We start from the raw sequence: 66123 nt of genomic DNA on the forward strand, positions 1-66123 counted from the left end.
TAGTTTGCCGATGTCAACAGCTTCTGTTGGTCCCATCGTAAGGTTTGTGTTATATCCCTTCCATTTGAAGAGCTTGTCGCGAGGCTAAGAGAAATCCAAAGATTAAGTAGACCATACCATAAAAAAATTAGTAGGAGGTTGAATGTCTACCATTGAAATCCTTTTAGAGTGATAGGAGTTTTGGAACAATATGATATTTGTTTCTCTTATTAGTACAGGTAAGTGTGACCTTATGAATAGATTGGATGGAAAATAAACGTTATGTTGGGTCCTACAAATGTTTAACCGTGAGTATCATTGTCCCTACTCCTATTTGAGGGGTGGTCAACTAGATTTGGATATTAATCATTTTTTGGTTCATGCTCTAATGACCTCACAAAATGAATGAACCGTGTGAATATAATAAATACATCATTTTGGGCCATGTAACTTTGATATCCTTTGAACCGTTCGTGCGAGGAGCCGCAGCGCTTCTCTTCGCGCCCGACACGTACCCACACCTGCCCGATCGGTGGTGTACGGTAAACCAGCCAATCCGCTTCCTGTTGGTGCCTCTGTTCGCAGGATTCAGGTAGCCACCTAATTAGGTTTTTTTTTTTTTTAAAAGCTCAGGAGATGATGACAATAATGACGAGGTTTTCAACCTAAATATAGTGGGTTCCTCGTTTTGGACCGTTTACACTGAAAACATGTAAACCACGTGTAAAAATGCAAGTGGCTGCATATCATCCAATATACCCTGCCAGAGCATCGAATAAATCCTCCACTCGACACTGGACAGGCAGAGTACATTCGGGTTATCAGTTTAAACAAGTGGGGCCCATTTTTTAAGTGATCCAAACCGTTGGTATGGTGGATCTATTTTTGTATGGACCATGTTTTAGAATTTTCTCATACTGGAAGGTTCCATTCGTCCAATCTCTATCCTTTTAGATAATGTCAATCTGAATCGTTGTTACATTTCTTTTGCTGTCTAGTTGCTGTCAGCTAGTGGTAGGGCTACTATTTTCTAATAGTTTTGTTTTGGGGAATGGACGATCCACCATAAACAGAAAAATTGCAATGAGAAGATAGTATTAACCATTGATTTCCATTTTAGTTTGAACCAGGCACTGTTTTACTCTTAACCATTCATTTCATAACCACTACATAAATTATTCGAAGTGCTTGATGGATATGATTTTAAAAATATTCTCCATCTAAAATGGGACCCACATCTTGGATGATCCTGGATGGTATGACAAGTGAAGAGGATGGGCCACCATCTTTTCAGCATGGTGCTGAAGTAACAAAAAGATTTGCCCAACGAACAGGAGAATCGAGCCCTATGAGACGATCCACCATCCTATTTTTCTACATTTCAGGTGTTGTATCACACATATGGCGGTGTATGATCAACAGAACCAAGAATCCTTTGTGCCCATGTTTTGATTGGCCAATTATAGATTTTTAATGGACCATCTTAACAACCTAACAAATAAAAGCTATTCTTCTGTGATATGTTTCCGACTTTTGTATGTCTGCCTGCTGCCGATTAAGGGGTTAAGATTGTCCAAACATTGCCATTTCTAGAACATGGTCCTTTCTATGTTTGATGCATCAAATTAATGGCTTGGATTTCAGTTATCCAATGGATTGCATATAAAAACAACCCATTCTGTGTGGAAGTGGCAATTCATTATAAAGTTAAGTTCGTCCATTGCATCAATTTTGAGTCAGTTGCCAATCAATACAGGCACGCGGGGTGTATGTGTTGTTGTTCAATCATATATGAGACCACATATATTAATTAATGGCCCATATTCAATTAATCATGTATGATTAAGATAGTATTGGGCATGCCAAGGTCGACTCGAGTTCGATTAAATGCTTACAACCCTATATATGTGCTAAATTAGCTATAAGAATAGATTTATGAAAGTTGATTTAATTGTTCAACAACCAATGTTACAATGATCAAGAAATTTAGAAGAGGAGGATTGATCCTTCAATATAATCTTATTGCCTTAAAGACTTTTCTTTTAACGGGGATTGTAGTTTTTATATTTAATAATAATATAATGATACACGACAGTGATTAAAAAATAAAGGTGCATCATTGATCTTATTGATTTGGAAGTAAGATCATTACCATCAGTGAGTAAAATTGAAAAAATAAAGAAAATAAAAAATAAATTATCTATACCTACTTGTGTGGACATGACAACCATGGTATAGTGTATAAGCCATGATTGGTGTAATCTCCCAAATATAGACTCAGTTAATCAAAAATTTGACAACAAAAGTTATGGATATTTAATCTATTCCTAAATGTAACACAACAATAGCATTAGATAGTGGCAGACTAAGCTATGCTCACTAGATATTCAATCTACTCTTAGGGTTTGTTTGGCACATGCCATTAGATGGGGTTAGGTGGGATGGAATTGCATTTGGCCCCATACAAATTCCATTTAATGTTTGAGGAGGATGGAGAAGGTTGGGATTAGATGAGATGGAATTACATTTAATCTTGTACAGGATTTTCATGGTTTTTGTAAACCAGCCATGAGAGATGTTCCGTATCCATATGAAATTTAGCAAAAGGTAGTGTTATTGTCAGCAATATAGGTGGGTCCCGCTATGATGCATGGGTTATATCCACACCATCCATCGATTTTTCAAGATCATTTTAAGACATGATCACAAAAATCAAGTAGATCTAAAGTTCAAGTGGATCACACCACAAAAATTAATGGGGATTGAAGGCCAACCATTGAAAACTTCTTGACAGCTACAAAAGTTTTTGATCAAGCCGATATTTGTATTTTCCCTTTATCCAGGTCTAGGTGACCTTATGAACAAGTAGGAAGGAAAATAAATGTCACGGTGGGCCCTAGGAAGGTTTTGATGGTGGGCGTCAATGTCCACACTGCTTTCCACGGTGTGGTCGATGTAAGCTCTGGATCTACCCCATTTTTAGTCCCATGCCATAAAATGACCTTGCAAAATGAATGGATGTTACAGGTAAAAGATATACGTTACGGCAGGTCCATAATAATTGTTAACGTCATCATAACACTAGAAAAGTTGGTTGCCCATGATTTCTCTACTTTCTCCGATGGGGGATTTTTATTGCACCCATGTCTCAATCCAAACATGACATATAATGGAATATAATGTCATTTCAAACCAGTGATTTCAAGACAAACTCCAACAGTGGATAATCATTGCAATAAAGCAACTCTATACCACTTAATTCCAGTTAAATTCGTGTGTCAAACACCCCTTAAGCATATTGTAATGCAGGCACTTGACAGTTGATGACTAAGCTACATTAAATTCCAAACTCACATGAATGGACAAAAGTGAATGAAGGATAAAACTAAGATAGATGATGTTGCACTGTACAGAAAGGTTGCTTGTTTTAGTAAAGGTTTGAAGTCATTCGCTGAATGCTACTTTTACAAGTTCCCCAAATCTTCAAAGATTTTAACTGTCCATCTGGTGACTTTCACATGTACGAGAGATCATATATGGACTGTTTTTATTCTAGATTCTTAGATGGATGAAAAATTGTTAGTGTTATGACACCATGCTCTTGCATATACAAAGGTTGCTTTTTGTGTGTCTCTAATATTTAGTGCCCATAGAGAGACTTGTTGTACTTTGCATAGAATTTTAACATTTAACATTTTCATTTGTGTGTCCGTAATTCAACATTTAGAAGTTCATCTGTACTGCGGTTAATTAATATAACTGTCACATGACATATTTTGAACGATTCGATGTGGTGGTATAATTTATGGAGAAGATGTACGTGTGCACAATACAAGCAAGTTTTTTCTTCTTTTTTTTTATGATCAACCCCATCAAGCTCTGTTTCACGGGGTGTGCTCCTTGCGATATCCACTGCCTCCGTCTGTTTCTCTGACTCAGTTTACGATGTGAGCCCATGAATGAAGCAGATCCAAAACTCAGCTATGCCACATGAAACGTTTGAGGGAAAGAAAAAATATATATATAAATTAAAAAAAAATAAAAAAAATGCCCCCCTATTCAGACCTTTTTGGATCCCAACATAAAGGCTATATGCCATCTGAACCGTTCGTAAGGTGATTTGCACTAGGGAGAACCAAATATTCACCTGATCAACTTCTGTGGGCCCGGGAAGTTCTCAATTCTCAACGCCGAGAGTTCAAGCTCACTGTTCTTGTGGTGTCGCACACTTAAGTTTTAGATCTACCTCAGTTTTTGGGATAATTTCTGAACATGTGTAGGCAAAACTGATGGACGGAGTGGATGTCACATGAACGTCACAGTGGCCACACAGAGCTTTAAATTACTGGGCTCCCGGTAACAGGGTTGAAGGAAACTCGCGTCCGGGGACACGAGCCCGGTGGGTCCCATAATTTTACCATCATTCCCAACGTACCCCGACTCACGTTTCCCAGTGCACCTAGTTCATGAAGAAAGAAGAGGTCATTAGTGTTCTATTAAGGGTAATTTCGTCTTTCACTTATCCTTGCCCATGTGATGTTGCAGTACAGCTAAGGATAATACAACCCCCTGTCGTTATGCATGCGTGTATGTATGCTGCATCTTTCAGCATTCTCCAGGGATATTCCGTAAGAGACCTAGACTTGTAGTCCGCGGACTACTAAAGTGTAATTGCAATCCGCTTGTTTGGTAATGCGAATGGATGATCGTAACCGTTGAAGAGGTAGGTCCCACCTTGTGTAAGCCAGGTAAAACGTATGGATTTCCGTAAATGATCTAGACATTCCATCTATGAGAAGATAAAATAGTAAGCACTCAACAGTTTGTATTCAACGCTATTCTTTTAGTGGCTAGGTTCATTTTTACAGGAAAAAAGGACCGCTTGTGGAACAAGTAAGGTCCCTGATTAGATTATCAGAACCGTCAAACTGATGGACCCTGCCATACTCATGGGCCATTTCTATCGCTTACATCTAAACGATAAAAATAGTGAGACGCACCAGAGGCGGTTTATTTTGTCAAGATCAAATCCATTGAACGACTGTGATCTCTGATTACATTGAATTTGGATTATCTTTACATTCCAGCCGTAGATTATATTTACATCATTTTAAGATGTGATTTTTCCGTTACGGCTCATCTATAGTGGAAATCTAGCTTTGGACGGTTTGATTTGAGTCACATGTATCCTACGTATGCAAAATTATATTTGCATGTGCACGAATAATCAAACTCTGCCAGAGCGTTGGACCATTTCTCCTGAGTAATTATTGAATCCTGATTTATCAATACACGAATAATGTCCTGACCCAGCAGTTCTGCACACATGGCCCATTGTTCAATGACCAGAGCGTTGATCCCGGGTCTATAAATGGACGGTTAAAAATAGAGGAAGAACAGCAACCATACTCGTAAAAAGGACAGACATTAGATGTTTGTACCTGGTAGAGTTCATCTGATCCCCCTTCTGCAGTGGTTACTACTACTTACCACAAAATCCAACGGTGCGGATCATCGTATCATTGGCCCCACTTGCCGGGAACGGGAGCGTCAGGACAGAAATCACGTTCACCTCATTTATTTTCTGACAGTACACCATCGACTAGACTAGAAAAAATGGTGGTGACTTTTCAAACGGACAAATGGCACAGATTTACGGTAATCTAGACCGTCCAAATCGCTGAACCAACTATGGATGTAGCAAAACCGATAAATTCACTGAGAAGATGATATCAATCACCTGAATTTTTCCTTATAATTCGGACCAACATCCAATTTATAGCCTAATTGTTATTTGGATGGTTAAGATTGCTTGATCAGTGTGACTCAGGTATTCTCTCCATCCACAACGGGACCCACAATTTGGACGGCCATGACAGCAACTGTTAGGAGGATGAATCACGAACATTTTCTAAGCGGTGAAAAACCAACACAGGAGTCTTTCCCACTACGTGTGTGTGTGTGTGTGTGTATATATATATATATATATATATATATATATATATATATATATAAACGTCGTGTCAATTGTCGTTATGTGAAAACATCATTGCCTCCTACTACTGTGGACCGGAATCCTCTACGACACCTGTTTTACACAGCGCGCGTAAAAGCACCGAAAGCTCTTTGGCGCCCATCAACTGGTCTCTGTAAAATCCAATCCGTCCATCAGGTGTGATCTTCTACTCTAGATGGCAAAAGTAAAAAATTTCAGCTATATTGTAGACTCAGGTGGGCCAAACCAAAGGGAAATTTGGAATGAGACGCCAACCATAGATTTGTGGCCGTGGCCACCATAGTATTTTATATTTCATCAAACCCGTTCATCATGTTTGTATCACCACGGTAAATTTAATATATAAAAAAAAGTCCTGATACAAAGTTTAAATGGGCCACAACACATGAACTTAAAAGGTTTCAGGTGTCAGTTCAAATCGTTTCCATTTATGTGGCCCATATGAGTTTTTAATCATGTTCATATTTTTTATGAGCGGTGAAAATAATAGTTATAACCTGATGTACGGAGTGGATTATATACATATAACATGGTGGGCCCAAAGACTTGAAGTGTTTTACGCTCTGCGTACAGCAGATGTTGTAGCCGATTCCGTCATACTCTTACAAACCCACACTCACACTATAAATAGAAAATCCAACAAAGGAAGAGAAGAAAAAAAGGCAGTGTAGGATACTTTGATTTCTCTTCTTCCTTCTTTCATTGCTGCATTTTCTAGACTGTAGAGAGAGAGAGAGAGAGAGAGAGAGAGAGAGAGAATGTATGCAGAGGCGGGGCTTCTATTTCCCTACTTTCAGAGCTTCTCCCATGAAGTACAACACCTGGAAGAGTTCTGCCGCATCCAGAAAACCAATGCGAGGGTATTTTCGTCTTTCAACTCTCCTCTTGCTACTCGATCGCCATTTATTTAACTCGATTTCACGACGAGTTGAAGCCCGGTTAGGGTTTCTAGTTTCTAGGGTTTCGTTTCTCCGTATTCTCACTTTTTTTCTTTCAGAAAAGGCCTCTGATTTTATTTTTTTTTAATTCTCATTTGACTAACTATCGTTTGATTCCGTTTATCTTTTCCGTCTTTTCTCGTTACTGTTTCTCCTCTCGGATCGGGAAAAGATCGGGAGGGAGATCGTCTGCTGCCGACTCGATTTTGTTTCCCCGTTTGGGAAAATTAGAAAAAGAAAGAAAAAGGAGAAGGCGATCTTTTACCGTCTATATTTGAAGATCTTTGATTCCGGGTCTCGGAAATTTCGTCTTCTGAGGGAAGTTGTCTTTTCATTTCAAGAAGGAAAAGAAAAGAAAAGCAAAGAAAAAGAAAAAAAGGAAAAGTCGAAAAGAGACGCTGCGGAAAATCTGTCCTTGCCAAAGCGGGGAAAAGGGAAATCCATCCACTTGATTGTGCGGGATATTTTGGTCATTTACGAGATATTATTGGCAGTTTGGTAATGTGCTGAAAAGAAGGAGAATATTTCTTTTCCATTACAGGCAAACCCCTAGGCTAGCTAACGTGAGTCGCAGTTAGTTTAGTGCACTAAAGCTCACGGTTGAGAAAATGACGAAACTGCCCCTGACATTAATCTCCGACCAAAATAACCTTCTTTTCTTTTCTTTTTCCCCCCTTTTTTTTTTCAGTAATTATCGATGCCTCAAAAGGAAGATGAAAGACAAGAAAAGAAAAGAAAAAGAAAAAGTAAAAAAAAATATTTGCTAGTTTTAAAACTCGCTCAAATGCTGGATGGGTTTACAATGACAAGTGGAACATCCAAGCGTCAATCCAGACTTTCCGTTTGCTCTCTGTTGGCCAGCCATGATGCCAAAAAAAAATCATACCAATTGGATGATCATAACCATCTGATCGTTGGCATGAAAAAATGGACGGTCAAGATCGAGCAGAGAAATAACAGGTCCATGCCCCCAAAATCCCTCATACCAACAGCCTCTAATGGCCTGTTTGGGATGAGGGATTTGCTCCTATGGATTCGGCAAATCCATGGATTTAGAAATCCATGGTTTGGTAACACCATCAAGACCAGGGATTAAAGTTCCATCCAAAACTGGTGCACATCGCCTGATATGTATCGGTATCATCTGTGAAGGATACGGCCGTATCGGCCCAAAACAGCCCAATACTGGGCAATTCGGTACCATACCCAATACCCTGATTTTATACCTTGATCGAGACCATTCATTTGTCGGGCTTGCCGACTTATCGGAGAGCTTTGAGTAACAGCATGAGGTCTTATAAATTAATATGTAGATTTCTAAAGATTTTGATTTGAACTTCCCCTTATAAAACACATTTACAAGGTTAGGAACCATCTAAGGGCCTGTTTGGCTGCCACTTTAAAATTAGTACATCTCATTTGATTTAATCGTAATTATATTCTAAGATTTTTATTTTTTATTTTTATTTTTGGTCGGGATAAAGAATATAACCTTCAATTTTGTATAAACTATGGTTTATATTGCGTAATTGATATTAACTAAAATGAGATGAACTCATTTTTAAGTGGCAACCAAACAGGCCCTAAGTTTATTTCTATCTGGATATATCCCCTTATTTGGAGTCCTCTTTTTGGTCCCTTCCCAGAGGATCATTTCAAGGGCCTTCCTTTCATCCTAGCTTTTGGTTGCTCTCTGTTGCCAAAGTAAGCACGAATCAGTTAACTCGGTTACAGTTTGGTGTCTCGTGGTTGTCATCTTCAAATATCATATATATTACTTCACTTGGTTACAGGTTGGTATCTTATCTTGTCGTCCTCCTTTTTCTCCATTGTTAATATCTCAACCAACTCCATTTAATCGTCTGTGCTACCTGGTTTGAATAACTAATAACCCATAAAGTTACAGCTCTGTGATCAGTCTCAAGGATCAATTCAGGGTTTTTCACTGTGTTCTAATACTCGACACAAGAAGATGCCAAGGATCGGACTCTCTTCTAATCAGTTGGTGGTTTAAATGTGGGTGGTATTTTAATCAACTAAAATTTTAACCTTGACTTACCTGTCGGATACAAGTTGTTGTTATTGATATTAACCAAGTGAATTCGTAGAACTTCGATTTCTTTCTCTGGTTAATCCTGAACTTTTTGTATAAGCTCTCATCCTGTCTGCCTCTAATTATGAGTTAAACATCTGAAATGCACCATGGGTAGATTTTGCTAGGTCTGTTCTAATGGTGTGGGGGTGTGAGTGTGTTTGGAGGATCAGAGGATATTGACACAGTATTAAACAGAAGAATAACATTGAATTAGCATGCACAGATTTGTAACCTTCAGAACAGGTTCACCACAAATGCTAGTCTATTGAAAAGTGCAAAAAGATGAACTGGCAAGAAAAATAGGATCAGAGAAGGACAAGGGGAAAACTGCATTTCATTTCTTTTGTTCTTCTTTTTCCCCCCTGTACTGTGTAAAAAATTGCACCAGCTGTTACAGATGGTGGTCACTAGAGTAAGAGAAATTGTGACAAAGGTTAAGTAATGGTCAACATCTTAGGACTCATTTCATTCCTTGGAAGCTTATTCGAACTTTCTTTTTTTTCTATAGAGCAACCTAGTTCAGACCTCCACCGTTTCAGAGTATGACCTGGGAGGGGAAGGAGATCTGTTCAAAGCTCCGGAGCCCATCATAGAAGAACCCGAAGTGGGGCTTGAGTCGCTTGACCCCATGACTGTTGCCATTTCCATGATTTCCAGTGGCGAAGATGTTATCTCCCCAGAGACGATGAAGGTTACAGGCATTGAATCAATTCAAAGCAACCATCTGTTAAGTGAGGTCTTCTATGAGTGCAAGAATGACCTTCTACGGAAATCTACCTTCGAAGAATCTTTTCCTGAGGTTTCAGATGTGAAGGTTCCTGCTATACAGATGGAGGAGGATTTGACTGCGGGTTTGACCTCTAATGGGCCAATGCAGAAAAGTATTAGCTCTGGGTCTTTGAACTCAATGAGACCGAGCTTTCTGGATTTCCAGACAATTGATTTGGGAGCTGCTTTTGGGATGAGGAGGGCATTTAGTGAGGGTGATATTCAGGTGAGGATCATCTTTCCTTTTGTTTTGTAATTTATATCTTTTATTCTTATATTGTTACTATGGAGGTGCAGCTGGGCAGGCTCTTCCAGGCCTGGGCCCAGCCTGCTGAGTGCTGAGCATAAAGGCCTGCGGGAATGGTTTTTCAGGTCTGACTTCTGTGTTGTGTGGATCTGAGAGTCCGTGTGAAGGCCTGAAACAATGGCCTGCTACTAATAGGCTTGGTACTTTGCCAGCTGCCTAGGCAAGCCTGGACCCTGGTCCTTCGCTCATATGCTGCCCCTGCATTAGCTCAGCTGGCCCATTTGCACCTCTTACTGTACCCTGAGAGGAAATTAAAGTAAGCAGAGAGATTGTATGGTTGCTAATGCATCTTTTTTCTCGGAAGGAATTCTTCACCAACGATTGTGAAACACACATACACAAGAAATAATGGGAACTTTGGAATGGAAATTAAATGGGAGGACAGAAAATTCTCTTAGTTACAATGAAATATGAAGATGTTTCCACAAGGCATTGACCCTAATATATCCATATAATTCCTATTATGAAAGGATCACAGCACAGACCAAATTATCTTCTCCTCCTCTTCACTGAAACAACCTTAGTTGCATGATTCTTTTTTAAAGAGGTGCTGCTCCTGCTTTGAATCACAATTCAGACTCACACTCCTGTTGCTGCTTCCTAATTGTTTATCCTTGCTAACATTTTGAAATAGACGCATCTGCTCCCACACCTGAATCTGTTGCTGCTTCCCTTCATGCTTCGTACAACCATTGAAACAAAGCCTGATTGTACCTTCTAAGTTTAATATTTTCATCTATGCTGCCTAGTAGTGCCGCTGTAGGTTAAAATATGGAACACTGTCATTATGAGACATTTGAAGAGTGATCAAAATGCCTGCCTATTGATACACCTGGATTTGTATGAGAACAATATAGCCTTGCATGAATGACCTGTGTGGTGGCCAATATGATTTTTATTTCAGCAATTGGTTGCTGATATGTTCAAGTCCGTCTCAAATATATCATGGGTTTTATATGGATTGGTTTCAAACACTTGCTTCAGTGACTGCTGTGACACCTTTGCTCATTTTCATCATGGAAATGATGGGAGCTTCACTTTTTTGGAAAATCAAAGAATCTTCATTTGTGGAACATGGTGTTTGGGACTGTAATTTAATCAATGAACGCCCAGCTGCTAACCACTAAGCAAATTGTTGGGTCTCTGCAACAGTATGCATACTAAGATATGTTTAGATGTGTCTGGCCATTTTCACAGGATGTTGGAGATCATTGATTTTGAGTTTTTCTGACAGACCCTTGGTAACCATAACACAAGCCTCATCCATTCTCGCTTTGCTCGGGTGTTAGCCATCAGCAATTACCCAACTGAAGAACGCAAGCAGAAACTTTCTAGATACAGAAAGAAGAAGACCAAGAGAAATTTTGGCAGGAAAATCAAGGTAAACATTACCTTTTTCTAGAACCGTGGAATTTATCACTGCTATATTTAGATCTATTATGTGTTACAGGTTTTAGAGGTTCTGGTTCTTTTAGTTTTGGAGGCTTGCATTGTTTACTCATTATCTGGACTTTCTGTAGCGTTTTTTTTCCCCCTCTTGACGGATTCCATACGCAACATCTGTTAAATAAAGTCTAAAACAGAACACTGGTTTTCATCAATTAAGAGAGTACCAACAGATGATACATATAGCATTATGCAAATATACATATTTATATCTTCAAAGCTGTCTTATTTTCTCGATGATATCTCGTCTCCTCTACCTGTTTTAACCTGTCCTTGAAAAATATTAGAATTCCCCAACCTTTCTTATGGTGAAGAAACATTTGTTTAGACGTGTTCAAACCATAGTCGAAAACTTGAAAAACTCAATTAGACGCAATTGAGTCAACCCAACTAGATCAGGTATCATCAAGACTCAATGAAACTCGATTTGCTCATGACTTGATCAAGGAAAAAAAATCGACTAGACAAAAACTAATACTGGAAGAAAAGGAAAAATACTTGGAGGAAAAGCTGGATTTGATATGGTCTCGAGTGGACATTTTTGAGGTAACAAAAGATGAACAATGTATTGTAATTCATTACTGATAAATTCTCTATGAAAGTTCTTCAACTCTCAAAAAACTTTGCAGTAAGATGGAATATTACTTCAAAAATACAGCTTTGTTTTCTTTTTTACTTTTTTCTTTCTTTCCTGCTTTTTTTTTTTTTTTTTTGATAAAATTAAGTAGTCAATGCCTGGTCTTTTCCGTTTCCACCAAATCTGCTTGTCAAAGTCACTCTGGATTTTGATAAAACAACTAGTCATATTTTACTCATGATGGGGCTTCTTCCCCATTTTCTGAAAATCTGTGGTCCACTCTAGTGCAATGCTTCACCATCGACTTTTCACTCTCCTGACGGTTTCTAACTAATTCCAAGTACAATGATGTCGGTTTTTCCAGTATGCTTGCAGGAAAGCATTAGCTGACAATCAACCTAGGGTTCGAGGGAGGTTTGCAAAAACTGAAGATGCTGACATCCTGTCCAAGTAGAACAAATGTAAATATTTCACTTGAAAAGAAAAGGTAGGTTATGAAGGCCGTAGTAATATGTTTGTGGGAGAAGTCACAATTGTAAAATCACTCTCTAAGACTTGGTAGGAGGATATCAGGTATTTGCTATAAGCCAAGAAACTGCTCTGTTGTAATAAATCTTCCTCTCCATCTTTAGATGGAATGTAAAGTTATGGTGTAAAAAAAGTAACGGTACCCATAAATGGGAGCTTGAAAATCATGTTGGCGTTAGTAGTGCTGATTTTCTTGTTTTGGTATTTTCTGCCCACGATTTTGTAATAATGTCGAAGTTCCGGGACTATATGTGCGAGAGATTGTGATGGTTTTTACATAACAGCATTTCTTGGAACAAACATCTATGTAAGTGATTAATCTAAAACTGGGAAGGGAAGGAGTTAACTCGTTTTCCCCAACGTGGGCTGCAATCAAACCTCTTATACTGGAAATCTCTATAGAAGAACACACTCCAAAACAAAAGATGGCAGTACTTACCAAAAGAGCCAGTCAACTAACGGTGGGTCACTACGAGAATATGGTGATTTTTGGGTGGTGGTTCATTGTTGGCCCGCCTAATTACTGGTTAGGCTTGATTTTTGGCGATCCCATCATTGTGGTGGGGGCCCCCTTAATGCACGGGTTGGATGGTGTCCACAGCACGGTATATGCCGAGAGCCAAAGCAATAGCAATGGTGTATATTTCTATACCTTTACATGGTGGAGGCGAATAACGTAGGTTTGTCTTGCCTCCATCTTAGAATCCTTGGATCCTTATACTACATCTAACCCGTCACAAACACGTGCCAATCCAAAGTTCCGATGGCCCACAATCAAGATCTCCCTTAGCTCTGGATGCTTGCAACACGCGTAGCACCTGTATACACAGCACAATTACAGGGAATCCGGGCATTAGGTGGAGGCACTTGGAACGTACGGGTTTTGCCTTCGAACGCCGAAGGAAGTGCAACAAAGCTACTTGGGGCCCAACATGATGTCTGCGAGAAATCTACCTGTTCCTCCATTTTTGCCGGATCATGACTCCAAAAACGAAGCACATCCAAAACTCAAATGGGTTGTACCACAGGAAACAGTGAGGATTGAACTTCACAGTTGAAACATTAATGGATTAGTCTAATATTTCCGCATTTTCAGATCATCCGAGTAGGAATAACCTTTTGAAAGTTGATATATATGGCATATAAACATCACAGTGGACCACAGGGAGGTTTCAACGGTAGGCATTTCTCTACCCACCATTGTAGGGCCCACTTGAGTTTTGGATCTCCCTCAATTTTTGAGCCCATGTCCTAACACCGAAACGTATGATTTCTCACGGATATCCCGGTGAGCCCCACCTAAGTTTCCAGTAGCAGGTTTTCAGCCAAGAAATCACATGCAAAACGCGCATGAAGATTTTATTTTTTTTATTTTTTGTTATTCTTTTGGAAAGGAGAAAGGTGCCCATGCAAAAGTCCCAATTGCTGAGAGCTTCCCTATGGGCCAATGAATTGGACATACAGACCTGCCTGCACATCAGATCGCGGTGTCTGGTGATATTTTGTTTTTTGCAAATGAGATATTTTAATAAATTTGGAAAAAAAAAAAAAGGAATCTTTATATAACATGAACAATGCTCTCTGGCTCTAAGCATGTAAGCATGACTAAATGTCATCAAAGTACCATACCCACTATTTTTCTTCCCAGTATGTGTCCGTGTCAAGTAAGAGGAGTAACAGAATTCGATTGAAAAACAATGAAGGAAAACAAAACTGGCCTAACAAGACGAGGATAGTCCTTTTTTGCTATAATGGGGCTATCAGCAGCCGATGTTGATCCCACCATTGGGGGTTTGGATGGCATCAGATCCAAAAGGATTCAGGAGACGGTTAGGATTTTTGCTTGAAAAGTCATACTAATTTTTTCTCATATTTTGCATGGTAAGCAAAAAGAGTGGCACCAGCATCACTTGAACCTCCTCTTCCTCCCCTGCTTCGTAACAGCAGCTGGCCTCTTTGGTGTCTGCGAGTACCCTGCCTGGTGTATTGAGATTTAGATATCACTCTCATCCTCTGCTCCTTCATGTTTGCAAATAGAGAATCCAGTGTCTTATAATGCATTGCTTCATCTGCTGTCTTATAATGCATCGCTTCATCTGCCACCTTCTTCAACACCTGCACATGCCACCCCCATTTCTTCTTTATTCTTTTCTTTTAGTTCAATAACAATGATCTATGATGACAGCTGCCATGATTACTACACTACATTGATGTGTTCATCTAAAAAAAGAAAAAAGAAAAAAGAAAAATGGAGATGCTTACTACGATCCATTGATCCGAGAGTTCCAATAAGCCCACACCACCCAAACATCTTTTTCCATAAATGTGGCATGTCCAGGGATCAGGGCTTTTCATTTAATTAAAAGAAAAAGGGAAAAAATAAAATAAAATGGGCAGCATTCTATCACACAAGATTGGAGGGTCAGTGTCCCGTCCAATCACTGCAATATTTTGGGCAATGGCACCCCTAGAAGCCCGGCTCGCGAGGCTACCCTCTCGCAGTAGGGAATCTCCCCCTCGCCTCGCTCTTGTGACATGCTATGTTTCCCCTCTCCATTCCCAAGTAAAGGGTGAGTCCCATGCGTCAGTTTGTGGATCGCGGTCTCACGCACTAATCCCTACAGGTGCCCGTAGTAGGCCGGCCGCCCTACCTAAACCAATCATCATATCGGTCCCTAGGCCCCATTGCTGGAAAGGCTCGGTTTCAAAACCATACGTGGAGCTTCCACCTCATACGGCTCCTCTAGGGATGGAGGTAGGCGCATGCCCAAGAGGGTAACAATGAATCCATAAAAAGGCATTCTTTGTGTAACAAACAATAAGCTTGCTGGGCATCACCAACCCATCAAAAATCAAAGCAGAAGTGAATAGATAAAAAATTATTTAAAATAAAAATAAAAATTGCATACCCTTCCAACAAAGCCCCCTTCAGCAGCCTTCATCTGAGCTGGTGGACCTGCCAGCCTGCACCAACAAACAACAGGCATTATGATAAATCAAAGATCCAGGAAATATCATATAGAGGATCAAGACAAATGAAGACTTGCCAAACATCAGCAAAAACAAGATGTCAAAGACAAATGCATAGCTGAATGAAGCCAAAACAAACTTACCATTGCACAAACATTTCAAGGCACTATAACATGAGTATGGACAAACCGACACATAGACAACTTCCAAAAAAAAAAAAAATTATAGCTTTACTGCAGTCTGGTGCCAACCATTCAGTTCTGTCCGCACTCCCAATTGGCCAGATGGGACTACAGGCAACTCATTTGACGAAAACACCAATGCATCCGGACTTAGATCCAAACATCTCTTCAAAGAATGTGGCTCCTAAGAATCACGTTGAACGAATCTCCCCTCCATGAAGCAGCAGAACCAAAGAACCATCACATGGGCATTTCTGATGCAATTATCACCCCTTTTGAGAAAGGGGAGAGCCTTTCTCCCATCCCTAACACCACGACCACCCCAACCCACTTAAGGGTATCAAAACATCATCATAAGGTCTTCTTCAGTTTCTTCTTCTTCTTTTAAAGAAGGTGACTGAATCACTAAGCACACCAAAGGGCAAGAACAGTATTAGGGTGGTGACCCTGTCAATAATTACAAAAAAAAATTAAAATAAAAAATAAAAAACAAAAACAAATTTTAGAACCCAAATAAAAAGCTCAGGCTGAGACACTCAAGACCAGCAATCCAAATCCTTGTGAACTCTGGAAGAGCTGGAGCCCACACAAAAACCAACAAAGTGATGCTCCACTTGAGAGATGATGCTAGAGAAGCTTGATCATTGAAAATTCTAGAAGTCCTCTCCTTCCACACACACCCAACGAATAGCAAAAGGATTGTTTCTCCTTGTGTAGAGAAAGGGCCACCAGACCATCCAAGCACAATGGCATCAACACAGATCTACCTGAAACCCGTCAAATTCTAACAACTCAAAGAACAATCCCATTTCTGGCATAGCCCGGTAATGGATGAATAAATGGTCAGTAGATTCCTCCTCATTTCTACACATGAGCCACATAATTCACATTGGCATAGTTCTCTTCTTCAAATTTTGGTGAAGGATTTCGTTGATAGAGGCAACCCAAACGAATGCCTATACCATAGGAAGAATACAAACTTTCCACATGTAGGCATTCAGTGAGCACATGTTACCACTCACAAATATTTCAGATGAAAGCCTTGGAGAACCCTCCATTAACTGACCACTTCCAACTCTATTTTATCTTCACACATAACATCAATGCTCCCCTACCTGAGGGTACACATGAGCATGGCAGACTCCAGCGATTCATCATCAGTTAGATCTTCCTCAAAGGATCACATCGCATACAATTGAACCCCCCACAAGTTCATAAGTCTGCCACCTTAGCCACTTTATTCATTTCAGCAAAATCCTCCTCATTGCCAAACCAGCATCTACAAGCCATACACATCTTCTTCGAAATTGGACCCTATCTCCATGCCCAACAACAAATCGAATATCCCCTCAAACAAACCTCCTATTCTACCCACGATCAACTGCCCCACCTGGACTCTCTCTGAATCATATGCCAATTAGCTTTCCAGAATCCATGCTTCTGATCCCGCATTACTAGTCGAAGACCCAGGGAACCAAACCCCTCTCCCTGATTGTCCTTATTATCAACAGAACATTTCTAATGGGGTTTAGAAACATCTTCAACAGGTGTAGCTGTAGATTATACAAGATCACTCCTGAATGCTAACACACTAAACCAATTAGAAACAACAGATCACATGTTCCAACCAATAGCCCATATGCATCCAACTTCTCCAAAGAAGAAGTATCTCATCCAAGTCGAATATTTCTAAGCCTCACTCAAATTTTCTGGAAGAGGTTTCAAGATTACTGCAGATTTCATCACCTGAAACATGAAAAACATCATGATGGCTACAAAATTACAATGTCTCATCATGTCCAAGAACCCCTCGTGCCTCCAACTTCTCCCCAAACAGCCACCTAAATCACATGTTGCATGTATGCCCAAACAGCCAACTACAATACATGTTTCTTGTCTGCTGCAACAGAAGCTCGCCACATTCACTGTGCCAAACAACTCACCAAATCAATCTACAAATCTCTGGTCATAGCTAAAGAATATAGAATCCAAGTTTCTAGGACATGAACACCCGAGCAAAGATTGCCAATGGAAGAGTCAAGGGTCTGCTGATGAGAAGCAGAGTATGGGAAACTACTGTAAGCTTGGACTTGTAGCAATGAATCTGTGGAATTGGAATTCAAGCAGGACTGATATCATGCATGAATAAGAGCATCCAGTGCCAATCTCTTGAACGGCTTCACCCACCCACAAGATGATGATCTTAGGCCAATAACAAAAATACTGGCAGAAGGGTCATGATAGAAGAAAAGCTGACGAGATTTAGCCAGCCTAAGAAGACCTTAATGCAAATGACAGAGGTGATATCTGGCACCCCCATAATCAATCCCACATTCTTTATAGCTTTCATGCCATAATCAACAGCACATACTTGATAGCTTGCATGACTCCGTACACATACTAACTGGAATTGCATGGGAGATCTGATGTCATCACTGACATGACAGAAAGGGTCCATGATTTACCTGTAAATCACACATGGAGAAGATATTAAAAGACAATGGGAAAGAACATTAACACATGCTATGATCAACGTCAGGATTCGCTGGTACCTTGGCTTGTTCCAGTGCATGCCACTATTACGAGTACAGGTCCTGTTCCAGATAGGAGCAATAGCAGCCCTCCTTGCAACTCCTTTTGCTACTGCAAATTGATTCCCTTTGAAATTCGACCTTCTCTGAGCAAGCACATCCTGCAGAAAAAATGTGCATGGTCAATTACCAACAACAGGAGTGAAAAAAAAAAAAAAGGAAAACAAAAAAGGGAAAGAAAAGAACATTACATGGGAAGTAGCCTTATTACAGGTGAGATGCTACTCTGACGAGATCAGAATACAAAACCAAACCATTACCTGTCTAAGAGACGACCTAGAATCCATGAATCGCAGTATTTTTGATGATTTCACTTGAGACGCAACACCATTCAGGAATCCTCGACTTATTTTCTACACAGAAAATAATTTCTTGATAAAAGATAAAGAATAGAACTCACACTTTTAGAACTATACAAACACCCAGGAAACTATTTCACTGTCAAGAGTAAAATGGCTTGCTTACCGAAGCTCTCGGCCTCATAATAGCTTTGGATGAAGATTTTCTAGACATTTTGATTATATCATCTGCAATAAAGATGAGACCTTTGACTAAACCAACACTTTTTCTTTTTTTTCTTTTTTCAATGGTAATAGAACCAACATTCTTAACAGGAAGTGTCTACAAAAAGGAAAGTATCCATTACGTCTAGGAAATATAATGAACATACCAAGCGTCATGTTCATTTTCTTCTCTGTGCGAGCAATTGCTTCAGCAGTCATTGGCGGCATAGTTTCCATCTGTAAAAAGGGCAGAAGAGGGGAGGGGGGGGATTAGGAACCCAGAAAACGCTATTTAAAATATATATATATATTAAAAAAAAAAAAAAAAAGATGTGTTTGAGTACAGATTGCAGTAAAACAAAGATTTCATACATCCATGAACCTGAGAAGGGTAACAAAATAAAAATATGGACTATCTTTGGATTGAGGAGTTTAATATATTCTGTAGAAAGAGAAAGCACCTAATTTCCCAACCTTAATATGGTAAATCAGATATTGTCGATGAACACAAAATAGAAAATTGGTGAAATTGAAAATGGGTCCTGCATATCCAATACCTTCTTTATGGATGAAGAGGTATAGACCCAAACAAGAAAGAAAACCGTGTACAAGACCTCACTTCCAAACTACCTAGCTTGGAACCAAGCCAAGCTGGCACCTCAACCTTCCAATTCGACAAAGTAATAAGATACTCAGCCATAACAGATGCATATTTTTAGCTCCTTTTGTTGGTGAGGGTCGCGGTGTGGATTGGTTGTTGTAACAATTTTGAGGGTGAGGATTCAAGAAAAGGAGCCTATAGTACGGAATTGCAATGCTGTATAGTGGGCAAAACTCCCAGTAAATCCCTAATATCTACACGAAATACATTCAGCAAGGACTATAACCAGCCGGGTATGCTGCATTCACAACGCTAGCCAATATCGGGAGTTCCCTTCCAAATCTGTATAGCTTGAAAAGAAACCATAAATTCTCGTTCATCCTATACACAAGACAGAAGGAGCTAGGACACAAGTCAAAACCAGAACAGTCTACTACCAATCTGGGAATATTAGCTCCTAAACAACATTTTCAATGCTTCAAGACGATTTTATTTTGCAGTTCTGATGACTTCTGAGAATTCAAAATCAGATCCCAAAACAAAAACCTAAAGCCTATAAAATCACCAAAAATAGACATAACCATCTCAGACCTCTTCAATGATCGAACAATACTTGTGCAGATTACCAGGTCAGAATGCAAAACCTAGATTCTTTGAAATGCGTTCAAGAACGGATGGTGAACAAAAACAAGAGGAATTATGGGTCAGATAGTTTCGAGCGTGCAGGATTCACACGTCTGGTGATCTAGATCCTCAATCAGATGGGACCCATTGTGAATGGGGAGATGCACCAAGAATCTCCCATATTAGAATATCATAACCCCTAAATCAATGGCCTACAAATAAACAGTTAAGAAGTGTCAACATCCAATGCAGAACAGGCAGCGATAGATAAGATTAGCATCTTACAGTGTAGGAAATTTTAGGGCCATCCACCATCGATGGCATCGCCTGTCATATCAACAGTCTCGATCACCAAATTACCGTTCGAAATCTACAGAACCCTGCCCCTCAGCAAACCATATGAATTCTGAGGCTCGGAAAACTCATAATCCCTCAAAGAGAGAACGTGCCCAAAAGAAACTATTCGTATAAAACAATGGCCAAAACCCCACCACAAACAAACACCATCAAATTCTAAGTTTTCCAAAACTCAATCAACGTCTGAAAGATATCGATAAAAGGCACAAAAGAAACAGAAACCGAGGAAAGATTGACAAATGGATACAATACAACAGATCAAACAGCACATCATAATCAAAGAAAAAAAAAAGCAAAGAGAATCGCGAAAAATCGAAATAACTAAAGCAGAACAAGAACAGATCATCGAGATAAAGAAACCAACCGATTCTCTGAACTCAAATCGCAGAAATCAAGCCTTCCAAACGTAGATTCGAACCGAATGCTTCTTTGAAAACTCCAAAATCAGAAATCGGGAGAGAAAAGAAAGAAATTAAGGGCAGAAACGCTGTCTGTCTCTCTCTCTCTCTCTCTCTCTGGAAAAGCGTGCTAACAGAGGCGACAGCTATTTATAGATGGATGTGATGAGCGGGACACGTTCCCTGTATCCCAAAGCTCTGTGGTGCCCACCACGATGTTTTTGTTATATCCACTCCGTCCATCCGTTTCATCACATCATTTTAGTTATGAAACAACAAACGACCTAGATCCCAACTTCAAAAAAGCCACACCTATGTGGATTAGACTCTGACCTTTGAAACTTTATTGGGTTCACGGAAGTTATAGATCACTGATTATATTTATGTTTTCCCTTCATCCGGGTGGGAACCACCCTATGAATGGATTGGATGGCATCTAGGCATTACGTTGGGCCTCAGGAAGGTTTCAACGGTGACCGTCTCTATTCATGCTGTTTCCTATAGTATGGCCCACTTGAGCTTTGAATCTCCTTCCTTTTTGGGCTACAATACTAGAATGAGCTGAAGAAACGGATGGACGGACGGAGTGGATATGATATAAACGTTGTGATGGGTTTCACACAACTTTGGGTTACAGCGAGCCATGTAACTCCGTCCGGATGAGCGGAAGGTCGGTGGTGGATTGTTACGCTGCTAAGCAAGGGCCGTGGCTTGGTAATTCGGACCAAGGGAGCGGATTGACTGTGACCCCGGGCACAGAGATATCATCTTGCCTCGAGAATGTGTCGGGTCCGTAGAGACGGACCAGACAAATCCACTCCGTTTTTGGGCACTGGGTCCGAATTTGAAATCCTCCTTTTGTGCTTGGCATTCACCACCTATGGATACTCGAACCCTTGACCGGGTGTTGAAACTACTGGGAGCATAGCAAGAGTAACGATCGGAGCTATGTATAGTATATTTACAAGGGATTTAAATTAAGTTACTAAATCAACTATAATATCTTTAATTAGTGAATGTATGTAATGTTTAACACAATAGCTGTAATAAACCCGCTGAAATATATATTTTGCCCAAAAATGATAAAATTCCAAGTCAATAATGAGTCATAAGCACAAGATCATGTATGAGTGGCTAACCAATAATTTTTAACCGTTGATTTAAATGGACAGTGCTTGGAAAGAGTTGATCATCATATTAAAGTAATTATAGTGATGTAATTAATAATCTATTTGTTTTTGGATATCATTAGTGGGCAATGTGCCCAATAGTTTAATAGTCTAGTAACACAAATATTACACATGTAACTATTGGAAGGATTTTAGATGTAATCCAAGCTTACTTTATGGTACAGGGATTCGAAATCCTCCTTGTAATGACCCAGGATTTTGGTACATGTGCATACACATACATGTATGTACAATTGCCTTCATTGGAGTATACACACATAGATCCATGCATACATCCACGCATCCATGAACACATGCATCCATCGGCTCATGCAAATTGTGACCGTTGGTATGTGTGATCGTTTTGTTTATTGCAAGCTATTAATTAATGTCATTAATGATTACATGATTTTGGTAGAATATAAGTTTATTTATAATACACTCTCTCAACTCATATACTTAAGACCACGTGTTTAATTATTAATTAATCCAAATCTAACCAACGTCAACTATTGACTATGCACTGAGATTAAACTGATATTAACCACTAGATTGTTGTTAAAAAATAAAATAAAAATCGAGAACAACCCATTTTTTGTGGGAACCAACCCCACCATCCGCTTGTGTGTGACCCACCTGAGTTTTGGATCAGCTTCATTTTTTACCTTATATCCTCTCATGACTAGGCTGAGATGATGGACGGAGTAGATTTATATCATCGTTACTGAAACCCACCATATCTTAAAAATAAAAATAAAAATTTTATCTTCCGCCACCGCCTAACCCACCTTCTCCATTCTTCCTTCCTTTTCGTACGGTAATGGGCACCGAACCACATTCCCCACTCTTCCACCTCATTGCTCACATCCATTAAAAGGGAAGGAAAAATATAAACAAATATTCAATCATATCGAAAGGAGAGAGAGGGAGAGAGGAAAACTCTGTAGATTAAGAGAGAGACTGGAGTAGGGCCAGATCATCAGATTTTTGAGGTAGGTGATCATATCCTGAAGTTTATCATTTTCAGTTAATTATAACGATTATTTATTCCAAAATTTTAATAGGAATATTATTTTCAGTTAATTATTATGTGAGTAATCCTACTCATTTATGAATTTTCTATTTTTATATATTTCTGAGAATTAAAATTTGAAATAAATTTCTCATAAATAGAATTATCAAATTCATTTATACATGATGTTTATATTTTTGGATTTAATATTAATTTAATTTTATTAATTCATAAAGTTCAATTTTATTCTAACATCAAATGTGAAATTTAGTTTTAAATTAAATTCGCTAAATTTAGACTTTAATTTTAAGTTAAAATATCTAATTTAAGTTTGTTTGATTAGAATAAATATTAATTACTTTATTTATGTCCTTTTGAAAAGAGAATAAAAAAATTATACAGAATAAAATATATAATTTATCTAAGTTTATATTTTAATTTATTAATTCTTATTTTTTAAAAGATTAAAAATTAAATATAAATTATTCCTAAATTTTTAAAAATTAATTAATAAGAAAGTAAATTATTAAAAATAGATTAAATTCAAATTAATTTATGAATTTATTTAAATTAGTAAATTTGAATTACTTTTAAAATATTTGTAATTAATGAGTATGTTAGTTATTAAATTTAATCGTGTAATTAATCCAAATATATATATATATATATATATATATATATATATATATATATATATATATATATATATATATAAAAATCAAGTAAAACAAAAAAAGCTAAAAATTTAAATTCCAATAATTTATAATACTTAGAATTAATTATAAAAAAATATTTTAATTTAAAATTAAATAAAAAAACTAATAGTATCCAAAGTTCAAATTAATAACTTCTTTTAACTTATTCAATTTAGATATAAAAATAAATAATAATAAAATTCTGAATTTAGATTTAAAATACTTAAATTAAAAATTTTAAGATAGATTAACTTAAATTATTAAATAATAATTTAATTACATTATTAATGTTATATTATAGAAATCAATATAATATCTTTGTTTCTGTAAAGATTAAAAATTCAAATTTTAATTCTAAAATTTTAAGGAGTTAATTAATTTAAATTTAAATGAACTTAAGTTTAAGAAATTTTTTCAAAATTTTGGAATTGAAACTAAATTGATTAGATTTCTATATTTTGGAATTCTAGTGATTAATGTATATTTAAAACTTTATTAAATTAAAATTTTAATAAAGTATAATATTAGATTTTTAACTTGTTAAAAAAAAAATCTTTTCCTTATAATTCAAAATTTTTGTTTAATTAAAATTTAAATAATTTATCGATTAAACTTAAATATATATTCTCAATGAATTATCAAAGAGAAATTAAAATTTGTTATAAAATAAGCAAGTTATTTCAATATATATATAGGGAAAAGGTACTCAGCGCTCGACCTCACAAGACCGTCCCATGAGGTCAAGCTGTGTGAGCCCCACCGTGATGCGTTTCAAACATCTACCCCATCAGTCAGATGCACTATTCCATCGTGGGCCTAGGTCTCAAAAATCAAGTCAATCCATGACTTGTGTGGGCTACACCACATACAGAAGTGGGGAGGGGCTGTGCACCATTAAAACATTCATAATCATTTTTTGGGCCCATCGAGATGTGGTTTGCAAATCCAGCCCATCCATTATGTCTGTCCCACTTGGATGAGGGTTCAGACCCAGTTTCAGCAGCATTCAAAACTCAGGTGGGCCCCACAAAGTGCTTTTATATGTTTTTGGCATGTCTTCGCATGATTTTAGATGGTATGGCCCACCTGAGTTCCGTATACGGCTGATTTTTAGGATATCCCATAATTTAGAGGGGACCCATCAAATGCACGGTGTTAATGGTCGACACACATCATGGTGGGGCCCACACAGCTCGACCTCACGGGAGTTTATCGTGAGGTCAAGCGCATAGTACCTTTTCCCATATATATATATATACAGAAACGCTCACCTGTGAACCAGTTCGTACGTAGTACATACGAACTTTTTTGAGAACTCATCATATCTGATGAATCTCGCAAATCTGAACGGTCCACATGAAGCAGAACCTCATGTAACCCCCTAGTACAAATTTGTACTTTGATCCGAAACTTTGGTGGGCCATGAAAAATGCAAACAGTTTCTTCCCTTGATTTGAATTTCTCTTTACTATGGCCCACCAGAATCTTAGATCAAGGTGAAAATTCACCTCCTAAGGTTTCATGGGATTCCGCATCTTATAGACCGTTCGGATTCGACACCCATGACACGTGTGTGAAGGCGCGCACGTGCGTAGGTGTGCAGGTGAGCATAACTCTATATATATATATATATATATATATATATATATATATATATATATATATATATATATATATAATTAAATTAGATTTTTTTATAGCATAACTCTATATATATATATATATATATATATATATATATTTGTTAAGTTTATGTGATAAATAAAATAAAAATTTTAATTTTCGAATTTAGTGGATAAAAATAATAAATATTTTTATGCTAATATTTAACATTATTTAAGTAAAAAAAATTGATCTAATTAAAGTTAGAATTTAAATAAAATTTCTTGTACATTATTTCAAAGTAATTCCTAAATTAAGTAATAGTAAAAATAATATTTTATTTAAGTATTTGAATTATTAAAGTTCCAACAAAATGATAACTAGAATTATTAATTAGAAATAAAAATTTATATTGTTGATATTTTCGATTGTGAAAGAGTGATTCATCTTACATACCATATCAGCCCAACAACATGAACAGTAGATAACCTTGATTGGAAACAACTATGGTAAAACAGACTAACCTGAAATCTAAACCATTCATCAAATAGACCATTTAGGTGTTATTTTCTTTTGGTAGATGGTATCCTGAAACTTAACTTCTCACGCATCCAGCGAGTGTAGACAGCAAGTTAATGCTATGTATTACGTCAGCGGGAAAAACTCGTTGAGAGCGTAAGCGTGGGTCAGGTCTAGCATGCGATGCTAAGTAGGTCGTGGGCATATGGTCTAGTTCAGAAATCAACGGTCCAAATATCAGGTGGGTAATTCTCCTCCATTTCTGAATTTCTGAATTTATGTATTTTTGAATTTTTTTAACATAATGACTTTAAATTAATATTGTTAAATTCTTTTATACCTAATATTTACTTTTCTAAATTTTAGCATCTACTGAATCTGATTAACTTGTAAAATTGAATCTGATTAACTTGTAAAGTTAGATTTTAATCTAACTTTTATTTCTGAAACCAGGTGTTAAGATTTAAACCTTAAATCTGCGTTAAAATAATTGATTTATATTAATATTAATTAATTTGATTCTAAATTTTGGTTTTTTTTAAGGCAAAGAAAATAGCTTGATGTTTCAGTAAATTTCAAAAATTGAATTTTTACGGCATCGAATTTCCACACATTTTGTATAGAACTTGCATTGTTATATGGGGATTTAAACAATTAAATTATTTCGCTACTGATTTTGGAATAATTCATCACATGCATTCATCTCTATTGATTACGGAATTATGAAAAAAAAAAAAAAATGATAAAATGATTGTGGTATTAGCAAGTAGGGCAATCGTATCCCTTGGGTGAGAGACCCTAAAGCTAGCAAGTAGGACAATCGTGTCCCTTGGGTGAAAGACCCTAAAACCCGTTGGATGCTTCGGAGTTTCCTTTGTGTACGGCATATGAGTACAATTATGTGCGCGGACATATGTCAGAGGTACAACTGGAACAATAATCTGACCAGCTAACGTATAAATGGGTCCTTCACCACGAGGTACCAGTGTGTGGGTGTTAATGTAACGTGACCATACACCTAGGTACGGTGTTGTAAGATGTAATGATTATTTAATTCTATTATTGAATTCATTATAGTGTAGCATTCGGTACATCTTTATAGTTCCAGCATCGCATTCATGTCATATTTAATATTTAATATTTTGATTCATGTTTTGAATTTTAAGAAAGTACTTTTATTATTTATCTGTTTGATATAAATCTAGAAATTTTAGATTTGGTTGGGTAAGATCCCACGAGCGATTATGCTCATACCCAAAATAACAATGTTTCAAGGCATCAGAGTTTAATCAAGAGCAAAGTGGAGTGAAAATCTAATCATTAATTTACTTATCTTTTATTTGTACTGATGGGAAAAAAATGTATAATAAGAATTTAGAAGTGAGTTTAGGCTGTAATAGTTAAAGATTGTATTTGATGAACGTTGTTATTGTAATGAGATTAATTAAGTGTGGTTGTGAATGTTTAATATTAAATCATGACCTGGGATTTAGAGTCGGGTCTGGCCAACTCGGGTACCAAATTTCAGGGCGTGACACCCCTGGTGCCAAACAACCCCTGATTGTGGGCCCAGTGTGATATATGTTCCGTACATTCATGCTGTCCATCTATTTTGACAACTCATTTTAGGGCATGATCCCAGAAATGAAGCAGAACCAAATCTTAAGTAGACCATACCACATGAATACCACATGAAATAGCCATTATTGAATCCCCACCATTAAAAACTTCATGGGTCCACTAGAATATTTATTTACCACTCATCTTGTTGATAAGGTTACAAAGATACGATGAATAGACACAAATATTAGCTTGATTTATACGTTTGTGGTTCACAAACAATTTTTTTATGATAAATTACCACTGTTTCCTGCATTATGGTCCACATGAGATTTTGATCTACTTCGTTTTTAGATTCATGCTCTAAAATGAGTTTCAAATTGGATGGACCATGTCAATCCACCCAAAATTCACCTGAAAGCCTTTGGCATGAAGTAATTGTACTGGAACCCAGATGGGGGACATCATGATGTTTGTGAGAAATTTATCTCATTTATTAATTTTTTTTAGCTCATTTTAAGATAATATACTAAAAATGAGCTGAAATACTTACCATTGAAATTGGACTCTACCTTGATGCATTTATATCACTATTCCCAGTTAGATGAACTGAAAACAAAAGGCTAGCCTAATAGGAGACTTTTGTAGCCATGTGAATATTTCAGTGTGATGTGACTTATTTTTATTGCATGTCCTAAATGAGCTAGCAAAACATATGACTAGACTGGATTTTATGCAGAAAGTTCTTGTGTTAGGAATTTAGGTGGGGCCTACCGTGATGTTTGTGAAAAATCCGTTTTGTCCGTTAATTTTCCAAGCACATTTTAAAATAAGCATTCCAAAATGGACTGAATCAAAGACTACCAGAGAAAAAACTAAGGAAAGAAATGCCTACTATTAAAACCTTCCTAGGCTATACCTTAATGTTCACAAGATATCCAGTTTGTTAGGAATTAATCTTTGGATACACCGAAAATATAAAAATAAATTGAAAAATCATTTCACTAGGCTGAATCACGTATAAAATACACTGTCCTTAAAGCGTGATTCGCCCCCTTATCAACTGTTGATGGGTTATAAGCGAATTGCTTCCAGAAAAAGATAAGCCTTATCTAGATCCAGCGTGCAGCAATCACGATAGGTTTACTATGGAACAATTTTAACGCAGCAGATCTCTTCTGGCAGACTCAGACGGTATAGATTTTGGATTGCATTTAATTTCATGGGAGAAATGGTGCGTTGAGATGATGAAATCGGAAGGAAATAGTCGAGTTTATATAGGCATCAGGTAGTGGACCGTTGCTAGACGGCTATCAATGGTTCAAAACATTTGAATTATGTTTTTGACCGTTGATCATTAACTCCAGCCGTTTTTAGTCGTCAGATCAAAGGATCTGACCGTTGGATTATCATGGTCCGTCCATTTTCGGACTGTTTGACTTTCAAGGCAGAAAACCGTTTTCAGAAATTGCTGAAAACACAAGAATACTCTTCACAAGATCTCATATAAACCATAAAACTTTTCTTCACATTTTCGATGTGGGACAAAACACACGCACATTACACTTTTTAATTCAAAATTTTTAAAAAGCGTTTTGTTGGAAAATTCCTGAAATTTTGAAAAATTCAAATTTTCTTTTTATTTTTATTTTTTTAAAACCATTGATTTTCAACACAGATCATTTATGGCGTTGGTCCCACTTGGATTAACTAAAAATACAAAGAGAAATTGTAGTCATACAAAAATTTTAACGGTAGTTGCTCAATTCCCACAATTTCTTGCTTATGCCCCCTACTTAAGTCTTGGATTTGGCTCATTTTCGGTAGCCTGCCCTAAAATGAGTTTGCAAAAACGTACACGGCGGGCACAGCGGCCTCCACCTAGGTTCCATGCTTGGGAACTTCCTGCCGAAGGCTTTGGCAACCTTTGTCTGTTGCGTTCTACCATGGATGTATAATATCCCAAACTGGAAAATCTTAGTTATCAGGTTTGGTACCTGTCTTACCCAAATGGGGATAGCTGATGTGTTTGTCTCGTTGACCGTCTATCCTGTGGAACACATCGAAAGATTAAGATCCTCCAGCGGATGAGATTTATCGAGGCGCGGCCCATCAGCGTCAGGGCGCAACAGAAGCTATAGTCTGTATTAGAACACCGGGCCCACGTATGGGAATTGAAAACCCGAGCATTCTGTTGAAAGATTGCGTGTTGCGCAATCAAACCAGAGTCCGATGTATCGGATGACGATACGTTGGAACGGATCGCAGAAAATGGACGGGAAGCCTCTGCAAATGCGAAATGTCGTATGTGTGAAATCTAGTCCGTCCATCAAATGCTAGCCATCATTTTCACCGTACACACAAAATATAAGACCGATAAAGAACTCAGATGGAATAAACAAACAGAACAACGTAAAATTACACCTAAAACACTCACTGCAGCCTGCCTGCCTGATTCTGAACGGGGCTTACATTAGTATATTCCCTTCATCCTCGTGATTCAAACCTGGTGAATGGGTCTGATAAAGTATATACAACCATGGTGGCCCAACGGACAAACCTATGGTTGACGTTTCATCCTCATTGTTCCCTGTACTGTGGGCCATCTAAGTTGATTGTTGGCTTCAGGGCCTAGAATCGAGGGGCGCACTTGATGGATGGAGTGGATTTCACATTCAGAACATGGTGGGCCCCATGTTTTGCGGAGGATTCCGGTCCGCAACAAACCACTTCATCGTAGATGCAACTCTAACAAGCACCTCCCCGCTGGTTGCCCCTTCTGCCCCCACCATGTAATGATCCAGACCGTTCATCAGTAAGATCCCACCCTTGAAGGGCTACATGCAAAAGCTTTTACACATCAGAGATCTCACCGTCAATACAAAGTTTTCGACTCTCACCTTTGCATAGATGGTGAAGATCTTCAAGCCGTAAGATTTCCTACAACATGCGGTTCATACGCAACGGGACGTCTCACACAGCAGATAAAATTTTGGGCCTTATTTTATACCAAGTCATAGATGGTGGGCCCCAATTTCCGACCATACCCTGGCCTATGGAAGACAGGCCAACCTATGTTCGAGCTTTGATCTGATCCTACATAAAGGGCCTGTTTGGATGTGGCAAAAGTTCCGTCCAATACGGGATAACACAGCTCTATTCTTAACATCAGTTTCTTACGCAGTTTCCATTCCAATAGAGACAAGGATAATGGATCCCTAAAGTGGGGATGGCTTATCCTTAAACAAAAGGTAGATATCTTTTATAGCAACTCATTATCAAATATGTTTGGTTTTTGACGATTAGTCCCTCATTTTTACGCTTCTTGCAAAATGCTGCAGTAAGCCTTGAATATTTTGAGAAATAGTTTGTAGTTTCTAGAAAATTTTAGGAAAACTTATAAACTTATTTTAATTGCCCACTTTTCATTCCCCAACTCAAAAGCTAGGGCAAGTTTTTTAAGAAAAAGCTGGAGAATAAAATTAATTCTTCAGATGGTAATTACCAACAAAGTGTGAACTAAAAATGCTTCTTCTTTTCTTTTTTTTTCATTCTTTTCCCTTTTTCCTTTTTTCCTTTTTTTTTTTTTTTGCAAAAATTGCTAATATGAGAATCATGAAAACCATCAACCAAACACCCCTTGCTGCGTGTTATTTTGTGCACATATATGACATACCAAATGTGCTCTTTCAACCATTGACCCTTGGACTGCCGAGTGCGTGACATCCAATCTCTAAACCCTAAACACGCTACGTGTGTCAATGTTTCTATTTGTATATACACCAAATGTATTATAATGCATCTTCAAGCAACCCACGTGCACCACGTGCTAATATCAATATTCAAGTAGTCTAATGGGCCACCGTTAATCTATAACCAACTCACATGCACCAGATGCACTATTGTGCCAACGAATTAGTCGGCTTTCCAGATGGGCTATCTAGGATAAACCATCCCAAACAACTTACACGGTGCAAAAATTTTCCTATTTCCAAATGCCCCAACAGATGTTACATCCAAGCATGGGGGCGGCCCTTTTGTATTTTCCTACGTCCAAATGCCCCAAAAAATTAAGGCCTGAAACCGACTGAAGTTAAAAAGGCTGGCCTTGGTGGGCTAAGCCAAAGAGCCTGATGAGATAGCCCAGCCTATTGAAGGTTCACCCACGGATGTCTGGATCCTGCCCACATCAGGCGTCTGATGGGATAGCCCAGCCCTAGTGTAGGTACACCCATACCGCCCACATTAGGCGTTTGGTGGTAAATGCAGCTGAAAAAAGTCCAAGGATTGGCGGTCAGGATCTTCCAATCTCAAGATTTGTTGGGTCATGGTCCATCCACTGTGGGACACAACAGAACAATGGTCTGGATAATTGAATCATGGGACCCACTTCTCACGATTGAAAACCCACGCGTACCATGCAATTTCATCGGAATCCAGTTGTACTTGTAAACAATGGAAATGGTAATTAAGGTGCCCAATTCCTTTTAGGGATTTCTACCGCAAAATCTCTCAAGATTGCTGATTTCACCCAACAATGCCCAACATTTTAAAGTCCCCAGACATGTTTCTTGGGGAGTGAACTGACCCAATAGCCCGCTGGTCCTTTTTTACCTCACTAAAAAGTGGAGTCCAGCATTGTGGGGCCCAGGTGGTGTACGAATGACATCCAACATGTCCAACAGGTGCACCCCATCAAGATGATTTAAAAATTAGGGTGATCCAATAACCAGGTGCCCCACAGAATTTGGAGCTTTTGTGTGGTATACATTGTTTTTGTTTTTTGTTTTGTTATGGTGTCCAACATGATGATTGGATCAGCGTCATTTTTTGTTAACTTGATCGTTATGGTGGGTTGAACCTTTTGGATGGGTTGGATGTCACATGCACCATCTGCAGGCCCGACAAGAGGTCTCTTTCAGAGAAATTGGGTCAAATCCCAGTTAAAACTCAAGGAAAAAGGGGGGAAACAAGAAAAGAAAAAGGAAATAAGGAAACATAATTGTAAGATTACCTCGATACTAGGAGCTAAATAACATGTCCTGAGAAATCAATGGTGTCAACGAGCATGGACGATCCAATGCATTATTTTGCCAAAATTCCAATTGGACCATTGCATAGCAGGCAAATGAGAGTGTCATCACCTCTATAGGATTTTATTAGCGTGGTCATGGGTGGACTTTTACCACCTTGCTTGGAAATTGCAGATTGCAGAAGAACGAACACCGCAGCTTCTGCCTATTAATTTACTACCTTTAAAGAGAACAAAGCGGCCGAGATTGATCAGTTGTCACCATAGACCCACTTCTCTGCATTACTTGTGTAACTAACCAACTCCTCCGGTTGGAACCACAGGTTAATTTCATCCTTGGCCGTTTCAGGTCCGTCACTTCCATGGATGATATTTCTGCGAGCAATCAAGAACTCTATGAAAATTTTAAAAATCAATGGTAACAGACATCAGCAGGCAAGCATTTGACAAATGGGTAGCCTAGCGTGAGAGCCGGTAAAGAAGCCTACCAAAGAATTTGAAAAGCAAGGTAATAGAAATCAGTCCCTCCCTTCCTCCCCAACCCAACGGTCCAAACTGAATGGGCTCAGTCATCTGATTGTGCAATCAGGACCATCCAATTGGTGGGATTTTCTTGTCTGGCACGCCAATTGGCTCAAGATTAACAGATCGGATCTAGTGCATGTTTCACCCTGATGAAATGCTTGCACAAGACATGAATTGCCAACAACAGAAATGAAGTAATACCTTCCAACAAAGATAATGAAAATATCCTGCAAGTTTGGAGCAATACCTTCCAACAACAACAGCAAGATCACCTCTGATGGTTCCCGGCTCCGATTTCTGTGGGTCTGTGGCTCCAATTAGTTTACGGCCATATTTTATCACCCCTTCACCTTCCCATACCTTCATTTAAAAAAAAAAAAAAAACAAAAACAAACATAATGAAAAACAAAACAAGTCTCTTACAAAATTTGTAGTAATATACTGTCTTCTTGTAAATAGAATCAATGATCTTCGTTGTTGTTACCATGGCGAGGACAGGACCAGAGCTGAGAAAGTTACAAAGGCCATTAAAGAAGGGTCTTTCCTTGAGGTCATGGTAATGCTTCTGAGCAAAGTCCTTGGACGGAACCACCAACTTAATTGCTACAAGTTTAAATCCTTTGCGCTCAAAACGTGATATAATTTCTGCAATCTGTAAAAAGGAAGAAATAATAATAAGTGACATCCCATGTGAGCATGTTCAAGAACAAGAAAATATAGCAAGATATGGAAGTACCCCTGACAAGAAGCTAGTATTTCTAATTCGAGAGACGCAGAATTAGACAACCAATAAATTTAAGCTATGTGAGTATGCTAAGAAATAATAAAATAAAATTTCAAGAGAAGTCTAGAAAAATATGAATTGTTGCCAAGTCAGAGAAACGAGAGGAAGAAGAATTCGAGGTGGGCTTCATGCAAAAGCAGATGTATAGTTTATCCACTCTAAAATTTATTCAAGTAAAATCAGAGATGCAGTCATTTTTGCCATCATAAATGAATTAAAAAAAGAAAAGAAAGGAATATATGTCTGTGTGTATTATGCATATTGAATTGATTGAGTCAACCCACAGTAGGCTGGCAGACATGAAAGGAGGATGTCTCACCAGTCCTCTTTGCACTCCATCGGGCTTAATTGCAATAAAAGTGCGTTCTAACTGAAAAAGGGTGAAAATATATATGAGATCAATCAGGAAAAAAGAAAGAAAGAAAGAAAGAAACAAGAAGTACAATATGAATATAAGAAGTGAGGAAAATATATGTGATTTCAGGTGAAGGCAATACCTCTGCAGCGTGTGCCTCCTGCTCTTGAAGCATGTACACTAGGAACAGGAAAAACAATGAAATGGATATCAGGACTTCACATTGCTACAATCAAATATCATGAATTAAAAGATTCCAGTGCATGATTTCTAATAATCAATAAGAGGCCATGGCTCGTTTACAGGGACCAGTGGAACTACCCATGTGACAATACCAAGTTTGCAGGTAAAACTGTCAGAGAAAAAAAAAAATATATATAAAAATAAAAAATAAAGAGCAGATGGTGGCTGAAGCCAGACAAATTGGACAATGATACAGGCATGGCAGGGGAAAGGTGTTCTGGAAATAGTACAGAATCCCGGAGCTTTGTAAACAGAGAGTTTCCATGGATGATGCTGGTATTAGTAATTTTAAATGAGAAGAGACATGAATTGCAGATGCAACACTTAGGGCCTGTTTGATTTTCCAGTGCACTGGTAAATACCAGTTAAAAGAGTAATAATTATTTCCCTGTGTATTTACAAGGCACCTGATTTGGCTACTTACTTTTTTGACACGGAAACCGAAAACATTACAAAATATATATGGGTCCCACTGTGATGCATTTCGCTTATCCACACCGTTCATCCATTATGCCTTTTGAATTTATAGTATGAGCAAAAAAATGAGGTATATCCAAAACTCAAGTGGACCACACCATACGAAAACAGGAATCGAATACTTACCGTTAAAAACTTTGTGAGGCCACTGTTTCTTTTGGTGTGGGCCACCTGAGTGTTGGATCATCCTCCTTTTTTGGCTCATGCCTCAAAATATTGTGGTAAAACATATGGACGGAATTGACATATCATATACATTACCTTGAGGTTCAAAAATTTTAAATAGCTATTTGAACCGGTTCCCAATGCAGAAGTTTCCCTGGATTTTCAAACGGATGAAATGGTAATAATTACCCATTTCCTGGGTATTTACCCAAGCTCTTAGAAATCAAACACGCCCTTAAGACAGTAGTACCATGGATTCAAGTACCAGTTGGGAATGAACCAGGCCACTGAAACAAGTACCCATATAGGTCCATTTTGGGTGGTTCTGGTCCCCATTTCTGTCTAGGAGTTGTATCATTTCAGACGGAAACTTATACTGCTCAGAAGGTAGCAAGTCGCATCAGATGATGATTTTCTAAACTATGGGCAGTACTAAGGATTTGCATTGCCAAGCCTATAGAGAACCAAGCAATATTGGCATAGAAGTGTTGCATCTTAAGAGTTCAATAATGATCCAAGTATCACAATTCTAGAGGAGCACAAGCTAACCAAGCCCCAGTTATCTTCTAAATAAGTAGGTAATTGGGATGTAATAATCATTTCTCTATTTGGTCGTGCATATAGTCAGCATGCACAGTTGTAGTGATTAAGTTGTCAAAAGTCAAAAGCAGAGTCCAGCTTGTTGAACAGCACAATGAGAATTGAGAACTTATCACCATCACTATATTTTTATGACATAATAAACAAGGAGACAAATATCTCTGATGTTTTGACATATAGCCATTAGGGCTACCAAAGGGCCATGCTTGGGCTGGGCCTATGTCTATCCAAGCCCAGCCCACAAAGTACAACCTAAGCTCGAGTTTGACCTTGGCCCATGATGGGCCAAAACAAACAGGACCGAGTGGGGCAGTTGATTAAGTGTACCCCATCATGCATGATATATGACACAAATGCCTTTGAAATCCTAAATGGACGGCGCCGGGCCAGGCTGACAGCTCTTAAAGAAGCCCTAGTTCAACCCTCAGGCCTACAATTCCTGCCCAAGCCCAGCCCAAAGCAGACCTGGCCTGAAAGACCAACTGGGCAGCCCGGCCCATCAACAGGCCTAATAGCAATGTTCTTCCAGCATTTTATGACTAACCAATGTTTTCCTGATACCATTTCAATATTGGCAAGATATCACCAAACCCTGATAATGTCAGGATGTTGTTGCAATATTTTGAGATAATAACCTATTTTTCTTTTTTACTTCTGTTTAAAATAACAAAATTTCTGAATTTCTCAAAGCCTCATCTTTTCCAAACCTCTCCTTTCCATCTCTCACACACATCTCCATCTCCTTATATTTTTAACATATACTTAGGCCATGTTTGGTAGATGCCTAAAAATGAGTTCATTAACAGTAATTTGTATTAGAGATTATGAGTTCATGTTAACACTAATAATGTAGTAGAGATCAGTATCTCTTATACATAATTACTGTTAACTAAAAAAACGATGAACTCATTTTAGGTGTCTACCAAACAGGGCTTATTCTTTTCTTATTGTAAAAAAATATTTTATTTATTATTTTTCACAAGATTCTCCTCAAGATATCCCAAGCGAAGCCGCAAAATTTCATTATATCTCAAGAAATTGGAAAGAAATGAGATATGTCGCTTTCGTAATAGATTTTTGCATGCATATTAAATTATCCACTGAAGGATCTGCACCTGTTTCTCATAAATGACACTGTGAAGCACAAGTTATAGTGCATGCTTTTTATGACTGGTAAGTTCTAGTACATGCTTTCAGGAGACACTACAAGAATAAAAATCTCCATTTTGTCCAAGGGGTATAAAATCTTCCATGATATAAAAGAAAACTCTTCTTATGAAGTGTATGATACGGTGAAAAGAAGAGAAATATTGCACAAATGATGAAAAATAACTCAGGAAAGAAAAGGAGAAAGGGGAAATAAAAAGATTCTGCATGGGTGAACCCTTAAAATTCAATTGGATGGTGCTCCATGACACAAACTTAGATCTCATAGAATAATCCAAGCTTACCAATCAAACTACCAAAAAGAAAGAAAAGAAATGAAAAAAGAAAAGGTACAAGAATAAAGAATATCAAAGTGAAAGGATCAGAAAGAAGGATTGATCAATGCAGGAAATTGTTTGGCAGCAAACAGATGTACACAATGGGGCCCAAATTGTAATGTCGGGAGAAGTCTAGACTATCATTCATATTTAGAATGCAGCCCACGCCTTTTCATTCAACCCGCTTCATGCCAAAGCATACTAAAGTTATTGTAGAAGAGGTTGCGACAGCCACAATGTTATAACTTGAACAAGGACAGGGGCCCTCTTCCATTCCCCATGTTCATCTATTCACCCACCAAAATTGTTTTCCCACTCATACCTTTTACTTTCAAGCCATCATCTCCTTTCTTCCATTGGAAGCAAATAAATAGCAGAGCATGAGAGAGAGAGAGAGAGAGAGAGAGAGAGAGAGAGTTAATATTTTCAAAGAGGGAGATGGGGAAAAAAAATATGTAGGAGTGAAAAGGTAAACATATCCAACAGATGAATGTGCATCTGTAACATATGATATAGCCACATACTGATTTCAATTGTTATGGAGACATGAAACGATTGAATAGATTCAAGACCTATATCTTAATCCCAGATATAGAAAGAAATACAAGCACAGATTGCTATTTACTAAGCAAGACATGGTGACACATACATTATCATAAAAACTAGGAAAAACCATACAACGACCCACGGCTTACAATGTTATGTGATACAGAGTGCAACTCTTCCTGTAAATGAGACTATTCGGGGGCCTGATTAATAAAATCAACATAGACTTGGTTCCACCCTGGCCGAGTCAGTGCCTGACTTGTCCATGTTGAATGATCCATGGCTTACGATGTCATGTGATAGGCAGTTGGACTCTTATGGAAAATGAGACTATTTGGAGGCCTGATTAAGAAAATCAACACGGATTCGATTTCGGCCTTGGCCAAGTCAGTGCGTAACTTGCCCATGTTGAATGATCCCACAGTGTAACTCATCCATATCACTCACACATGGATCATGTAAATTAAAGCTTCAGATCAGCTCAATGCAACTCACTAATCCTAGTCATGTTGGTTTCAGCATCATGACTGTTAGACTCGGCGAGAATCAGAGTCAGTCAACAAATCATATTGTTAAACCAGGCATTGTCCTTGAAACTTGCATTCCTAGAAAGTGGGAACTTCCAAACACAAACCTGCTGCAGGAAGAACAAGGGCTCCTGAAAACCACGTGTTGAAAGCACTCTTGGAATGCGCCCTCTCATAAAATGAAGCCAAGGCCGGCGTCTTCCCTCTAAATGAAGTTGCTGCAGCAGCTGCTACTGCTCTCCCTTCTACACAAGAGAGGACTCAGATAAAAATATGAAACAGCATTTCAAGGCCTGTTTGGACGCGCCATCAAATTCAATAGCAATTACAGGTCTAATAAAATGGAAACAACTATACTAAGGGAAACAGCTCCAAATTGCAAATGTGAATACCGGTAAATGACACCACAAATTGGCAATTTCCTCTTTGTTAAGCTGGACATTCGTGATTCAATTCGATTGTACATCCAAACGCAGCATTACTTGGCACTTGATTTAGTGACTGTTGTTGATAAGAAACCCTTCCCATTTTCTTCAGAAAAGGATACAAATGTATTTGGGAGTTCCAAGATTCCGTCCTTTTAGTCTGTGTTTGGACGCAAAACTGATTTGAATTGCGAAACTTTCAGTTCATGAAAGAGGAAAACTTGGAAATGCAGTTTCATTCTTTTCAACCCCACTATAACATCATTACAATCTGGAGATGAATGCTGAGGAAATTGCAATTTGTTCTGTTTCCACTATTACTATACTAACAAATGCAATTCATTTCAATAATGCATCCAAACGCGCCCTAAATTCATCAATAAAAGCAGCGAGAAAAGCGAAAATGGAGGGGATTCGGTCAGATCAGAGAGCGTAGAAAAGCATCGAGACTCACCAGCAAGAAGAGGTGAGCTTCTAGAAGCAGAAAGCAGAGCTTTCACGGTCTTGGAAGCAGATCTGTAGATCTCAGACCTCATCTTCGACGGCTGCTGCTGCTGATGCCACTGTAGAAACAGGAAGAAATGCTAGGGTTTCAGTTGCTGCGAGCATCTTATAGAGATGAAGAGAGGTGGAGGAGGAATTTTAGGATCCTGAAGCATCAGGACGTGAATAGTGTCCTGGGGTGCCCATTTGGTTCAAGTGGGGCCCACTGGTTGGTGATCCAGACGGTTAGAGGCATGTGCCCCACCATGGATCGCAAAATCTGTGCTATTAGCATCTAGCCTTCTTTTTCGGACCATTGAGAGTTTTTCTCAACCGTACGTTTGTACGACCATTGATTGAAGTGTTCTGGACATTTAAACTCTGGAATTTTTCGTCATATCCCCTATCGACGACGTGGGTCATCTAATTAACGGTTTGGATTACCTATAAAGATCTTCACTTGTATGAACCGGCGCATCAGAGGCCTAGTGATAATCAGGACCTCATGATTTTTGGAATTAGATTCTGGGTTTTGTTGCTTTTTATGTGGCTTTAAGAAGCGTTCTTAGGTTAAGGCCGGTTACTGTACAATGGTGTATAAGAAGCTTATTCTACAACACTTTATCCTTTGGGGCTCATCGTGAAGTAGAGCTCAGGTATAATCCGTCCGAAAGGTGATTCTATTTATATAAACAAATAATAAAAAGAAAAATTAGCTCTATCCAAATCACCTGTGGGTCAGATCACAAGGAAGAGTTGAGATGGAATGCTTACCGTTAAAACCGTTCAGACTGTTTGTAGGGCTCAAATTGTTTCTCTTATGCAATCTAATCCATTCATAATATTCTAATAAAAATTATTAGTATCAGTACAAAATTATTTATGGCATTTCAAAGATCATGTGGACCACATTACACAATTTGATAGGATTTAGAACTGGTATTACTTGATTTTCCCCAACTGAGCTTTTGATCCATAGGAATAATTATTGAATCCAGGAAGAAAACAAGGGATGTCACATGATGGATGGATTAGATGTGGTATTTAAATCACAGTGGGTCCCACGGGCCAAGTGTTATAGTTAAGCATATATTCTACACCGGTGCAAGATAACCGTCCTCTATTGAGCTTTGGTGGTCAGATTCCGCGGAAGCGGATTGCGTACTGAGTAACTCAGTAGGCTAAGCATACTGAGTAAATTCTGTGGAGTCCACCGTGATTTATGTATTTTATCCGCTCCGTCCATCCATTTTAACAGATAAATTTAGGGCTTGAGCTTAAAAATTAAGTATATCCAAAGCTTAAATGGACCACACCATAGGAAACAGCGTGAATTGAATACATACCGTTGAAAATTTCTTGGGGGCCACTGAAGTTTTGGATCAAGCTTGTATTTGTGTTTTCCCTTCATCCATATCTGTGTGATCTTATAAACATGTTGGATGAGAAATAAACATCACTGTGGGCCTTAGAAAGGTTTCAACGGTGGAAGTCATTATTCCAACTCTTTCCAATGGTACGGTCCACTTGATTTTTGAGTATGCTTAAATTTTGGTCTCAACCCCTAAAATAAGATGGAAAAACGGATGGATGGCGTGGATAGACCAGATACGTTCACGGTGGGCCCAACAGAGTTTACTCAGTACGATAAGAGCGTACTGAGTAACTCAGTACGCAATCCGATTTCAGATTCCGCATCTCCATGCACGTGGGAGCTATGAAACTCTTCTGCACAAGAGGTTAAAACGGGTTAGGTACTTCGAGGCACTACATAAATCTGTAATCCTTGAAGCCAACCAATGTGCAGACAACTTCCCTGGCCACCGTTCATCTGGTGATCTCCTGCGTGGATGGCCCATTACTCAAAATGAAAATAGTGGATAACGTGGTGCACCCTCCGCGGCCTGCAAAGTGGATTTTTAAAATGAAATCGGCCAATAGCTCAACATTCACAGGCAAAAGTCGATCGACTGGGCCATCGTAATCATCTGATGTATGTCCTATTTTTCAGAGTGGCCATCTACAAATGGAGACATCAGATGCCCCATCTCGGGGTTGGGTCCTACGGTGTATGAATAGTAAAGGCACGAAGGACTACAGTTTTAGGGTGAAGCAGCGAACTACTAAACTGGTAAAGGCCAAAATATATGACCGTTCCAACGTCGTTTGGAAGCGGATTGGCTGGTGTACCACACACCACCGACGAGGATAGTGTGGATACGTGTCGCGCGTAGACGAGAGCTGACGCTCTTCGACCTCCACGTTGTACAAACGGTTAAAAGGATATCAAAGTTACATCGCACCACAATGATGTATTTATTATATAAACCGGTTATTTGAATAGATTATTTTATAGCTTAACCGCCCTTGCAAAATGAGTCATATCAAAAGCTTAAGTGGACCACACTACAAAGAGAATAAGGACAATGATTCTCCCCTAAAGCATTTGGAGGGGCCACCATAAGGTGTATTTTAGATCTAATCTATTCAAAATGTCGCACAGACCTTGATGAAGGGGGAAAAAGATATCACATTGATCCAAAACTCCATGACCCCGAGAGGGTTTTGACGGTAGATGTTCAATCCCTCACTACTTTTTTTATAGTGTAGTCTACTGTACCTTTGGATATGTCTTATTTTTTAGATCAAGCCTTACAAAGAAATTGCTAAATAGATGAATAGCTTAGATATAACACATAACTCATGAAGGGACTTACATAACTTGGTGACATCAACCCATCGGATATAGAAGAAGGAAAACAGTTGCGGCAATCACACCCACCTTTGAAACCTTCTGAAGGCCACCATGATGTTTATTTGAAATACAATCTATCTATAAATTAATAAATTCATGATAAAGAGAAAACACAAATATCAACTTGATTAAAATGGAATGCACGATTACATTGATTACATTGTATCGTATTATGTGGAATTACCATTATTAATGTACAATGATTGCATGTTCATCAATACCACAATATTTTGCCATCCAATCCCACCATTTGGATCAAATTATTTCTTTGAGAAAAACATGATATGAAGTGAAACTTATGTCTAATGGACTGTGGAATTGTAATCAACATATCAGATTTCACAAGTAATATTGATGGATCGGCATTGATAAAAACACGCATCAACATGAGGCCTATAACTATAATAAATTTTAAAATCCACCAAAAATCTTGCAGAATTTGCCATTGGAATGGGATTTTATGATGCTAAGATTAACCAAATCCTTTACATCATTTTCCAAACGGTTTAAGTCAAGCCAATTTCTACAGCTGAAAACCCAACATATTATATTGGAATACAAGACATTGAGGTGCTTTTGATCAGACCTCACCCAAAAATAAAAATAAAAACGCAAGTTACGGCTACACTTATAGTTATGCATCTAGAATGTTATCCCCAATTAAGCCAACTAAATTTCAAAACTCACCACTGCCAAGTTATATATAAAATAAAATAGATTAGTGATGTAGAGCGGGTCGCAGACAATTACATGGCCAAGATGGATCAGAAAAGGCACGGTCGACGACAGAAGTGATCTAGACCATCGAACCTTAAATCGGGCGTATCTTGCAATCCGGAATGATTTATCTGACGTAAAATATATGATTTTGGGGTAGAACGAGCTACTTTAGCCAACCAACCCTGTTACGCTGGGTTACGCAACCCGAATTTGCAAAATACCCCTGGATCGACGTTCGTTACCCTGTTTTAATTTCTTTTTTTTACTATAAATGTAAGTTTTTAGTTTGATTATAACTCTTCATCCGTTGGACTTTAGGAGTTGCGTCCAACGTGAAAAGAGCTTAGAAAAATTAGGAGAACGGTTTGGTGAAGCCAAATAAGACACTTACTATTTTTGGCCGAAAACCTTGCGCACTAGTAGACATCACGACCGTCTATAAATAGTAAGTTTACTATTTATAGTAAGTCGCGGATTCTAAGAGTTTGAGTTGTAGTTTGATTCTAATTTCTTTCCCATTGCTTGGTAGCCCTATTTAAAGGGTTGCAAACTCGTTTTTATTCAGGAATTAATCAATTTCGAATTTATTAGAATTTATTTCTATTTTCTGCTTTCTTTCCTCGTGGATTCGAGAAGTCTCTGTGAGGAGTCCAGAGAAGCTCCGTGGATTCGGAGTAGTTATCCTCATCACGTTCATCCCTGCGTCAAGATCCCACTCCTAACCATCGTCCTAATCTTACAAAGCCCATTAATCAAACTCTCGTGGAAGTGATCCAGGGATTCGTTATCTTTCGGAAAGAATGGAAGCTTTCCACCGGGAGAGTCAGTTGACCATGTAAGGGATGCAGGCAACTCTCGACCGTCTTGCGGATGCGCTACTTCCGCCCCGAGCCCTAGGCGGTGCTCCACCACCCATGGTGGCTCCACCACCCATTGTTGCTGTACGACACAACCCCGATTTTCGTAGAGCACTACCAGTGGCAAACCGTAGGGCTACATCAGATGATTCAAGTTCTAGCGACGAGGACCTTAATAAGGGTTTTGCTCGACGACCAATCCATGGAGGTAATCATCTAGATCGTCTTGAAAGAGACTATCGAGGTAAGGTCCGAACTTCCTAGTTTTAACGGTTTATTACGTATAGAAGATTTTTTCGATAGCCCAAGTAGAGAGATATTTTGATTACATGGACGTGCGATTATAAAAAGGTAAAATTGGTAGCGTTTAAATTAAAATCGGGTGTTCCGCATGGTGGGAACAATTACAACTCTCACGAGCCCGCCGAACAAGGCGCCCATCTCATCATGGCCACGGATGAGACGTCTTCTTCGATCTCATTTCTCCTCGGTGATTATGAGCAGATATTATTCCAACAATATCAAAATTCGCAAAGAAAATCGAATCACACAGTTACATCAAGAATTTCAACGGTTGGCTACACGAAACGATCTGTCCGAATTGAGTCACAGAAGGTGGCATGATTTATAGGTGGGTTGCGACCGATAATTCAGAATCGAGTTCATGTACCCAGTCGGGACCGTGGATGAAGCATTCAATTGGCGGGTAGGGATAAACACAACTTGCAAGAGCTCCCGCTCGTCCATATCCTTCAAATCGACCCCCATGACGGGTCCCACGCAGAATCCAGGTGCCACGAGGAAAAGATCCAGACCTCAACTTCCTACAACCGCAAACCGTGATATGGGGAGCGGCTCATCCGGGCCTTAACATGCACCTACAACAGCCAGTCCGAGTAGGATTCCAAATCCTTATACTCGGCCAAGGTCGAACAATTATTACTGTGGCCAACCGTGCCACTTATCAAACACTTGTCCTCAACGCCCCGCAGCACACTCGACTATAAACGAAGGGGGCAATGAAGATGAGGCCGCAGAAGAAGACCATCGCTTTGATGAACATGAACAAACCATCAAGAAATTACAAGTGGCGATGAAGTGACGGGCGAGGATCGTGGCGAATTTCTAGTTGTGAGGCGACTACCGTATACCCCACGGAAGGAATTACATCCACAGCGACACAATATATTTCGTACTCGGTGCACCGTCAACGGAAAGGTCTGTGATGTGATCATAGACAGTGGTAGTAGCGAAAATATCGTCTCAAGAGTAATGGTGGACAAGTTGCGGTTACCAACGATGAAGCATCCTTCCCCATACTCTATTGGCTGGATAAAAAAGGTAAATGAGACCAAGGTAACTGAACAATGCACTATCTCGTTTTCAATTGGCAAAAATTATAAGGATCAAATACTTTGTGACGTGGTCGATATGGAAGCTTGTCATATGTTACTCGGTCGACCTTGGCAGTCGGACCGTGATGCGACCCATCGGGGACGAGATAATGTCTACGTATTCGTCAAGGATAGTCGAAAAATAATCCTTGCCCTTATGGCACCAGAGAACCACCCTGAAGCCTCTAAAGTGGAGGGGAGTTCCCTCTTGACCATTCGGGATTTCATGGAGGAATCCAAGGAAACTGACGAGGTATACGCCGTAGTAGTAAAGGGCGAGGAAGAGGAACCCTCAAACATCCCTCCAAGTTTAAGACTGCTGCTAAACGAATTCAAAGAAGTCTGGCCTGAGGATTTACCTGATGGATTGCCCCCTATGAGGGACATCCAACATCACATAGACCTCGTCCCTGGGGCTAGCCTGCCCAATCGCCCTCATTATCGGATGAGTCCGAAGGAGTGTGAGATACTTCAGGGGCAAGTGAAGGAATTGATCCGTAAGGGTCTCTTGAGAGAGAGCATGAGCCCATGTGCCGTACCAGCATTATTAACGCCAAAGAGAGATGGAAGCTGGCGCATGTGTGTCGACAGCCGAGCAATCAACAAAATTACCATCAAATATCGGTTTCCAATACCACGGTTGGACGACATGCTCGATATGTTAGAAGGGGCCAAGGTGTTCTCTAAACTAGATCTAAGGAGCGGGTATTATCAGATTCGTATTCGACCTAGTGATGAGTGGAAAACAACATTCAAGACCAAGGAAGGGTTGTATGAGTGGCTGGTCATGCCCTTCAGCCTATCGAATGCACCAAGTACTTTTATACGTCTAATGAATAAAGTTCTAAAACCGTTCACTGGCTGATTTGTGGTAATAATTTTGATGACATATTGATATATAGCCAGGATGAGACAGAGCATAGGAAACATCTCAGGCAGGTGCTGCAGGTCCTACAAATTAACAAGTTGTACCACAACTTGAAGAAGTATAGTTTTTTAACTGACAGCCTGTTATTTATAAGATTTGTTGTAACGTTCACAGACATTCGTGTAGACGATGAAAAGGTGCGAGCTATTAGGGAATGGCCGATCCCGACAAACATTCATGAGATGAGGAGTTTTCACGGGTTGGCGACCTTCTATAGTCAATTTGTGCGAGATTTTAGCACCATAGTTGCGCCTATAACAGATTGCATGAAAAAATGACTGTTCCAGTGGACCGATAAATCTGACAAGAGCTTTCATGAGATCAAACATCGTTTGTCTGCAACACCGGTCTTGGTGCTTCCTAATTTCGACAAATTGTTTGAGGTTGAGTGTGATGCTTCATACGTTGGAATTGGGGGAGTATTATCACAAGAAGGCAGGCTGGTAGCCTTCTACAGCGAGAAGCTCAGCGAAGCCCGAAAGAAGTGGTCGACTTATAAGCTTGAGTTGTACACAGTTGTTCAAGCGCTACGACATTGGCGACATTATCTGATTCAAAGAGAGTTTGTTTTGTACACTAACCATTAAGCATTAAAGTTTATTAATCAGACTAACATGAATCGTGTGCATGCTAGATGGGTTGCATTTTTACAGGAATTCTCATTTGTTTTGAAGTACAAATCAGGGCAGCAGAATAAGATGGCTGATGCACTTAGCCGTCGTGCATCACTACTAGTTACAATGAGCAACGAGGTAGTCGGCTTCGACTATCTCAAGGAGCTGTATGCCGAGGATGAGGACTTCAAAGATTCTTGGATGAAGTGGGTGACCTTCATATACAGGACGATTTTCTCTTCAAAGGGAATCGATTGTGCATCCCCCAAAGTTCTCTGAGTGAGCAGATTATTCAGGAGCTACATGGAGGTGGCCTTGGTGGACACTTTGGGCGAGACAGGACTCAAGCTCTTGTGGAAGAGCGGTACTGACCGCAGTTAGTACGTGATGTGGGAAAAGCCATACAACGTTGTCATGTTTGTCGGACCTCCAAGGGGCAATCTGAGAATACGGGCCTCTACACCCGTTACTTGTGCTGACGGTCCTTGGGAGGATTTATCAATGGACTTCGTGCTTGGTCTCCCACGAACACAACGTGGCATGGATTCGGTGTTCGTGGTGGTAGATCGTTTCTCTAAGATGGCGCACTTTATCCCATGCAAGAAGACCCTCGATGCAACACACGTGGCGAATTTATTTTTCAGGGAGGTCGTTCGGCTACACGGGGTCCCCAAGACCATTACTTCCGATCGTGACACGAAGTTCATTAGCCACTTTTGGCGGACTTTATGGAATCGATTCGATACACGACTTCAATTCAACAGTGCTTACCACCCAAACTGATGGGCAGTTTCAAGTTGTGAATCGCACGTTGGGAAACCTCCTTCGCCGTATTTCAGGAGAAAAATCGCGTGGGATTTGGCCTTGTCTCAGCGAGTTTGCATTCAACAACATGGTGAACCGTTCAACAGGGAGATCACCGTTCCAGATTATCTACGGACGAGTGCCTCGCCACACACTTGACTTGGTCCCTCTACCCAAGCACCCAGGCACGAGCATTGCAGCAGAACATATGGCAGACAAGATCATGGACATCCATGCAGAAGTGCAGACCAAGCTACATGCCTCGAACGAGAAGTACAAGGAACAAGCGGACAAGCATCGACGACAAAAAGTGTTCGAGATGGGCGACCGCGTTATGGTCCATCTGCGCAAAGAGAGATTTTCGATCGGGATGTACAACAAGTTAAAAAATAAGAAGATTGGACCCATCCCAATCATCCGAAAGATTAATGATAACGCTTATATTGTTGATCTTCCAGATGACATGGCAATCTCACAGACTTTCAATGTCGCGGACCTGACCAAGTATCATGAACCAGAACATGACGAGAACTCGAGGACGAGTTCTTTTGAAGTGGAGGAGACTGATGTAGAGCGGGTCGCGGACAATTACATGGCCAAGATGGATCAAAAAAGGCCCGGTCAACAACAGAAGTGATCCATAAATCGGGCGTATCTTGCAATCCTGAATGAGTTATCCGACGTAATATATATGATTTTGGGGTAGAACAAGCTACTTTAGCCAACCAACCCCGCTACGCTGGGTTATGCAACCCGGAATTGCGAGAAGCCCCTAGATCGACGGTTGTTTCCTGCTTTAATTTCGTTTTTACTATAAATAGTAAGTTTTAGTTTGATTATAACTCTTCATCTGTCGAGCTTTAGGAGTTGCATCCAACGTGAAAAGAGCTTAGAATAATTAGGAGAACGGTTTGGTGAAGCCAAATAGGACACTTACTATTTTTGGCCGAAAACCTTGCGCACTAGTAGACATCACGACCGTCTATAAATAGTAAGTTTACTATTTATAGTAAGTCGCGGATTCTAAGAGTTTGAGTTGTAGTTTGCTTCTAATTTCTTTCCCATTGCTTGGTAGCCCTATTTAAAGGGTTGTGAACTCGTTTTTATTCATCAATTAATCAATTTCGAATTTATTAGAATTTATTTCTATTTTCTGCTTTCTTTTCCTCGTGGATTCGAGAAGTCTCTGTGAGGAGTCCAGAGAAGCTCCGTGGATTCGGGGTAGTTATCCTCATCACGTTCATCCCTGCGTCAATTAGCAATCCTAACCTCTACTTTGTGGGCACTTGTTTGTTAAGAAAAGACCATTGAATACTTTCATTTATACTTGTTTGATAAATGCATGTTTCAAAACAAAAAACAAAAAAAAACAAGAACTCGTCCAATAAATGTTTACTAATTGAATGGTCAAATGATGAAATCTGCTTGATTTTTGGTTCATAATACATCTAATATGTTGTCCAGTTTTTTGGATGGTTTATTTTGAATCTAAATGCCTATGTGTCATTCATTATACTCTACTACAGCATGAAAGATTCCCTCGTGAAAAGCAGTCTGTTCCTCTACGAATCGCCGATGCCCCTGTGATAGTAAGCTGCGGGGCTCACCATAATTTCCATGAGAAATTTATTTTGCCAATCAGTTTGTCCATCTCATCCTAGTACATGAGCCTAAAAATGGGGTAGATTCAAAACTCATGTGAGGCACATTACATAAAACTATGAGAATTGAACTGCAACCATTGAAACCTTGGTCGGGGCCACATTGGTCTTGAATTAGGCTAATGTTTGTGTTTTATATCTATCACATTGGGAAATAAACTTACGAACGGTTTGGATGTGATACATATCATGGCAGCCTTTGGAAGGTTTCAATTGAGGGCATTTTCATCTCTACTACCGTATATCATGTGGCCCACTTGAACTTTGGAACCGTTTCATTTTTGGACTTGTGTCCTAACATGGGTTAGAAAAACTAATGGATGGAGTGGAATTCTCAAGAAGATTGTGGTGAGCGGGAGAAGACTTTTGAGTTTTGACTAAGGTCCCACTCTCTTCATTCTCCAGTAGCGGAACCATCCAGGGGGTACTTCCATCATTTTATACTTAAAAAGACCATTGATCACCGTGAAGGTGCATTTTAATAAAGTAATAAATAAAAAAGGATGGAGTGTTCATTGAGGTTACAAAGACATCTTACTAAAACAGACTATTAGAGAGGTATTTCATAGTCTTTTCTTAAGGGCCTATTTGGATTCATTGATCAGAAAGAACAAAAATATGTTATTTTCTATAAAAGTCACTTTTCATTAGTTGTCAAGCTCTTTTTTTTTTTTTTTTTTTTACTTAAAATAAAATTTTAAAAAAAATACTAATATTTTCTTTTTATATCTTTGTTGAAAAATAAATAAATATATTCTCCTCATTCCACCCCTTAGAAAGGCAATTTCCCATGGCACAAGGAAAATTAGTTTTCGGAAAGATTAAGTTCAAATGTGTCTTTAACCACTTCACATGTGTGCCGATGTGCCAAATGAGCTATAGTGCCCATATTTGGTGATGATCCACTGTGCCGTTATGCCACATTAGTACAAGATGGATCAGAAAAGGCCTGGTTGATGACACAAGTGATCTGGACCATCAAATCTTAAATTGGTCATATCTCACAATCCGGAATGAGTTATCTCATATCATGAGTTATGCACACACACCCTCACACACTCACACATATGGAATTTCACAACCCATGGGTACTCGAACCTTCAACCAGGTGTTGAAATTCCTGAGAGTCTACTATTGGAGTAAGAGTAAGGACGCATAGTAAGTTTTAATTTGATTATAACTCTTCATCCGCTAGAGTTGTGCCCAACCTCAAAAGTGCTTAAAATAATTAGAAGAACAGCGTGATGAAGCCAAATAGGACACTTACTATTTTTGGCCAAAAACCTTACACACTGTGGACATCACAACCATTTATAAATAGTAAGTTTACCATTTATAGTATGTTGCGAATTCTGTAAGTTTTAATTGTAGCTTGATTATGAAATTTCTTCCCTTACTTGATATCCTTAATTAACGGGTCACGAACTTGTTTATTTAATTCATCATTCAAATTACAAATTTTATAGAATTGATTTTCTATTTTTCTTGTTTTTTCCCGTGGATTTAAGAAGTCTCTATGAGGAGTCCAAATAAGCTCAATGGATTCAGAGTAGTAATCCTTGAGGAAGACGGTGATCGACCTCATCACGTTCATCGTTGCTTCAAGTCACCATCCATCTCTTGTGGCCCACATGTAACACCATACATATCCTCTTATGATGCACCTGAAGAAAAAAAGAAAGAATAAAAAAATAAAACCGTTCTTTTCATTTTCCAAGAAACATTTCAAGAAATTATAATTCCATTCTTATGCTTTCTATGAAAACTTTGGTGTGATGAATGATACATGGGAGCTTAGAAATTGCATCATTGGAATGGAATCAATTGGAATTTAACTTTTCAGACCAGGTCATGGTTTAGATGTACCATGAACCAAAGGTTAAGATCATATGATTATCTCAATATCTGATGGATGGATATTCACTGTACGGTTAAAAATAAAAAGTATCTAATGGTAATATATCAACCAACATGTTTCTATCAGTAGGCGTTAGAACTGTAATTTTGGATTGTGGCTAAGAAACGGTGGGACTCTGTTTAATTTGAGTTATTGAATGCCACGTATGTAAATTTTTATTGCCTGTGTATCAAGCTTTCTGGTCTTACAGAGTATCAAATAATTCCCCCTCTTTGAATGGGTCACGGCTTTTGCCTTCTGGTGCACGCGGATTACCTACTGACAAGTTGAGTAGCGAGACTCGCTAATGAAGTAAGACACCGAGTTCTTTGGGACCCACCATGATGTATGTGTTGTATTCACATCGTGCATCCAGTTGGAGATATAAAACTTGGAGTACAACTAAAAGAATGAGTCAGATCCAAAGCTCGGCTGGACCCACCACAGAAAACAGCGGAGAGAGTGACGCCCACCATTAAAAATTTCCAAGGGTCACGGAAGTTTTCAATCAAACTAAAATTTGTGTTTTTCCTTCTTTTATGTCTATCTTAACTTATGAACACATTGGATCACAGATAAAGATAATCGTGGACCTTATGAAGGTTTCAATGGTGGGCGTCACTCTTCCCACTGTTTTCTGTGGTGGGGTCCACTCCAAATTTATATATGACTCATCCTTTGTTTCATGTAATAAAATGATCTCTCCAAATGGATGGACGGTGTGGATACAACACAAACATCATCATGGGTCCCACAGAACTTGACGACGTCACTTCAGTAGCGAGTCTCGCAGCTCAACCTGTCAGTATCTAATCCGCGTCCCCTTTTGGTGGCCTGTCGGCGGATATCACACGGTTACTTTTCTTTTACTCACGGACCATCACGCGCTTGGGACCCAAATGAGACCATAGAGACCACTATCACAATGTAGCTTGGGTGATGGTAGATCCGACCGTCTAACTAGTGGGTCTTGATGTTGGATGGCCTACGGTTCAAAAACTGATCTTATCGGACCATCCTAGCTCTCACTTTCCCTCCTCTTTATCAGGCTGGCCCACATTTGCATCCCACCGTCCATTACTAGGACACCAATCGAATGTCTGAGAACTCCATTTTGTGGTCCCTTTTGAGTTCTGGATCATGATGATTTTTGGAGCCTCCCTTCCTCCCGTCGAGGCTCAACTTATGAACGGGTTCGATGGAATATTTCTAGCATCCCATCCCCATTGTGTCCCTTGGTCTTGGTCCGGACCACCCATGTCTTGGATCGGACTGACTTTTGGCCCAAGGGCCTACAGTCGAGGGGCACACGTGATGGACGGAATGGATGTCTCCTTCAGGACATGGAGGGCCCATAGAGCTCGGTTGTCGTACCCCTTCGCACCACAGGTGTTGTAGAGGCTTCCGGTCTTCTGAATCGTCATGCTCCGCCATCGAATCAAATAAACCCTCTTGATTGAACGGTTACTATCATTCCGTAACTTTGGCACAATGTCTCACTCACCGATGCAATCTTGCAGCAACCCTTTTCCATATTCAAGAAATATGTCACTCCATTGCTTGCCGTTGGTCGAAAATGTAGCTAACAATTCAAAACCATCCATCAAATGTGGGCTATTTCGATGATGTCTCGAATCTTAGGGCAACAGGGTTTGTTAATGTCATTGACAGACCGTTTCAATGCTCTCAAGAGCTATTTAATACTATTAACAACTACTCAATGCCATCAAAAAATTTAAAAATCTCACAATTTATAGCAATTGCTATAAATTTTTGATATCTTCTTTGATGCTATTGAAAGGGGTTCGTTGCCATCAACTAGCCATTGACATTGAAGTCTCATTAGGAAAATTCAGAAAATAAATATTTACTTATTGTAATGTTTGGATGTTTAGTTCAATAATATCAAATATGTTTAATGTCATTGAAAGTTGTTCAATATGCATATTGTGTAAATATAGATTTATTTTCTATTTTGATTGTGATTCTCATATGTGGGTGTAATTAGAGATATGGGGTGTTAAAGAGCTTTTTAATTCATTTGTAGGGTTTCAATGGTGGAAGCTTGTTCATATAGGGTAATCACTGTCACTTATAATTTTGTAGCTTATCTGTCTCCCAGTAAGTATATTTCCACGTTAAATTCAAAATCCTTATGATTAGGCTTCATTTTAGTACTAGAATACTTTGTTTGATTCATCTCTACGTGATTCCCAGTGCCCCAGCAGCTCCAGCTCCACCAGCTGCAGTCCAAAACTCACACCATTGGGATAATCTTATGGGCCACTTGGACAATCGTGATCTGGCCCGTTCATTACCAAGGACGCTTGAGAAGGTGTTTAGCGTCCTGTAGATCATCTGAGCCGCACCATGATGATTGCCTGATGCGCAAATCAGGCCGATCCGCTCATTAAGCTAGACACAATGTGAAAATCAATCGACAGCCACTGATATGATAATCAGTGTTCTGGTGTGGCCCACCGAAAACCTGATTTTCATACGAGGTTATTATCACGGTGTTGCCCACCTTTCTTGCACGGATAAGCTCACAGCATCAAGGGTACAGTGCTCGACCCGCGAATACCTGCAGCAGCTCATGTTTTCAGTTTGTACAGGTAGGCCCTAGTTCAGTGATCCAAACCACTCTTGTGAAAGGCCCCGCTATGGATGGCCTATGTACAAAATTTCACTCAAAAGAGATTTTTTTTTTTTTTTTTTAAATTTATTTATAATTATTGGATGTGGGACCGTAGGCTTACTTGCGACCCATCAGCAGTAGGTGATTTCAGACTTTTTTTTCCTGATCTTAGGACTATCTTAGCTATTGATTGGATTCAGGGAGAATTTTCATTGTATAATGACAAGGTGATCAGATTCTCCCTATTCTCATGATGGTTAGGTAAATTATTGGATCGTAGACCATCCATCTTGGACTTTGTACAAAGATTCCAATACTTATAAACCATTAGTTCCTACAGGTCCATCCATCCCATCCGACATTCAATTTTATCCTTGGGTTAGTCACGCAAACAAAAGCGAATAAATTCCATAAAAAAAGTTAGTGGGACATGCATGACGCGGCTCATTACAGCTATGCTTTCTAATCTAGTTCTGAAATACTGTCGCTATTTCTAATCTAGTTCTGAAATACTGTCGCTAAGGGGGCGTTTGGATCTTAAGTTGCTTAATACAAGTTACTTATTTCACAAATAACTAATATTAGTTTCTACTTATTAAGAATATATTAGTACATTTGACAAACAATTTACATATCAGCTTCTCCTCCCTTTCCTCTCTTATTACCTCTCTCCGCAACTTATTAAAAGTAAAAAAGCTATAAAAATTAATTGAAGTGATTATGTACTTTTAACTAACAAAAGTTACTAATAACTAATTATAAACCAAACTTAACTGAACTAGGTTGCTTATCTATTGTTGTAAGTTAAAAAAAAAAAGAAACTTGTTTGGTGGTGTCCAAACGGGCCTAATACTCACTTGTAGAATCTAACCTTAAAATCTGAAGAACTTGCCAAAATCAAGCATATGCAGGTAGATGACTGAAAAGCAGATAAAGTAGTTGCAGGAAATAAAATAAAATAAAATTTATCTAAATAGAGAAAAACAGGTTAGAAGCCTAAAAAATATAAAAGGGAATTGGATTAAATATGGAATTGGAGTTGATATCTGCCATCTTGAGTTGGGGACTTTTGCAGGAGCTGACCCGTTTTGGAGCCCTTGGATTTGGAACCCCTTGGATTCAGAACCCTCTGGATTTAAAATCCTCTTATTATGTTTTGCATTCTAGATTGGGAATCAGCTTTAATCCAAAATTAGCTATGCATGGTATATTTATAGGGGCTTGAATTTAATCACCAAATCAACTTTAATATATCTAATTAGTGAAAGTATGTAATGTTTGACACAATGGTTGTAATAAACCCGTTAAAAATATATATTTTGCCTGAAAGTGATAAAATTCCAAGTCTCAAGTGGGCCACAAGCACAAAATTATGTTTGAGTGACTAACCAATGATTTGCATAGACAATGTTTGGACGGTGTTGATCATTATATTAAAGTAATTATGGTGATGCAATTAATAATATAATCATTTCGGGACATCATTAGTAGGCCATGTACCCAATAGAATAATAGCTCGGTGACATACATGTTACACATGCAACTCTTGAAATGATTTTAGATATAATCCAAGCTCTCCCCATGGATTTCAAACTCCCTCTTTGAGGGGATTTGAAAATTCGTAAATTTCAAGCCCCCAGATACTTTAGGGCCCGTTTGACTGGGCAGATTGGAAGGGATTGGATGGTATTGGAAGGGATTGGAAGTTAAATCCCAGGATTGGCTGGACGTGCCAAACAGACGGGGTGATCTGATCCCCGGATATAGCAATCCCATGGATCTTAAGACAATCCACTGACAACACCATTATTGCCTTTAAATCTCATCCAATCCACCCTAATCTATTCAAATATGCCTGGAATGTGTTTGGTTCGAGAGATTGGAAGGGATGGGAAGGTTTAATCCCGGGATTGGCCGGGCGTGCCAAACAGACTCCATATAGCAATCCCGGGATATAGCAATCTCATGGATCTTAAGACAATCCACTGACAACACCATCATTACCTTGAAATCCATGTCATCCACTCTAATACCATTCAATCCCTTCCAATCCACCCGGCCAAACAGGCCCTTAAGGTGCCAAACAACCAAGGAATTTGAAATCCCCTTGAATCTCCCCAAATCTATGGTGCCAAACGGCCCCAATTCTATTTCTGCTTCTCTTCACCGTACATGACAGAAAGTGCGTGTTTTAGCTGTTAGGTGACTTTGTTTCTTTGGACGTCCTTTTGCCTCAGTGACATCGAATTCTGCGTCTGCAGCTGCTCAAGTGGGCCCACATGCTGACTTGTTCCATAACCAGAACTCTCTATGTTATATGTGCCCCATGACTAGTCGAACCACTAAAGCAAATTACACTGAACTTATGACTCCAGCCATCATGAATTTAAAATAATTAGATGAAAGTTTTCATTACACATTTCAATTCTAAAAATCAAAGGATAGGATATCACCAAATCAAGAATATAGAATAATAGTCTATTTGTCTTATTATACAGAAAGTGTACCTATCAAATCATTGGACCATCTTAGCATGCCTCACTGAGTGGCAACACACAGTGGCCAAGCTAACACTTTGATTGATGCTTTGCAGAGCCCAGACACGTGGCTGATCTTTGTGGGCCCACCTTGATCCATGCGATTTATTCATGCCCTTCAATTATTATTTTTTCAGCTCATTTCAGGTATGAACTTAAAATGAGGCATATTCAAACCTTTAGTGGACTACAACATAGGAAAACGATGCTGATTGAACATCCACCGATTAGAAACTTTCAGCATTATTGTAATGTTTGTTTGCCATCAAACCTGTTGATAAGGTCACGCAAACTCAGATAAGGAAAGAACACTAATTTTAACTTCATCAAAAATTTCAGTAGCTCCAAGAAGTTTTCAACAATAAAGGTTTAATCTCCACTGTTTTTTCTGCAGTGTAGTCTAGCTGAGATTTAGATCTGCCTCATGTTTATGTTCATGTCTTAAAATAAACCGGCAAAATAGATAGACAGTATTGACAAAACACATACATCATCGTGGGTCCATAGAGCTTTGATGCTAGCTAACCGTGCATGGAGAAAACCGAATGTATCTACTCATCTAGTCCGCAATGAGATGAAGGGACTTGACCGATTTTTTATTAAAAGCTGGCTGATTTGATGAGTGAACCCGACCGATTTGTGCCTATAGGATCTAAATGTGGACCTACCTTATGGACGTATTGGATCACATCCATGTGCTACGTTGCCACGTGTAGTGGCTTATATATAGGTTGCATTATACACGCATGTGGGTTTGGCAGACCGCGTTTTATTTTTTAACGGTTTGATCTAATAAATATACTTAATCCTTTGGACGTGGGGTCACTTTTCGGTGATCTAAGCAGCTTACTCGACAGGCTCATCATTTGGTTGGTCGTAGGGACAGATAAAAGCTTTACCGTTGATGAATAGGAAGGTTCTTCAATTCCGTGTCAAAGCTTCAATGCTTGGAAAAGCTACTCGACCGCCATCGTGGGCCCACCTAGTTGCGTGTACGCCTTCTAACCAGGATATCGACCATTCAAGTGAGTAGCTTTGTCAATAGATCGCTGGTTGGAGACCTGACTGCGTGGTGACCCGACACCACCCAGCTCGGTGGTGTTGCGGGGTCACCGCTGAAGTGGATTGCAACACCACCAGTTAGCTGATGGTGCTGGGGTCACCGCTGAAATGGATTGCGTCCTGCTGTACGGATTTTATCCACTTTTTCTACATAATTTTAGGGTGGGAGCTTAAAAATGACGTAGATTCAAGGCTCAAGTGGACCCCACCATCGGAAGCAAAAGTAACAGTGACATCTACCATTGAAATCTTTTTATGGCCCGCTGTAGTATTTATTTGCCATATAGCATATTCATCGGGTGACTTAAATTTAGATGAAGGGAAAACACAAATATAAACTTATTAAAAGTAACGTAGCTCCCAATAAATCTCTAGTGATTTTTACCAAAATAGTCATGGTATAGTTTTGCACGAGTTTGGCTCTTTTTTAAGTGTTTATGTTTTTGTCCGCATTTAGACACGCATCCGTACTTACCTTTTTGAGTGCGGGAGAAGAATCATGGCTCCACTAAAATGTTGATGTGGGCACATCAAGGAGTGATTGGGCCTACTGTGTTGGAGATCCAATCCACTCATTATATTCTTAACTCACAATTTTATTGGAAACACACTAATTCCGGCCTAATTTAAGCTCTTTATAGCCCATAACAATTGATAATAGTGTTCATTCAATCCCAACTCTTTCATATGCTATGGTTTGCCTTTTTTGTGGATGTGTCTCATTCTTGGGTTCATGCCCTTAAATTAAATTCTGAATCTAATGGACGGAATGGATTCGACACATAACCTATGATGGGCTCCACAGATAGTATCTAAGGACCATGTAGTAGGGCCAGTTACGTTGAAAGATTCAATTTCTACCTTTTTGCAGTTTTTTAGATAGCTTCATCTTGATTTGAAGCTTCCATTATGAGATTTACCATCACTCTCCGACTACTCCATCATCTGGTGTTATTTACTCCCAAACTTTTCTTCTTCGAAGCTTCCTTGAAGAAATCCACCACCATGCTCGTACGTTCTATTCTCTGACAGACCATTTTTCTACATTATATTCTCCACCTTGGGAATTGAGTCAAGTGCACATTCCTCCCCATTAGTAGGGAATTAGGTCAACTATATATTCCTCCCCCTAAACATGACAACAAAGACCATTAACACATGATAATCAAGACCTTTACTACATAAGGGTCAAGTTTGTCATCTATTAATGGTTGCAGTTGTTATTACAAGTGCTTGGTGGTTTTTATGTGTTAAGGGTTGTAGTTGTCATGTGTTAAAGCTTGTGGTTGTTATGTGTTAAGGTTATTGGTCATGTGTTAAGAGAATGAATGTGCAATCAACTGATTCCCTATCAATAAGAAAGAATGTGCACCCGACCCGATTCTCACATTAGAGAATGAAACATAGGAGAATGGTCCACCGAAGAATAGAATGTAAGAGTGTGATGGTGGATTCCATCAAGGATGCTTTGAAGAAGAGTTTCAGAGCAAATAACACTAGAGAATATAAACGCCAAAGACTAGAGTGTGCCGGAGAGTGGTGGTAGGTCTTATGAAGGAAGTTTCAAAAGGAAAAGCTCTTTGAAAATAAAACTGTAAAATGTAGAAACGAGGTTTCTTAACATACTTGGTCCCACTGTACGATCCTAGGACACCGCCTGTAGGGCCCACCATGGGTATTGTGTCGAATCCACTCCATTCATTGAATTCAAAATTATTTTTACAGGCATGGGGCGTAAGAATGAGACACATTACAAAACAATGCACACTACGCTATAAGGAGTTGGGATTGAACGATCACTATCATCGGTTGTTATGATTCACAAAAAGCTTAAATCAAGTTGAAATTACTGTATTCCCATTGAAATTGTGAGCCATGGAGAAATTAAACGGATTATATCTTTTATTTGGCAGGCATCAATACTTAACAGGCTCACATCGATATCATGGCAGAGTTACTGTATCTTCTGCCGCACTAAAAAAGTGCGGGCGCATGTCTCTATGCTGGGGACAATTTCATCCTGAAAAAAGAGGCCAAAAGTATAAACATTTAGAAAGAGGGCTAAACATGTACAAGAATCTTACATTGAGGCCATTTTGGTAAAATCTAAAGTTTTTAATGGTGATGTTCAATCCTTGTTGTGTGGCTCGCATTAGAATTGGATTTGCCTCATTTTTAAGCTCACACCCTAAAATAACATGGAAAAATGGATAGATGATGTGGATAAAACTTATAAATTATAGTGGGCCCCGCAGAGCCCCTACCTGGATTGAGTGTGCTTAGGCAAGGGCAACAATATGGGATCAACTTCTGGCCACAATTTGTGTCTACTGGTTGAATAATAATAAGGTGGAGCACTAATCAACAGATGTGATGTGGCATTCAACAACTACTTCATAAGAAGTTGGGAGTGGCCTTGTTTGTTTTACCAATTGTCATAGTATTGTAAAGAAAATGTATAATGATTACAAATTACCCTACCCATTTCCTCATAAGATTTACATTAATTGCTTAATTTCATGTTTAATTTAGTACTAAAAGATTTATAATTTTATATTATTTTAATGTCAAATCATCACTAGAATACAATAGTGTCACTATTTGGCTTCGAAATTTTCACACTAATACTATAAAAAAGTACAATTATTCCAAATTGCTTGTCACTTATACACGTGCATTTGACCGAAAATTTTCATGTCCGATTTGGCAATGGAAAAATTGTAACGATGACACACTTCTTTCACATTGGTGGGGTAATTGGCAAAACAAACACAACTAGGGACTTGGATTTGCCACAAGCCCCTCCATTATCACCATAGGTGCTAAAAAAGCTCTATAAGTCCTACCGTGATGTATGCATCTTAACCTCTCCATCTTTCTATTTTGCTAGCTGATTTTAGGATATGGGCAAAAAAATAAAGTAAATACAAATCTTAAGTAGACCTCTCCACACAGAAGCAGTGGAGATAATAATGTCCTCTATTGAAACCTTCTTAGGGCCACCATGATGTTTATTTGCCATCCAATCTGTTCATATAATCATATAAACCAAGCATTAGTTTCTTCCAACACTTTTTCATTGTGGACGTCTAATCCCCACTCTATAGTCAACTTGAGCTTTTGATCTGCCTAATTATTCAGCTACTTTTTCAGTATTGAGGTTCGTTTCATCAAGTCACCACCGAATCCATAGCTCAAGTGGTAGACTGAGTGAAGATAACCTCGTTGTAACACTGAGGTCTTTGATAGGGATTTTCTTCTCATTTTTGGGTTTGATGAAATCGAACTAATTTCAATATCATCGATAATTGTCGAAAATTTTCACCCCTGGTCGCTGGACAGTTTTGGTCCTGTTTTAATATCATCGAAGGACCTTAAATGATATCGAAGGTTGTCATCGAAGGACCTTCGATATCATCGAAGAGTTATGCAGATGCAATTGCGGAAACGCAGATTCTGCGGAATTTGTTTCATATTTTGATTATACCTCTTTCTATTCTTATATAAAGGGATGTATACGGAATTAGGGGTATTTCAGGGTATTCTAAGGTTTTCTAAAGGTTTTCTAGGAGGGCTTAAGGCTATTAAAGGAGAGAGAGAGAGAGAGAGAGAGAGAGGAAGCTCGTGGAAAGGAGATTCTGCTCGTAGAGGTGATCTACTTCGCAGTCCACGTCTCAGCACTTTTGTCCTCATGATCGGTGAGATCCCTTTGTTTTCATTATTCTCTTATTATTCATCTACTCCCGCATGAGTGAAGAAGGTTTGATCCAAGCGGTATGTGCTTGTGATCAGTTGTAATGTTCTGCTTTATAGTGGATTGTTGATCTGGACGAGGTCCCGTGGTTTTTACCTCTTTGAGGGTTTTCTACATAAAATTCCCTAGTGTCGTGTGGTTTATGCTTTAATTTATTTCATTGCTTTATTATCCTCATAATTCTAGTTTGTTTTGGGAGGCTAGATCCAAAGGTTTTGTGCAAGCCCCCCAACAAGGTGGTATCAAAGCTAAGTTCATTTAACGAAGTGGGATCGATTCTGAATTATGGAATGTGGCTCATCAAGGATAATCAGCCTCAATGGTTCTAACTGGACCATATAGAAGGCTAAAATGGAGGACTTGCTTTATTGCAAGGACTTATATTCTCCAATTTTAGGCATATCAACAAAATCCAAGGATATGTCTGATGATGATTGGAAGAAGTTGGACCGGAAGGCGGTGGGGCTTATTAGACAATGGCTGGATGATTCTGTGTTCCACCATGTGTCTACAGAGACCTCAGCCGCTAGCGTATGACTGAAATTGGAAGGGCTGTATGAGAGGAAGACGACTGATAATAAAATCTTCCTGATAAGACGACTTGTGAATCTAAAGTTCAAATATGGTGGTTCTGTGGCGGAGTGCATGAATGAGGTCAACAATATAGTGAACCAGCTCTCCGCTATGAAGATGGTCCTGGATTTGAATTGCAGACTTTGCTATTGCTTAGTTCATTGCCTGACAATTGGGAGACATTGGTGGTGTCTCTCCGCGTCAGACGGAAAGGTATCTATGGAACAGGTGACCAGTTGTCTCTTTAATGAGGAGACCATGAGGAAGTCTCAGAGGTCTACTCAACAAAAGGCTCTTGTGACACAGGAACGGGGGAGAGAAAAGAATAAAAGGGCGAGAAGACCCGAGATAAATCAAGGGGTAAGTCGAGTACTAGGAAGGATGTTGAATGCTGGAATTGTGGCAAGAAGGGCCACTATAAGTATGATTGTCGTAAGAATAAGAACGACAAAAAAGAAAAAGAAAATGAGAGGAAGATGAATCAGATTCCACTACGGTTGCTTCAGATGGCGACGTTGTAGTTATTATTTTAGCAGATCATGATATATATCTCACGGCTATGAGTCAGGACACCGACTGGGTGATAGACTCGGGAGCCTCGTTTCATGCGACTCCACGCAGGCACTTCTTCACAAGCTACAAGTTAGGTGACTGTGGGACCGTGAATATGAGAAATTCCAGCGTATCGAAGATCGTAGGGGTCGATGATATTTGTGTGAAGACCGATATGGGCTGCACATTGGTTCTTAGAGATGTGAGGCATATCCCAGACCTTCGCCTCAACTCGATGTTGACGGGAAGGTTGGATGATGATGACTATGAAAGCCAGTTTGCTGGTGGGCACTGGAAACTCATCAAGGGTTCGTTGATCGCAGCCAGAGGAAAGAAGTGTTGCACCCTTTACAAGGCAAGTGTCAGTGTGTGCAAGGGTGGGTTGAACGCAGTAGAAGATTCAACTATTGACATGTGACACAGGCGTTTAGGCCACATGAGTGAAAAAGGGCTTCAACTACTAGCGAGGAAGCGACGCTTTCCAGACGTGACAGGTACACCTCTCAAAACCTATATTGATTATTTATTAGGAAAACAGCATAGAGTTTCATTTATTAAATCTACTTCTCATGTTAATAAAGTGCATGCATTGGATTTGGTTTATTCTGATGTTTGTGGTCCTATGAGGACAAAAACCTTAAGTGGGGCATTGTATTTTATCACTTTTATAGATGATGCATGTAGGAGGGTTTGGGTTTATGCTTTAAAATCCAAGGAGGAGCTCTTTGGTGTGTTTAAATTGTTTCATGCTTTGGTTAAGAGAGAGACAGGTAGATCATTGAAGTGCATCCGCACTGACAATGGTGGTGAATACATTGGTGACTTTCATGAGTATTGTAAGTCCCTGGGTATACGGCATGAACAGACGGTTCCTAAGACCCTCCAGCATTATGGTGTGGCTGAGCGAATGAATCGCACCATTGTAAAGAGAATCAGATGCATGTTGTCCCATGCGAAGTTGCTCAAGACGTTCTAGGGAGAAGCAATGCACACAACAGTGTATTTGATAAATAGGTCTCCATCAGCCCCGTTGAATGGAGAAGTGCCTGAGAAGGTGTGGACTAGACAGGATCCATCGTACAATCATCTCAGGGTGTTTGGATGCAGGGCATCCATTCACGTACCAAAGGACGAGAGGTCCAAGCTCGATATGAAGATCAGACAATGTGTATTTTTAGGGTACAATGATAAAAAAATCAGTTACAGATTATAGGATCTGACCGAGAAGAAGCTCGTCAGGAGCAAAGATGTAGTATTCTTTGAAGATTAGTGTATAGAAGACATTGGTAAGCCAGAGAAGAACCAGCCTAGTTCAGGTGAGCTAGAGGACATGGATCCGGTTATTCCTCCCGTGGTGCCTGATGATGGGGGAGTACAGCAGGTGCAGAGGACGAGAGAGTTCCTACAATAGATGGACCGGGGGAGCAGCCCCCAGTTGATCCACCTGTTGAGCCACAGGTGAGGAGGTCATCTAGGGACAGACAGTCATTCAAGAGGTACTCGGCGCATGAGTACATTATGCTAACTGATTGGGGAAAGCTAGAAGATTATTCTGAAACTTTAGCCGACGAGCATAAGGGGGAGTGGTTGAAAGTTATGCAAGAGGAGATGGAATCCTTGCATAAGAACCACACCTATGAGAGAGAAGAACCAGCCTGGTTCAAGTGAGCTAGAGGACATGGATCCAGTTATTCTTCCCGTGGTGCCTGATGATGGAGGAGTACAGCAAGGTGCAGAGGACGAGGGAGTTCCTATAGAAAATGGACCAGGGGAGCAGCCCCCACTTGATCCACCTGTTGAGCCACAGGTGAGGAGGTCATCTAGGGACAGACAATCGTTCAAGAGGTACTCGCTGCATGAGTACATTATGCTAACTGATTGGGGAGAGCCAAAAGATTATTTTGAGGCTTTAACCGATGAGCATAAGGGGGAGTGGTTGAAAGCTATGCAAGAGGAGATAAAATCTTTGCATAAGAACCACACCTATGACATGGTAAAACTGCATAAGGGCAAGAAAGCTTTGAGCAACAAGTGGGTGTTAAGAAAGAAGATTGAGCAGAAGAATTCACAGACGAGGTTCATACCCAGATTTGTGGTGAAAGGGTTTGGTCAGAGGAAAGGTATAGACTTCGAGGAGATATTCTCACCAGTGGTGAAGATGAGTATTGTTTAGGTTGGCGGCTAGCATGGATCTGGAGAGAGCAGTTAGATGTTAAAACTGCCTTTTTCCATGGTGACCTGGAAGAAGAGATCTACATGCACCAACCAGAGGGATTCGAAGTCAAAGGCAATGAACATATGATGTGTAGGCTGAGGAAGAGCTTATATGGGCTGAAACAAGCTCCATAGCAATGGTACAAGAAGTACAACTCGTTTATGTTGAAGCATAGGTATGACAGAACAGAGTTGGACCACTGTGTGTTCACATGTAAGTTCTTAGATGGTGATTTCTTAGTTCTACTGTTATACGTTGATGACATGCTCATCATCGGAAAAGACATCAAGAAGATCGACAGGCTAAAACAGGAGTTGGGCAAGTCGTTTGCGATGAAAGACTTGGGCCCGACGAAATAGATCCTAGGAATGGAGATAACCCGTGACAGAAGCAGAAGAAAGCTTTGGCTGTCACAAGAGCGGTATATTGAGAAAATCCTAGAGCAGTTTAATATGAATGCAACGAAGCCGGTCAGTACTCCACTGGATGGTCACTTCAGATTGAGCGACAAACAGTGTCCCAAGACAAAAGCAGAGGTGGAAGAGATACAGAAGATACCCTACACATCAACTATAGGAAGTTTGATGTATGCTATGGTGTATACGTGCCCAGACATAGCATATGTTATTGGTGTTGTCAGCCGGTATCTTACCAATCCTGGCAAAGAGCATTGGGCAGCGGTGAAGTGGATACTGTGGTATCTAAGAGGCTCAGCTAGGTTGAGCCTATGCTATGGTGACGGGAAACCTGTGTTAGAGGGCTACACAGATGCAGATATGGCAGACGACATAGACTCCAGGATGTCTACGTCGGGGTTCATGTTCATGTCTGCAGGGGAGGCGGTTTCTTAGCAGAGCAAGCTACAGAAGGTCGTAACATTGTCGACGACAGAGGATGAGTACATTGTAGTCATACAGGCATGTAAAGAGATGCTTTGGATGAAGAGGTTCCTACAGGAACTTAGCCTAAAGCAGGAGCAGTACGTAGTCTATTGCGATAGTCAAAGTGCTATACACTTGAGCAAGAATCCAAGTCAACACTTCAAGTCGAAGCACATAGAGATTCGGTATCACTGGATCAGTGATACTTTGGAACAGAAGGTGTTACAGCTTGAGAAGGTCCACACAGATGATAATGGGTCAGACATGATAACTAATGCTTTATTCAAGGGCGAGTTTGAGGTTTGTAGAAACCAGGCTAGCTTGAAGAAGGTGAATTCCTCCTAAGTCGAAAAAGGAGAGATTTGATGGGAATTTTCTCCTCATAACTGGGTTTGATGAAATCGAACTAGTTTTGATATCATTAATAATTGTCGGGGTTTTTTACCCCTGGTCGCTTGACAGTTTTGGTCCTATTTCGATATCATCGAAGGACCTTAGATGATATCGAAGGTTGTCATCGAAAGACTTTCGATATCATCGAAGAGTTACGTATATGCGATTGTAAAAACAAAGATTCTACGGAATTTGTTTCCTATTTTGATTATACATATTTCTATTCTTATATAAAGGGCTGTATGCGGGATTGGGGGTATTCCAGGGTATTTTAAGATTTCCTAAAGGTTTTCTAGGAGGGCTTAGGACTATCAAAGGTGAGAGAGAGAGAGACAGAAAGAGAGAGGGAAAGCTTGTGGAAGGGAGATTCTGCTCGTAGAGGTGATCTACTTCGCAGTCCATGTCTCAATGCTTCTACGTCCTCGTGATCGGTGAGATCCCTCCGTTTTTTCATTATTTTTTTATTGTTCATTCACTCCTACATGAGTGAAGAAGGTTTGATCCAAGCGGTGTGTGCTTGTGATCGGTTGTAACGTTCTGCTTTATAGTGGATTGTTGATCTGGACGAGGTTCCGTGGTTTTACCTCTTTAAGGGTTTTTCATATAAAATTCTCCGGTGTTGTTTTATGCTTTGATTAATTTCATTGCTTTATTATCCCCATAATTTTGGTTTGTTTTGAGAGGCTAGATCCTAAAGTTTTGTGCAAGGCCCCCAACAGTCTTGATATCGAATCCCAAGTTAGGGTGTGGCTAACAATAGAGTGTGTGTGCACTAACAAAAAAAAGTCACTGCCAAATTCGAGTC

General features: G+C 39.3%; 3 protein-coding genes across 5 annotated transcripts; 1 reads left to right on the forward strand and 2 right to left on the reverse strand.

Annotated features, from left to right (window-relative positions):
- Positions 1-6637: 6637 nt before the first annotated feature.
- LOC131241215 (uncharacterized) lies at positions 6638-12832 on the forward strand. Its single transcript, XM_058239948.1, has 4 exons — positions 6638-6855; positions 9537-10022; positions 11338-11484; positions 12491-12832. Exons 1-4 carry the CDS (start codon positions 6754-6756, stop codon positions 12578-12580), a joined length of 825 nt encoding a protein of 274 aa, XP_058095931.1. The 5' UTR covers positions 6638-6753; the 3' UTR covers positions 12581-12832.
- A 1418-nt stretch (positions 12833-14250) lies between these two features.
- LOC131241216 (uncharacterized) lies at positions 14251-20989 on the reverse strand. Of its 3 annotated transcripts, XM_058239949.1 has the most exons (9): positions 20847-20989; positions 20411-20505; positions 19068-19137; positions 18863-18924; positions 18658-18750; positions 18359-18498; positions 15564-15618; positions 14920-14979; positions 14251-14769 (listed from the first exon to the last, which is right to left on the reverse strand). In XM_058239949.1, exons 2-9 carry the CDS (start codon positions 20447-20449, stop codon positions 14506-14508), a joined length of 783 nt encoding a protein of 260 aa, XP_058095932.1. In that variant the 5' UTR covers positions 20450-20505; positions 20847-20989; the 3' UTR covers positions 14251-14505. The 3 variants fall into 3 exon arrangements, with proteins under 3 accessions (XP_058095932.1, XP_058095933.1, XP_058095935.1); XM_058239950.1 differs by lacking the exon at positions 20411-20505 and having other exon boundaries at positions 20847-20988; XM_058239952.1 differs by lacking the exon at positions 14920-14979 and having other exon boundaries at positions 20847-20988.
- An 11437-nt stretch (positions 20990-32426) lies between these two features.
- On the reverse strand, positions 32427-39213 carry LOC131241217 (nucleoside diphosphate kinase 3-like). The gene is made up of 7 exons (XM_058239953.1): positions 39055-39213; positions 38283-38420; positions 34276-34313; positions 34098-34148; positions 33479-33646; positions 33242-33354; positions 32427-32844 (listed from the first exon to the last, which is right to left on the reverse strand). The coding sequence occupies exons 1-7, from the start codon at positions 39134-39136 to the stop codon at positions 32721-32723; spliced, it is 714 nt and encodes a 237-aa protein (XP_058095936.1). The 5' UTR covers positions 39137-39213; the 3' UTR covers positions 32427-32720.
- Between the last annotated feature and the right edge of the window lie 26910 nt (positions 39214-66123).

Source organism: Magnolia sinica, chromosome 3 (genome assembly GCF_029962835.1).
Source record: "Magnolia sinica isolate HGM2019 chromosome 3, MsV1, whole genome shotgun sequence".
Classification (NCBI taxonomy): Eukaryota; Viridiplantae; Streptophyta; class Magnoliopsida; order Magnoliales; family Magnoliaceae; genus Magnolia; species Magnolia sinica.

What these genes read in the sequence shown, in the direction of transcription:
- LOC131241217 (XM_058239953.1), bottom strand. Translation starts at nt 39,136, where the DNA reads ATGAGGTCTGAGATCTACAGATCTGCTTCCAAGACCGTGAAAGCTCTG. An exon ending in AAGCTCACCTCTTCTTGCTG is followed by an intron (nt 38,421 to 39,054) that starts GTGAGTCTCGAT and finishes TCTCTTGTGTAG; the next exon opens with AAGGGAGAGCAGTAGCAGCT. An exon ending in AGGAGGCACACGCTGCAGAG is followed by an intron (nt 34,149 to 34,275) that starts GTATTGCCTTCA and finishes ACCCTTTTTCAG; the next exon opens with TTAGAACGCACTTTTATTGC.
- LOC131241215 (XM_058239948.1), top strand. Translation starts at nt 6,754, where the DNA reads ATGTATGCAGAGGCGGGGCTTCTATTTCCCTACTTTCAGAGCTTCTCC. An exon ending in TCCAGAAAACCAATGCGAGG is followed by an intron (nt 6,856 to 9,536) that starts GTATTTTCGTCT and finishes TTTTTTCTATAG; the next exon opens with AGCAACCTAGTTCAGACCTC. An exon ending in TTAGTGAGGGTGATATTCAG is followed by an intron (nt 10,023 to 11,337) that starts GTGAGGATCATC and finishes TTTTTCTGACAG; the next exon opens with ACCCTTGGTAACCATAACAC.
- LOC131241216 (XM_058239949.1), bottom strand. Translation starts at nt 20,449, where the DNA reads ATGCCATCGATGGTGGATGGCCCTAAAATTTCCTACACT. An exon ending in GAAAATGAACATGACGCTTG is followed by an intron (nt 18,925 to 19,067) that starts GTATGTTCATTA and finishes TCTTTATTGCAG; the next exon opens with ATGATATAATCAAAATGTCT. An exon ending in AAGGGGGCTTTGTTGGAAGG is followed by an intron (nt 14,980 to 15,563) that starts GTATGCAATTTT and finishes TGGACATGCCAC; the next exon opens with ATTTATGGAAAAAGATGTTT.